This window comes from Lactuca serriola, chromosome 9 (genome assembly GCF_051521515.1).
Source record: "Lactuca serriola cultivar US96UC23 chromosome 9, Lser_US96UC23_V15, whole genome shotgun sequence".
Classification (NCBI taxonomy): domain Eukaryota; kingdom Viridiplantae; phylum Streptophyta; class Magnoliopsida; order Asterales; family Asteraceae; genus Lactuca; species Lactuca serriola.
The window spans coordinates 2,513,591-2,585,679 of record NC_136416.1 but is presented as its reverse complement, the minus strand read 5'-3'; the positions used below and the strand labels follow the sequence as shown (position 1 = coordinate 2,585,679).

The 72,089-nt window shown below is 36.3% G+C and overlaps 4 protein-coding genes across 4 annotated transcripts in view; 3 read left to right on the top strand and 1 right to left on the bottom strand.

The window, feature by feature from the left end:
* The window catches only part of LOC145072592 (uncharacterized), a 9,343-nt gene extending 5,597 nt beyond the window's left edge, over positions 1–3,746 (top strand). Inside the window, exons 15-23 of the mRNA XM_079019038.1 lie at positions 318–398; positions 489–559; positions 642–738; positions 813–927; positions 1,014–1,426; positions 1,510–2,379; positions 2,440–3,039; positions 3,118–3,176; positions 3,258–3,746. Of these exons, the coding sequence (XP_078875164.1) occupies positions 318–398; positions 489–559; positions 642–738; positions 813–927; positions 1,014–1,426; positions 1,510–2,379; positions 2,440–3,039; positions 3,118–3,176; positions 3,258–3,477 (2,526 nt within the window). The 3' untranslated portion in view covers positions 3,478–3,746. The remainder of the gene's footprint in view (positions 1–317; positions 399–488; positions 560–641; positions 739–812; positions 928–1,013; positions 1,427–1,509; positions 2,380–2,439; positions 3,040–3,117; positions 3,177–3,257) is intronic.
* Positions 3,747–4,224: 478 nt separating this feature from the next.
* LOC145072593 (histidine kinase CKI1-like) lies at positions 4,225–8,150 on the bottom strand. Its single transcript, XM_079019039.1, has 7 exons — positions 8,083–8,150; positions 7,137–7,988; positions 6,666–7,050; positions 6,033–6,574; positions 4,960–5,955; positions 4,627–4,849; positions 4,225–4,541 (listed from the first exon to the last, which is right to left on the bottom strand). Exons 1-6 carry the CDS (start codon positions 8,134–8,136, stop codon positions 4,637–4,639), a joined length of 3,042 nt encoding a protein of 1,013 aa, XP_078875165.1. The 5' UTR covers positions 8,137–8,150; the 3' UTR covers positions 4,225–4,541; positions 4,627–4,636.
* A 50,140-nt stretch (positions 8,151–58,290) lies between these two features.
* On the top strand, positions 58,291–61,719 carry LOC145073076 (uncharacterized). The gene is made up of 5 exons (XM_079019629.1): positions 58,291–58,563; positions 58,663–59,169; positions 59,230–60,527; positions 60,610–61,257; positions 61,590–61,719. Exons 1-5 carry the CDS (start codon positions 58,291–58,293, stop codon positions 61,717–61,719), a joined length of 2,856 nt encoding a protein of 951 aa, XP_078875755.1.
* A 2,500-nt stretch (positions 61,720–64,219) lies between these two features.
* LOC145073825 (multidrug resistance protein ABC transporter family protein) lies at positions 64,220–65,086 on the top strand. Its single transcript, XM_079020311.1, has one exon. It carries the CDS (start codon positions 64,325–64,327, stop codon positions 64,916–64,918), a length of 594 nt encoding a protein of 197 aa, XP_078876437.1. The 5' UTR covers positions 64,220–64,324; the 3' UTR covers positions 64,919–65,086.
* Positions 65,087–72,089: the final 7,003 nt, after the last annotated feature.

Genomic DNA, 72,089 nt, shown 5'->3' with positions numbered 1-72,089 from the left:
TTTCACAAAGCGCTTAAAATTAAAATTCAGAAATGCTACCATTGATACACAAACAAAAAAGGCCAACTCTAGCGTTCTTTTTTTGAGCAATGTGTTTGTCACCACACCAACACCAACACCATAGTTTTCATCTGCCTCTTGAATTGATGAGGTCTAAATCTATTCTTTCAGTGAGGAGTAGATTAGGTGAAGTGAATATTTTGATTGCCTTTGATGTTCTTGTCTTGTTTGCCAAAGAATTGCTGTTGGGTCTTTTGTTTTTATGCAAGCTTATGTTGTTTGTATATATAATTCTGAGCTTGTTGAGTTTAATGCAGACGTATGTTTTGGATGTTCATCCTTTTAATCCCCGTATTGCAATGAGTTCTGGGTATGATGGGAAGACAATCATATGGGATGTAAGTTTAAGTTGCTGTTTTTTTTTTCTGTCTCTTTTTTTGTGATTTTGACAGACATGTGCTGCTGCTTTTCCTGATATAATTGTGTAGATATGGGAAGGCATACCTATCCGCATATATGACATTGGGCGTTTTAAGCTGGTTGATGGAAAATTCTCCCCGTAAGTCATCATCTATTATTATCTATTGTTAATGTCATTTATTCCCCCTCTGCATTCTGTTGTAATACATACTACATTACAGGGATGGGACTTCAATTGTGCTTTCAGATGACGTCGGCCAAATTTGCTTGCTAAGTACTGGACAAGGAGAGTCACAGAAGGATTCCAAATATGATCAGGTAACCTGGCCCTGGTGACTGATTTATATGTATTTTGTTTCTTAATTTTCACCATGACTTGTTTCCATCGACAGTTCTTCCTTGGTGATTATCGGCCTCTTGCAAGGGACGCTCATGGAAATGCCATTGATCAGGAGACACAGCTTCCTCCCTACAGAAGAAACATTCAGGATGCTCTTTGCGACTCCAGTATGCCCTATATATAGATTTCTACTGATTTCTTTCCAAACAAAGTAAAAATAAAAATATATTTATGTTTATGTTTATGTTGGAAGGCATGCTTCCATATCCAGAACCTTATCAGAGCAATTACCAGAGACGGCGGTTAGGTGCACTGAATTTGGAGTGGCGGCCACCATCATTAAAGTTTGCTATTGGGACAGATATCGGTTTGGGTGGTCAAGAATATCAAATATTGCCTTTGGCTGACTTGGATGTGGTGGCTGAGCCGCTGCCTGAGTTTCTAGACGCCATGTTCTGGGAACCTGAAAATGATGTGATTGTTGATAGCACGGATTCAGAGTACAATGTTACGGATGAATGCTCCAGTGAAGATGGGCGTGATGGAAACACCTCAACCGATGATGAAGCAGATACCAGTCCAAGTGGAGGTGGAGGAGGAGGAGGAAGTCACATGGATCATCATGATGATTCCCGTCGAAGATCAAAAAGAAAGAAACCCAAAGATGTAACTTTAATAACTACTACTATTGTTTTCTTCCAATCCAACATACTGTAATATATAATACATACTAATTGTTACCTTTTCAGTTGGAATGGATGACTTGTTTGGGAAGGGAAAGGCGTGGTGTTAGAAAGAGGAACTCTAACGAGCAGCAGCATGAAGGGAGAAGCAAACGAACAAAGAAAACAAAAAACAAGTCAAAGAAAAAAGAGCAAGTCACCACCCCATCAAGACCTCAACGAGCTGCTGCCAGGAATGGTAAGAAGTTGTCATCACAGAGCAGTGAGGATGATGAAGATGAAGATGATGATGATGTGTCGGAAGATGATTCCTCAGAAAGCGAGACATTTATGGAGGAACCGTTGCCATTGCCATTGATTAGCCAATCAGTTCCACCACCAGCACCAGAATCGAGAAAGAAACTGGTGCTCAAGTTTTCACTTTCAAAGAAGCCACAAGCTTCTGAAAATACCAATACTTTGAGACTTGAAGAAGAAGAAGAAGAAGAAGAAGAAGAAGAAAGCTCAAGACCAATCATAATTAGTGAGCCTGAGGCTGAGGTGGATCCATCAACATCAACAAATGGGTTGGATGGACGCAGGCCTACTAAAATAAGAATTAAACCAATGATAAAGGTTGGTGGAATGAAAACAGAAGCAGATGATAATGAAGTAGGTCAAAAGAGAAACACAATCAAGTTTAAGTTGAATCAACATAATAGTGGTAGTCGGCAGATTATTAGTTCAAATGCCAATGATTCATCTGAGCCTGAGGGCAGAACAAGATCACTCAAGTTTAAAGCAATTTGCCGTGAAACAGATGAGAAGAAGCCGAATCTGATCCCTTTCAGCAGCAGCAAGTCCGATGGAAAAACCAATTGGCTGTTATTGTCGGCTCAAGAAGAGGGGTGTCGCTACATCCCTCAGCTGGGTGATGAAGTTGTATACGTCAGACAGGTAATGTAAATGTAATGGGATTTTTTTTTTCAGATGATTGATTGATTGATTGTTTTTCAGGGTCATCAAGAGTACTGTATACGACATTCATCATCGGAACGTGGTCCATGGATGTTATACAAGGGAAACAGTATAAGAGACGTGGAGATTTGTTGGGTTGATGATGTTGTTTACGCGACTCTTGCAGGGTCTGGAGAGAGCTGTTGTAAAATAAAGCTTAGATTTACGGATCCTTCATCTGGGGTGTTTGGTAAAACCTTTACGTTGACTCTCCCAGAGTTGGTTGACTTCCCTGATTTCTTGGTGGAGAGAAGCCGTTATGATGCTTCCGTAGAAAGGAAGTGGAGTGTCGGGGATAAATGCTTTGTATGGTGGAGAAATACAGAGGGAGGTGGAAGTTGGTGGGATGGTGAAGTTGTTTCGGAGGGTGATAAGAGTGCTGAGTTTCCGGGGAGTCCATGGGAAAGATTTGTTGTCAAGTATGCAGACGAAGCTGATGATGCTGAGATTAATCGCCATAGCTCATGGGAGCTTCATCCTCATAAAGATACCCAATGGGAACAACCACCCCAACCCGCCCTTCACCCTCACATCAGGAGCACCATGCTCTCTTTGCTTTCTAAGCTACACCACTCAGCTTCAGCTAGGAGGGGTAATCAGGTACCTACCTGCTTAATCTTGTTTCTTTTCAATCCCCACCAAGCCAATCAATATCTGATACATGCCGTTTCATTGCAGGATCAGTTTGGGATCATCAAGTTAAAACACAACTCACAGAGAATAGACTTTATAAATAGGTTTCCCTTCCTGCATAACATGATTTATTTATTTGCTCCTCAAATCTAAAATATTGATAAACCTCAACTTTTTGATTTTAGGTTTCCGGTTCCATTGACTCTGGAGATCATTGAGCTCAGGGTAAACAACTATTACTATAGAAGCTTTGAAGCCATGAAGCATGACATCACAGTGATGCTATCGAATGTGCGTGCCTATTTTTCAAACAATGCAGAAATGTCCGCAAAAATGGCACGCCTGTCAGACTGGTTTGAAAGAAAATTGTCAAAGTTGTACAACGCAACACAGGATCTTTTATAACTTAAGGGGAGAAAATACATTTATATATATATAATATGTAACTAGGTCATAGATATAGCTACACATCCATTTTAGGGGATGACAGAGAGTCTTTCAAGCATCTTTTCTTTTCTTGAGATCAAACCGAGGAGAGGAGTACTTGGTTTGTACCAACATTAATCCAACTTCATTTTCTTCAATCAGTAAGCATCTTGTGCTGATTTAGCTTAGTAAAGGAGTGGTTTGGAATTTGGATGCATGAAAATCAATTCTTCCAGTTTGTTTGCTTCTTTGCCTTGTGCATACATACACTGTTGTGTTGTTAATCCAATGATGGGGATGTAAACGTCCGTTATATCAGCCTTGTTGCTTCACCTTGCAGCCAAAACAGATAATCGTTCTTTTTCATATATATATATATATATATATATATATATATATATATATATATATATATATATATATATATATATATATATATATCATATGAATCAATTCATAAATTAAGCTAACAAATTTTTATATCCTTTTTTTTTCCCATATCATGTAGAAGGCAAAAAATAAGAATAGAAGAAACTGCAGAACATGACTGATTGCCAATTAATTATTATATATATTTTCAATTTAATAATTAATAAAATATCGACTTTTATTGTTATGTTTAAAGTTGAATTTTTTTGTTGCAAATAATGCTAATTTGGCACATTCAGAAACGGAGTTAAACGTAGGTGGAATAAAACTCCACATATTTTTAGTAGACAGATGAGATGAAAACAAAATCCTTTCATTCCCAATATTTTTCTACAAGATATGGTTAGACATATGTAATAACCAGTGTTTGTCTCATAACTACTACCAATACCTACCTACAAGGCTACACGAATCAAGAATTAAGTGAAAATGGTTGTGTGCATACTTTAATTTGCAGACTAGCCGATTTCCCCATTTTGATTCTTCTAATACACCTTGCAGTTGCAGGACGAGTTTTGTTTGGTTCACCAAGTAATTCCAACAAAACAATCTTGAGAGTTTATTTCCAAACTGGTTTCAAAGAGAATTGCCAAAACTAAGCTGCATTTATTTCGCTGCACAATAGAGGATCATTTTCTTCTGTCAAGTCAAGTATTCTTTCTTTTCCGTGTTAAAACTTAAACCCAAACAATTAAGTACCGAATTTAAATCATTTTCTTCTGTGGAGTTCTTGAATCGCTTTTAATATCTTCTGCTCGGTTATTGGTTTGGATATATTAATGTTAATTCCCGCTTCAATAAACTTGTTTAGTTCTTGGCCCTCTGCATGTGCTGTTAATCCAATGATTGGGATGTGCACACCATATTCTTTCTCCTTAACTCGTATCAGTCTTGTTGCTTCACAACCATCCATCTCCGGCATCTACAAGTTATATATATATATATATATATATATATATATATATATATATATATATATATATATATATATCCAAATTTTTTTAGAGAAAAAAATTGTGGAAAATTCCATACCTGACAATCCATAAAGATATATTCATACGGCAGAATATGTGAAGCTCCGAGATTTGTTTGATGACTTAGCCCTTTGGAGACCATGGTGAAAGCTTCTTTCCCGTTTCTGCACATCTCAAAACTCACGCCAAGCTTCAAAAGGATCTTCTTGGCTATCATCTGCTGCAGAGAATCATCTTCTGCCACCAACACTTTTTTCCCTCTCAAAGGGCTGCTGCTATTTTCAGTTTCTTCTTCTTGTTTTGTGATTTGGTGATGATTTGCATGTGGTGGTGCCCCAAATTCTGGAAGAAGATGTATCAACGAGTGTAGACGTGAGCCATGGAGCGGCATGGGTATGATGATGTCAGAGGGGGGAAGCTTCTTCTGGTCGAGGCCTTGGAGTTGAATGCACTTAGAACCTAACCAGACGATTCTAGAACAGGCATTCTTGGAGTCTTTTCTGAATTCAGCAACTGCTTTGCATAGCTCATTGAAGTCAACCCGTGTTGTATCGATCACAAGCAATATGAAATTTGGTACACGACGACCAGCTGTTTGATTATTATTATTATTCCTTTGTGGGGTCGGCGACACATCAGTCCCATCCAATGCGCTTAAAGGAACTCCAACTCCATTTGATGTTGGTATGGGTGTGGGCCAGTTGAGATACCCAAAACTTAAACTTAAATCAGATGATGATCTGTTCTGCTCCTCTTCTTGTCGTCTAATCTTCCGGAGACTTTCTGATAGTTGTCCTATGTTTTTCACTGCTAAAACTTTAATTCCTTGCGCTGCTATAAATTTTTGTGCCATCTTTCGCCTTTCATCACTGCTAATGAAGAGAACAACTATAGAAGAAGAAGAAGGAGGAGGAGGAGGAGAGCTTTTCACAGTCTTGTCGTCTTCACTGAGATCAGATACACAAACCTTGAACACAACATTGAACCTGAAGCATGTGCCCTTTTCGCCCACTACCTTGTCAACTATGCTTATCTCTCCCCCCATCAATCGTACCTGCAATTAATTGTTCAATATGATCAGATATTTTTGTTTACTTGAGAATGAGAATGTTAAATGTTCATTAATGTTACCAGAGACTGGACGATTCCAAGGCCTAAGCCAGTTCCTTCAATTGCAGGACTCGTTTCTTTGACCTGCACATAGTTTTCAAAGATAGACGCTTGTTTCTCTTTGGGAATACCTTTTCCAGTATCGTCGACTTCAAATACGAATTCCATGGAATTAGGATCGTGTTCATGGAATTCATCTATACGCACTTCGGTTCTGAAAAATAAGCAGCAGCATCCTCCTGTAGATTCTTCATCATGTGTATACTGTAATCCACGCTTCCTGGCCCAAACACGGACAGACACATTACCCTCTGAGGTAAATTTGATAGCATTGCTGAGTAAGTTGGACAATATCTGTTTAAGCCTGCCTTCATCCCCTTTGACATGATGAGAATATTTGGTCAACGAAGCATCCAAAATCACATCCACTCCTTTTTTCAGACCAACAGGATAGAACAACTCAACCACACCCTCAACTACTTTTGTCAAGTCGAACTCTTTTTCTTCTAGCTCCATCTTCCCAGCTTCTATTTTACTTGTATCAAGAATAGAGTTGAGTATACCTGATGAGATTGTATGATTGATTAGATTAATCCACATAACATAAACATACATTCTTATGAGTTACTATATACGAAATGGTTGAGAGCTTACCATAAAGATCTCCTGAACATATCTGCACAAGTTTCAAGTTTTTAGCTAATTCTGATCGTTGATCGACCTCGTTGATGGACATCTCTAACAATCCAGCAATGCCTGCTAATGAAGCACGGATATCATGGCTGGCAGTAACAAATGCAACATTCTGATTCATGCTCTTTCTTTCTGCTTCTTGTGTTGCTCCCTTCTGTTTTATAAGAGCAGCTCTTAGGCACATCTCTTTTTTTGCTGCTCTCACTGTTAACACCACGAAACTGAAGATGGAGATGGCCACAGTCACAAACAGCAGTGAAAGAAGCAACAAACCAAATACTGTATTCTTATGCATCCTGCTTTCTGCTCCACCAATACCATCATATGGTAATGCCAATACATATACCTGAAAAATTCCATAATTCATGTCAAGAAGAGATCACATGCATATAAAAAAAAAAAAAAAAAAAGGTTGAGGAGCATTTTTTATACCAACTCCATTCCATCAAGGGAGGAAGAGTAGTACAAGATATATTTTGTTCCTGAAATCGTTAAAACATGTGATTCCGGACCATGATTCCCATTCCATAGCTGAAAAGACATTGTCTTATTCCCATCCAGTTCATGTAGAACGACATAATTACCATCTTTTGTAGCCATGTACAAACCTCCACCAGAAGGTTTTATGCCATTCATTAACGATTTGAGGTGAAAGCCAAGTGAGACGACTCCATTTTTATCCACACCAACACCAGCTGTATTCAAGACAAGCAAATCATTGACATCATTCAGTGACTTCCCTAATGAAGCTGAAGCACATCCATTTGTAGAATTCAAAGCTTGTTGTAACCACGTTTCATTAACCAAAACTTGAGATGGAAACACAACTGCATCTCCATACAACTTCCCTGTATCCGAATCAATAGGCTGAGTGTACCACGAATAACCGTTTCTAGAAAACGAAGTGTTGGAATAAATAGCAAATATATGATGTTGGTTGTTGGAGTATAATGCAAAAAGCAAGCCATCTTGTCTGATATATGAAACTTGTGACAGGTGTGGGATCGTTAACAGTGCTTGAAACAGCAATGGAGACACTTGAGATTCTATGTGAGAGAATGAGATGAGGTCTGTTTTACTTTTACCCAGAGAAACGGTTGCAAGTTTAGCTATGTTGGTTGCTGATGATTTCATTGGAAGCAATGTGGTTGCTGCATGTTGTATGACAGACCATGTTTCTTCATGAGATTTCTTCGTCATCAAATCGACTTCTTTTTCAATTGCTTTGATTTTTAAAATCCAAAATGGGATTATTAAGGTAGGAAGTAGTAGGCTTATTATTGCCTACAGATTCGTTAGGACAATGGTAAGTTAACAATAACCAAGTTCAAATCTTGAATACGGTTTATATATTGAGTTGTGAGAGAAAATTAATTACCAACAGGATGAAGAAAGATATTGGGTTTGATGTGATCATTTTGTTGAGCTTCATGCAAGTTTTTGGTGACTGAAGTGACACTTTGATGACGTATTTAATTCCAAGATCTGTAAGAATATATCCGAGAGATGAATTCTATAATGTTTTAACTCGGGGCCAAAACCAAAACTTTGGAATAAAAGCATATAAACAAGTTTAATTTTGTTCAAAGTTATGGCATATAAAGAAAGTTAATATGAAATATTCTATCATTGTTCGTTTTAATGTGTTAAGATCAGTTTCATTCATTTAAGTTTTAGCTTTTTTGGATTGGCTGAACACTAGGTTTCATGTTTTCGCCGGCAATAATCAATTTTTGTTTTTTGTTTTGTTTTGTTTTTTTTTTTCATTTTGATATACACTTACATAACATAATTTACTAATAGTTAACAAAATAACAAAATAGAATAATAATTTACAATCAGGGGCGGAACACAAGCATTGAAAGTAGGTGCCGAAATCAAAGACTTTAAAACATAGCCATATAAACAAGTTTAATTCGGTTTAAAATTATAACATATCAAGACACGCATTTTTAATATCGGTTATCAAAAACATCATAAAATTATTTTCATCCAAAAAACATCCTTGAGTGGGTTTTGATGTTTTCGTACATAGTTTGATGTTTTCTTTGTAGAAACACATCACTAATAAATTGTTTTTTCATGTTCTTACATATTACATAGCAAAGTTAACTAATAATTAACAAACAACAAAATAAAATAACAAACAACATAGTCTAACAAACAACTTTTTACTTTCTATACCAAGATGATAATGATAACATAAAAATCTTGAAAAGCAACATATAATTTTTTTTTTTTTAATCTTAAAAACAATATTAAATTGTCTAAAACGGATATCATTCTACAATCACTGCAAAATAAACAAAAAATGTATATGTATTGATTGTAGTTATTTCACTCTGCATACATAGATTATAAATAAACATTTTAGTGGTATTTTTTATTGTTATCAGATTTTTTATTTGCTCTCAATAATAATAACTAAGAATTAAAGTAATATATTGTTTCGTATTTTGCAGCTTTTCAGTTTAGACTTTTTCATATCTGATATCTCCCTATATGCATGCATTGATGTATTGAATATACCCTTTGGTATTTACAATAATTTTCATTTGTACTTGAGAGACGGAAAGATAGAGAGAGAAAAAGACAGATTGTCTACATACGTTTAGTCAGGCGGAGGAGACGGAAGAGAAAGCGGTAACGGGCGGAGCACACAGCGGAGTTTAGTGATGAGTACTCCGACGACTTCTTGGAGGGTAGAGAGCGTATACGGAAGAGGATATCAATCCGACGACTTCTAGGAGAGAGAGAGAGAGAGAGAGAGAGAGAGAGAGAGAGAGAGAGAGAGAGAGAGAGAGAGAGAGAGAGAGAGAGAGAGAGAATATATGGAAGAGGAGATCAATCCGACGACCGGTAGAGAGGAGAGAAAGAGTTCCGGTGTTCTTCTGGTTAGGTTTGAGACCTTCTTTTTCCGGCGGCGGCAATAATTTTATAGGGTTTATTTGTTTCTTAAATTCAAAGCTTCAAAATTTGAATTAAAAGATTGTAAATTCGATTAGATATTTCTTTTATATAGTTTCCTTACTTTAATTTCAAAGAAGGTTAATTTTAATTTTGTTAGTGATTTTTTTAAACTTTTGGATGATGAGTGATTTAGTTTCTTGCATATTGTTTGATAACTAACATTCGCCTACACTACAGAACTTAAAAACGGAGGGGCAATTACTAATTAGTCACTTAATTGATTATTTTATTACTAAATTACCATTACCATATGTATAGGTATTAGAAATCCATAAACTAAGAGCATCCGCCACTGTTTACGATTATATATTGAAACAATTTGTAAAATTTGCAATTATACGCTTAGTGACAATTTACAAATACTATGATCAAGTAATATAAAAAACTAGCAATTAACGTACAATCAATAATTATATAAAAATTACAATGAACATTTAAAAAGGATTTTAGCTTTGGTAGGTGTTGTGTGTCTATGCCAGTGGAGGTAGGAATGAATGTGCTTTTGGCTCGACGTCGTTTGTTCTATTCTACTAGAACCCTTTTTTTTTATTGGGTTGTAATGTAAATAGTTCATGATGGAGCTCGAGTAGAAAGTATGGATTAATTTCTCAGGGGCAACGATCTAGGGTTAATGCCAATCAATAAATTGGAACAACTTCGTAAGTATATCTTCGATATCGATATAGAAATTGAAAGGATCCGATTCGAGCAAATTTTCAATTCAAAAAAATTGTTGGAACCGCAAAACGTTTTCGATCCACAGTGTATCGCGCACGAATCAAATAAATTGTTGGAACTGCAAAACGTTTTCGATCCACAGTGTATCGCGCACGAATCAAATGTCATTTTTCATTTTCTCTCTCATCCATTTTTTCATATTAATACTATTGCCTCATGCTTTGGACACAGCCGGAATCTCTAACCCAATCTTAAATGTCATTTTTTTTTCTTCATTTTCTCTCTCATCCATTTTTTCATATTAATACTATTACCCCATATATGGAATAAACACTATTTATTTCTCCAAACATGGGGATGAAATTTCAGTTGTCGGGCTTAATCTTTTGTTTTATATATTTATATATTTCTAATTTATTTTATCTATTAATTTTAATTTAACTATAGTATTTTGTTATATAATAAATTCTATTAATTAATCATAAATTTATTTTTATTTATCGAATTTATATAAAAATTTAAATACATATTAAAATCATGAAACAAGATATAGTATTTACAAAAACATGTATAATATTTATTTTTATAAATGCATGTATAATATTATTTATAAGTGTGTTAAAAATATAATCTTGTTTATTTAACATTATTGTAATGAAAAAATATATAAATTATATATTTGTTAAAACTAAATTAGTAGAATGAGTGTTTTTGACAATTTATGTAAGTTGGAAGAATGAAATATACTAGGAATATTCTTTTGGGAGTAAAAAATAAGATAAAAAATAGAGTAGGGTTGAAGATGAAACACTATTTACCCTATTTTTACTCCATTTTTGGAGGAAAAAATAGAGGTGAGTTGGAGATGGACTTGGGGGTGAGCAAAAACCGCACCACAACTAAAATTAATCGCAAAAACTGCATAAATCGTAATCGATAAACTGCAATCGCAATAAAAAACCGATAGTGAGGTTTTATGTTTTTCAAAAACCGCAAATTTGCAGTGTGGTGCGGTGCTGTTATTAGTTTTCAAAAACCGCAAAAAAAACCACACCGCACTGCATATATTATATATAATTTTTTTTACTAATTATTAGAGCATCCACAATGCATATATTATATATAATTTTACTAATTATTACAGCATCCACAATGCATAGTTTAATGGAAGAGTTGAATAAGGTGACATACATAGTTGACATTCAATGAATTAAACTCTCCCACTGTGGGATGCTATGTTGACATTCAATGGATATGAAGTTCAATGACCATTGAACTCTTCAATGGGAAAAGGGAACCTTTTAACTATTAAATATATATTTCATTGAACTCTATTAAGTTTAATGTAGAGTTGTATAGTAAGTAAAATGATGATGTGTCAATCTATTAAACTCTACTAAGTTTAATGTATTGTGGATGCCCTAAGGGCATTTACATATTAAGAATAAGATAAGTTTCATGGATGAAAGAATTATAAAATTCTAGAAGACAACGGTGTTGGGTTTTTCTTATGTTTAACTTTGGAAAATGGTGAAATTTGACGATTTTAAGATATTTATTGTTAACCAGTAATTTGACATTTTTAAGATATTAGTTGTTTTTAATTTAAGATAATTGTCTTATACATTATGGTTTTTTATTATTACAAGTAATATGTTTAAACTCTTAAAATTATTTGAACTCTAAACTGCAGTTAAAAACCAGACAAAATAACCGCATGAAATCCATGCAGTTAATAACCGAAAAAAAAAAACAAAACCACACCGCAAAAATAACCGCATCAAGCGGTTTTGAAAATAGATTAACCGTATTTGCGGTTAGTGGTGAGGTTTTGGCCAATAACCGCACCAAACCACACCGTGCTCACCCCTAGATTGTCTAAGTATCTACCCTAATAAATGAAAATGTTTTTACCATTTGTCATTTCCTCAAGATTTTTTCCACATGTCATTATGTGAGATTTTTGAATTACTTAAATTCCACATGTCATTATGTGGTATTTTCATTTTTTTTTGTTAATAAAAAATTAATCAATTCCACTAATTAACACATCGATTATTATATACTAGGTATGAAACCCATGTATTATATGAGTTTATTTTAAAAAAATTAAATATGAAATTTTAACAATTTGAGAAGTTTGAATTTATAGTAAAACCGAGAAAAAATTTAAAATTTAAAAATTAATTAGGCTTTATTACATTGAATACATTAGATATATAAATTTTTTTTAATAAATACTTTACATATATATTATCTTACATATTAAATGTGGAATTTTAATTTAATAAAATGAAAAATACAATAAAATAACAAGTGGAAAATAGAAAATTCAAAAATTCTAGAAAATGACATGTGTCCAAATGAAGAAGAGGATGACATGTGGCAAAAAGATTTTGATTTATTAGGAAGGATATAAAGTATTTATTATATTAAATGTGTAGATCAACACTATAATTAATGAAACATTTATTATTTAAGATAAATATATTTTTCTCCATAAAATTGATATAATAATAAATAATTTATTTTTTCTACCACTAAAAGCATTTATTATGATTTTTTGTTACATAATTAGAATAATGAAATATTATAAAACAATATTTTCAAAAATTGAGATATAATAAAATATATTTTGTTAAACTGTAAAATGAACTAGGCATTAAAAATATTTAATATTTAGATCTTGATATAAAACTTTTATTTTTAATAAATCCGTATAGTACACGTCTCAGACCTAATTTAGTCATTTAATCTATTTTTGTAATTTACTCTTAAAAGTTAAAAGTATGGTAGCCTTTTTAATCTTTCAAAATTATTTTTTTCAACCTACTTAAATGAGAGAAGTGAGTGAACGATAGACAGGAAAAGAGATCAGTTGGAGCTTACAAGTCTAGATTTGGTGAACGATGTTGTAGAGAGATGGAGAGCACCGACAAAAGAAGAGAGTTGTAGAAAACGCACCGGTGACGGACTGTCCGGGGTTTCTCCTAGGATTTGCAGGTTGTTCAACGTCTTCTTCTGGTATTTACAAGTTCAGATCCGACGTAGTAGACAAATGGAGAGCACCGGCATCAAAAGGGAGTTGTAGAAAACGCACCGAAGATGGATAGCCAAAGGTTTCTCCTCGGATTTGCAGGTTGTGTTTTCTGGTGACAAGGCCGATGGAGAGTAACACTCCGACAGTGACAATGTTTTTCGATGAGCAACTATTTTTTCTGGCAGAGTGACGATTCAGTCTTGGGTTTTGTATCTTCTTAAGAATTGAGTTAAAAGATTTGATAGTAGAATAATTTTCTAGTAATTTTATAGAATTTTTGTTTCGTAGTTTATTAGAAGGAGGCAATTCTTAACAATTTGTTTCCATTAACAAAAGATTGTGCATTAAAGTATTAGAATCTTAATTTTGTTATAATTGATTTTATTGTTCCAATATTTCCAATTGAATCTGTTAGTTATCAATTTGTTTTCCTTATTTGTTAGGCTACATATGAAATACTATCAAATAAGAATGAGTTTTTTGTTTTTTAGATAATTTTTTGAAATAAATATTATTAATGGGAGGCCAAAAAGTTTGTCAACAAATAAAATCAATATTTTATATATACTAGTAGTACTTAGGAGGTCAAAAATCCGTCTTATTGGTGAGAAACTGGTGATAAGTAACATAAGACTAAATCTTGTTTTCTTTTCTTAAAAGAAGTTACGACAATAACTCTTTTATTTTGGAAAAAAATCATCAAAATAAAAGGACATGATTTCAATTAGAGAAAGAAATTATAAAACATAGACAAATAGGAATGGATATTTCTAACTAGGTAATGAATACGTTAATACTGAAACAATTGTGTATATAGATAAAAGTATTTCTTCATTTAAAAGAAATGCTCTTTAAAACAAGAATTCTTTTTTAGTAAGTAAGAATATTTCTTTTAAAGTTGAATAAACGAAGGACATAACATGTAAAATTAGAATGCTTATTACAGTTTCGTTGTTTTTGGTAAATTATCTTTGATAATTAGAAACAAAATCACAACTTTTTCTTACTTTTTAGAATAGATTCAATCTGTTGAATGAATCTTGTTTATTTATTTTCAAATTTTAATTCTTTAAAATAAATTTGTTTGATTTGAAGGAATTGAATGAACGTAACTTGGTTACTCTGCTGGACATGTGTTCGTGATTGAGAACAAATAAGCACACACAAACATGCATAATACTATATGAGTGCTTCTTGTATTTCTTGATTTCTCTAAAAAAAAACTTTTGACGTGTATAGATTTTATTATAGGCACCACTTTAAGCCAATAACTTATATATATATATATATATATATATATATATATATATATATATATATATATATATATATATATATATATATATATATATATATATATCCTAACTAGGTTATAATCTGCGTTTACTGTTGACAGAGTAAACAACATTGAATCTTCGGGTAGAGAGAGTCACATAGGCTTCATATGGGGAAAGTTGTAAGGCTCAGTTTGTATGAATATGCATAATCATGAATCTTCCGGTAGAGAAATGGAGTTGGGTCAGAGTTGTGATTGTTATCGCTAGCAGGATCATATATGGGAAGACATTTCGCGGCTGATTCAACATGTTCATCAGATTTTCCATATTCTATGAGAAAAACGACTCAAAATTCTAGTTCTAAATTCAGTTCAAAATCGATGGATTACTTTTATCCTTTTGTCGGCTAGCATTTATATGTTTCTTATTTATTACAATGTCGGATCTGCAGGCATGTGTGAACATTCACGTGACCACCTAGGGCTTGAACAGATCCAAGATGAATAGACCTAAGAAGGGTTTTTATATCCATAGAGAGAGTCAGATAGACTTCATATTTAACGACAGAGAGGGAGAGGCTTGAAATCAACGACAAAGAAGGAGAGGCTTTAGATGACGATGAGGATAGAGTGTTGGATTAGTGTCTAAGTCCATAACTATTTTGGTATGTACTTGACCCGATGGTGCATGGTCCTTTTGGGTTGCCTTCACCAAAACAACTTGATAGGATGAATTATGGAGAGAAAGGATTAAATATGATTTATTAATATATTATGGGAATAATATATTAAAGGAGAAATCATATTGTTTAATTAATATTAGTCAATAATTAATTGGTAATTAGTTTTGTGACTAAAAGATATTAATTAAACTTAAGGGACTGGAATTGTAATTATAAGATAATTGCAATTTGGGCCATGGATTGCCTTATATCATAAGGTGGACGAATTCTATGGGGTAAGCCCATATGAAATCGTCCAAGGCCTTATGGAAAGGGCTCCATGGGTTGCTTAGGGCTTAAGCAACTAAATTAGGGTTTCCATGTTAGATAACCCTAATTGCCTCACTATATATAGATCCCTTAAGGACCAAAAACGTGGCTAAGCTTCTTGCTAGGGTTTCACACGAGTTTTGGCAGCCTCTAACCTCTCTCCTCTTCATCCTCTTGCTCTTGGTGTTTGTAAGCCATTAAAGGAGTGACACTTGTGACTCTAAGCCTTCCAAAGTCAATACAAGGAGACTTGGGATTGTTATTGCTACATAACAATCAAGGTAACATTATAAACCTATTCTCATGTTAATATGATTATTTGAATGCTAGAATTAGGGTTTATAGTCTTGGATAACTTGCATGTACAATAGAGAAACCTAGATCCAAGCATTAGGGTTTGTATGAACATATAGGATGTCTTATGACCAAAACCCATCAGTGGTATCAGATCCTAGACTGGTTTCTATTGTATTGATGCGATATATAATTGAAAAATTCGATTTTTTGGTTTCTGGAGGCTGGACTCGCCGAGTCCATGCTGACTCGACGAGTCAACTCGTCAGATGGGGATATCTTCGCGATTTCTTGCTGTTTTTGCTTATGGAGAGTTACCTTTGATGGGTTTTATGCATATGAAACAGTCCTATGTGCTCATACAAACCCTAATGCTTGGATCTAGGTTTCTCTATTGTACATGCTTTGAATCCAAGACTAATAAACTTAGATCTAACATATTATAAACTGAATTAGGGTTTATAGAATTACCTTTGATTGTTATATAGCAATAACAATCAATTCCTTGCTTGGATTGGCCTTAGAAAGCTTAGTGCTTCAAGTGCTGCACCTCTAATGGAGTCACAAACACCATATACAACTTGGATGAAGAGGAGAAGAAGAGAGGCTGCCCAAAAACGGCTGGAAACCCTAATGGAAGACTTGTCCACGTTTTTGGGGCATAGGGGCCCTTTATATACATGTAGGCTATTAGGGTTTACAACTAGGAAACCCTAATTTGACTGCTTAGGCCCTAAGCAGCCCATGGACTCCTTAAACATATCCCTTGGACGATTTCTAATGGGCTTCCCATAGAATTCGTCCAACCTATATATTATTAGGTGATCCATAGCCCAATTATAATTATCTTATAATTACAACTTCAGTCCCCTAAGTTTAATTAATCTCTTTTAGCCACAAAATTAATTAACAATTAATTCTTGACTAATATTAATTAAACAATATGATTTCTCCTTTAATATATTATTCTCATAATATATTAATAAATCATATTTAAACCTTTCTCTCCTTAAATCATCCTATATATTGCTATGGTGAAGGCAGCCCAAAAGGACCATGCTCATAATCGGGTCAAGTACATACCAAAATAGTTATGGACTTAGACACTAATCCAACAGTCTCCCACTTGGATAAGTCTAATAACTATTTTCCGTATGACTTCAGAACCTGATCAGTAATCGTAGCTTTCAAAAGCCGCTGCCAACTCCGATCTTATCAGATAGCGTGTCCTCTAGATAAGGGATTATATATTCCTCCATTCTCAAGATATCGTATAGACAAAAGACATGAATTTCAATCATTCTCTCTATACTGTTTCCCGACTTCCGACTTTAGACGATTGGTAACAGACTACAATTGAACACATCAACTTAGTCCCGGCTTGGCCAAGCGCTTAGGTGTCATCACTAAATCATCGAGAGGCCCATAGATATCGCTTTTATCCTACTTTGGGTAAAAGGAATGGATAAACTTCGACTCATATGCTCGCTTGCATTTATTAATCGAATCACACACAACAATAAGTTTTATAACACCAAGTTACTGGTGCGTTTACTTATTATCAATGTGTAACCGACCAACAAATAACAACTCACACGTCTCGGTTTCAAGAATATACAATATTATCATCTCACTAATCACTCGTGATAAAACCATGAAGTGATCCAAGTGAGCGTGGGTTTAATCCAATACTCTAATCTTATCAAAGCACTCATGAACTCTTCAGCAAACTTGTGCCATGTCTAAACACTTCAGACAATCTACAGACAGATTCATGACAGTCTTCCTTCATACTTACTTCCAACGTATGACCGACTGTGGATGTTTGAATAACCTAGTTATTATGGAAGTCAAAACATGCAAATTGAAACATAACAATAATATTTAATCCTATATGGCCTCAAACTTGTGAGAGTAAATAAAACACTTCTATTTAACCACCATATTGATTACTCATTATTATCGTTTACTGTTTCAGAAAATCAACTTATTACTTAAATTACAACAACAGCTGTCCCATGCATAAAGCATGCACACTATGTTTCCTATGGTCCTTACTTTGTGAAATAGATCAATTGAAAAACCTTTTTAATGATGCTAATTTCACAATTCCCAATCCTTATCATTAGTGTAAGAACACAAGGTTCTTGGCACTACTAGAATATGCTAGATTCTAACATTTTACGCAACGATCCTTTCGTAAAGTCATAGCACAAAAGTCACCAACACTTGGCTAATGAAATTACAAAGTGCTTTCTTAGAAATAGTTACATGACAATTCCATAGACGTGAAGTCTCACATTCAAAGTACATTCCTTTGAACATCCTTCTTGCATAAAAGTTTCTAATCTAGACATAGATTCTTAATATCCAACTCTCAATATGGAAACATTTCCATATTTTCCATATGACAACTCATTCTTAATAGAATCTTATCTATTCATAATAATGTCGATATGGTCCATCCAATACCATACTTCCAACTACTCACAAGCGACCAATCCTCAGCGAACTTTGGATCATCCTTTGATAGTTGTTTAATTATTTTAGTCAAAACCAATTCTAGTCCTTTTTCCCTCTTAATGCGCTAGACATTTAGAAAATTTTAGAATGGTAAAATATTATAGCATTTGCAATCGATCCTATACCCGAAGCGTATGGGACACAATGCATAATGTCTTACATAAAGATATAATACTTTACCAATCTTTTGCCATAATATTTTATGTGTCATGTTCTCACAATTCGAACTATGAAGAGGGATGCCGTAATCATAATCGAATTTTAAGAACACACAATGTATCCTTTGACTGAAAATATTAAAATTTCTCAATCTAAGCTTTAGATTTTGAAACGAAGTATAATATTCTCTCCCTTAATTATATTCAAACAACTTTTCAACCCATGCAACTTTGCAAATTGAATCTTTGTTTTTCTATAATTAATATTGCTAACTTGCAATACTCGCCATAATAATCATACAAGCATAACACTTATGCTCCCACTATCATGATTATTATCATATAAGCATAACACTTATGCTCCCACTAGCTTTGACATGTATTCAGAAAACAAATGAACTTTCCGAAAACAATGCCTATTGAATTTCTGAAATTCATATTTCTAATACCAGATGCTTCGATTAGCCTTTATCTAGGCTTCTTAACCTTATACACCTTTGTCTTAGATAGCTCATATGTGTGTTTAAACAATTCAGAACTTATGTTACTAAGTTCCAAATGTTGAAACTAATTGCCAAATCTCATAATTCGAACTATGGAAAGGGATGCCGTAACCATAATCGAATTTTGAGGATACAATTTTCACAATCGCTATCTTCTTAAAATCTCTTTTAGTGAAAGCATTTCCTCACAGTCATTTTCATGAAGGAGGGAATCTTATGACACTTAGATTTTATGGTGTATGAGTTCCTATCCATGTGAATTTGCCAAAACCAAGGTTTGCGACAAATCCAAACTCATATGGACTGAACTTTCTTAATCTTGATTTCTTGCCTTATGGTAACACGAGTGCCCACCATGTCTTCCAAGTAGTTTAGTAACTTGTCCTTACATATCAATGTACTTTCCATCGAATAAGGCTCTAGTATGCATTCAAATGAGAACTCATAGAACTCACATATGCAATTAACTCAATTGGAATGGCACAAAAACAAAATAATGTCAGGACGATAGGTTGTAAACCTCAAGTCGTGTGCTAGTGATGATCGATAAGGTTTATTCTTGATTTGTTCTTGAAACCTTTCAAGACCATTAATACTCCCACTGACTCCTTGACATATAAGATTCTCTTGTCAAGAAACATTTCTTGACAAAGCAAATATTCAAGAGTTAGTGTAGTTCTTATCAAGACAAAACACTTCACAAATTGGTCCTAGTTGGTCTTTGTCTTATCCAAGACATCACAACTTACCAATTTCTAATGTGCAAGAATAAGAAAACTTTTCCAAATTTCACATTTGATGAGTGTTATAAACCTACTTAAGACTTGTCACTCAATGTCACAATCTTGGAGTATGACTCTAAGACTTGATATTGGAACGAAGTATGATTGATTCTTTGATTTAACCATTTCTACAATTCTCGATTCCTCTTCTTAGACATGCAATTGCACTAAGACTCACTTAGAGGATCAATTGAGACATGGTTCTTAATCATAAAGACTTATCATAAAACACAATAAAAGGTACTCTCCCTTCTTCTTAGAATAGAGAAACTTTTATCTTTCTGCCTACTTGATTCTTCTTTATTCGTTCTACTATTCATTGAAACTCTTTCAATCAACTTAGAATTATACTTAATCTTATAAGTATAACCATATTTACTAAACTTTAGTAAATCATGACGGATATCTTTGTCACTCTTGTGGTAGACTTGATCAACGTACGACCTAGTGTACTCGATCTCCTAGTCCTTCAATTGACACTTTGCCAAAGAATTAGTCTAAGTTTCCCAAATGTGAAAGTTTTTCATTCATCATACAATGCACATTGCATGATTCCAAGTTTCTGTCCAATTGAAACTTGGGTGATGAGAAACTCTCCCTATTTGGTAAAATTTTGACATTTCCACAAATAACACAATTAAGAATCAAATCCATTATTGCTAATAATAGAAACATTCAAACATTAATTCTTTCATACATGCCATTGCAAGGATAAATAAATAAGATAAAGTCAAAATTCATTTTATTGCGGAAAAATTTTGTCCTTACAATTCAACTCAATTGAAAAACTATGTTATTACATATTTCTTAACAATCTATTCTAACTCCAAGTAGTAGCTCAAGAATCCAGTCTTCAAGTAATGCGATCGAAATCCATTTCTTCACGATCAGATTCAGCTCACTTCTTCCCTTAAGCTTCCTCTCTTTTCTTCGATCCTACAAAACATCAAAATGCAATCTTATCACATCATGTATTAAGAATCTAGAATAGGAACTTAAAAGAGTTAGATAATGGATTTTACCTGAAGTGGAGCCAAACGACTTGACTCTCCCATCTCTTAGATCTCTCAGGTAATTTGGGCAGCTTCGTCTCCAATGCCCCTTCTCTTGGCAATAAAAGCAAATGGACTCCTTTGGCACAGCACATCGGACAATCACAGACTTAGTTCTTTCTGCACTTCCAATGTTGCCAGTGTCCATTGAAGTTTGAGAGTTTGATTCACCAAACAAGTTTGCTTGATTAGCACGCCAAATCATTGCTGATTCAGCAGCTATAAGCAAATAGGTGAGATCAATAAGGGTCACGTCGTGATCCATCATATAGTACTCTCTAACAAACTCACTATATGATTCAGGAAGTGACTGAAGAACCCAGTCAACAGCCAACTCACTTGAAATCTCGACACCCAACATGTTTAACCTATCAATGTGTGTTTTCTTCTCTAAGACGTGCACACACACAGGTTTCCCATCTTCGTGTTTACTCACCAAAAGGGCTTGAGTGAGCTTGAACTTTTCAAGCCTTTGAACTTGTGGGTCAGGGAGAACGATTGGAGGAGGTGGAGGAAGTGAAGCATGACTCTCGTTTCCTTGATCGTATCTCGGAATGTCATCTTCATTTGGAAAGCTTGTTCCATGGGATTTGGGAAGACCATTGTAAGATTCAGACATCTACAAAACGGGAGAAAATTCAAGTTATGTTGATTAGAATTCTTGATGTAACACCCAAATGAAACATCAAGCTAGGATCCAACACAATACTCTACAACCTAGAAGAGGGATGCCGTAATCTAGTTGCAGAATATTTGAAGGTAGGTAAATGACGATTTACCAATTTCCACCATGAAAAACGAAAAGGAAGATTAAGTTTTAAATGAATTGAAACTCCTAGATCTTTTGAGATTCATTGAACTTTTTCAATAGCATGTTTAGTCTCGATTATGCCCTACTATTTGTGACTGGGATGCCGAGGATCACAAACAAGGTGTGAATAACCATATGAATCACGTGGTGCACCCAATGCTACAATCACCTAATCAATATGCCGGTTAGCCACACACGCTCCATTGATCTATGACAAACATCGAGTCACCCTTCGCTACCAATGTCATCCCCAAATTAGTGTGCCGGTTAACCACACACGCTCCACTAACGTTTGACAAGGGTACGAAGTGTAATTCCATGGGTTAGCATACAATTTCACATTTTTCCTAAAGTAACTATGATTTGGGAATTTGAAAAAGCATTTAGTTACTTTGTACTTCATTATACTTATAATGGAAGGTTTCTGTCCTATCCTACCCGTTCGGCTAACGACCCTCCACTAGTCAAGAGTGCGGTGGGTAAGAGTGGATACCCATTCAATCGCCATTTTATAGACAATTTCCTTAAACACCCCTTATAGACCAGCTTCGTGAATGAGGCCTACTAACGGCAAGACTGACTGTTTACTCATACATATATATAATATTAGACTTTTAATGTTATATATAGTATAGGGTGTATTTTACACTTTTAAAATACTAGGTGGTTTAACTTAGTAAAAATATACTTTTAATTTAATTAAATGTGAACCAAAACTTCATGGGTTTATTAAATCACTTTTAATTATACACTTTAATTAATTAATAAAACCATAAGGGTGTGATTTGAACTTTTTCAAATTACTAGGGTTTTAGAATTTAATATTTCAAAATTAAACTTTTAGTCAAATTTTAAATTCCAAAACTTGAGGGTAGGTTTTGAAACATTTCAAAACATAAGGGATCAAATGACAAATAATTCAAATTAAACAATTAATTTGGAGATTATCTATATTTGACTTAATCTCATTTTATTTTTTAAATGTATGGAAAGGATAATACAAGATCTTCAATTATCCAGTTTAAACAATTAAATTGATAATCACAAAGATAGCAATATCCAAATCCCTAAAATCTTGGGATCTTATCTTGGGGAGCAAGGGATTTTCGAAATCCCTAGGGTTTCCTAACCCTAATTTCGAAATTTGGAGGCTAGGCAAAAAAAAAATTTAAGAACCCTATCAAAAATCGCCAACTAGGGTTTTGCAACCCTAATTTGCGAAAAACACCATGCCTTAGGGTTTACATGCCATAAACCCTAATTTGTCAAATTCATAAAACATATAAGCATCAAATACAACTGAAACCAATCAAGGCTCTGATACTGATGGGTTTTATGCATATGAAACAGTCCTATGTGCTCATACAAACCCTAATGCTTGGATCTAGGTTTCTCTATTGTACATGCTTTGAATCCAAGACTAATAAACTTAGATCTAACATATTATAAACTGAATTAGGGTTTATAGAATTACCTTTGATTGTTATATAGCAATAACAATCAATTCCTTGCTTGGATTGGCCTTAGAAAGCTTAGTGCTTCAAGTGCTGCACCTCTAATGGAGTCACAAACACCATATACAACTTGGATGAAGAGGAGAAGAAGAGAGGCTGCCCAAAAACGGCTGGAAACCCTAATGGAAGACTTGTCCACGTTTTTGGGGCATAGGGGCCCTTTATATACATGTAGGCTATTAGGGTTTACAACTAGGAAACCCTAATTTGACTGCTTAGGCCCTAAGCAGCCCATGGACTCCTTAAACATATCCCTTGGACGATTACTAATGGGCTTCCCATAGAATTTGTCCAACCTATATATTATTAGGTGATCCATAGCCCAATTATAATTATCTTATAATTACAACTTCAGTCCCCTAAGTTTAATTAATCTCTTTTAGCCACAAAATTAATTAACAATTAATTCTTGACTAATATTAATTAAACAATATGATTTCTCCTTTAATATATTATTCTCATAATATATTAATAAATCATATTTAAACCTTTCTCTCCTTAAATCATCCTACATATTGCTATGGTGAAGGCAACCCAAAAGGACCATGCTCATAATCGGGTCAAGTACATACCAAAATAGTTATGGACTTAGACACTAATCCACCGCACTCTTGACTAGTGGAGGGTCGTTAGCCGAACGGGTAGGATAGGACGAAACCTTCCATTATAAGTATAATGAATTATTAAAGTAACTAAATGTTTTTATAAAATTCCCAATCTTAGTTACTTAGGCAAAAGTGAATTGATGCAATTCTATGAAATTACACTTTGTGCCCTTGCAAAGACGTTAGTGGAGCGTGTGTGGTTTACCGGCACACTAAATGGTTCTAAGTAAAGGTAGCAAAGGGTGACTCAATGTTTGTCATAGTTCGGTGGAGCGTGTGTGGTTTACCGGCACATCGAATAGGTGACTGTAACATGTGAGGGCACCATGTAAGTTTGCATGGTTATTCACACCCGCTTTGTGATCCTCGGCATCCCAGTCACAAACAAGAGGGGCATATCGAGATTTAAACATGTCATTGAAAGTACAATGAATCTCAAAGGATCTAGGAGTTTTCATAGATTTAAAACTTAAATTCTTTTTCGTTTTTCGTGGTGGAAATTAGTGAATCGTCATTCACTTACCTTCAAATATTCTGCAATTAGGGTTACGACATCCCTCTCCCGAGTTGTAGAATATTGTGTTGGGTCCTAGCCTTAGTATCTCATTTGGGTGATTTGCTAAGGACTCAATCAATCAACTAACTTGAATTCGTTTTCTCCCGTATTGTAGATGTCAAAGTTCGACAACTATGGTTTTCCCAAATCCCGTGGAACAAGCATTCCACATGAATATGATATTCCACGATTCGATCGAGGAACAAGAAATCATGCTTCACTTCCTCCTCCTCCTCCAATTATTCTCCCTAACCCACAAGTTCAAAGGCTTGAAAAGTTCAAGATCACTCAAGCCCTTTTGGCAAGTAGACATAAAGAAGGAAAGTCGGTGTGTGCACACGTCCTAGGGATGAAGTCACACATTGATAGTTAAGAATGTTGGGATCCGTTGTCTGTGAGGAAATGGATGTTGATTGGGTTCTTCATTCACTTCCTAACTCATATAGTGAGTTCGTAAGAGAGTACTATATGATGAACCGCGACGTGACCCTTATAGATCTCACCTATATGCTTATTGCTGCTGAATCAACAATGGTTTGGCGCAATAGAAAAGCAAAGTTGATTGGTGGATCTGTCTTCAAGACCTCTATGGATATAGACAATGGCAACGAAAGACATGCTATGATCGAAAAGTTTGATCATAAGAGAAAGGCAATGTCTGAAGTAGTTCCATGTCCTGTTCCAAGAGAGTCAATCTGCTTTTATTGCCAAGAGAGAGGGCATTGGAGACGAAGCTGCCCTATTTACCTAAGAGATCTAAGAGATGGGAGAGTCGAAACGTATGGCTCTAATATAGGTAAAATCCATTAACTAACTCTTTTAAGCTTCTATTCTAGATTCTTAATACATAATGTGATAAGATTACAATTGATGTTTTGTATGATCGAAGAAAAGAAAGGAAGCTTAAGGGAAGAAGTGAGCAAAATCTAACCGTGAAGGAATGGATTTCGATCGTATTTCTCGAAGATTAGATTCTTGAGCTACTACTTAGAGTTAGAATTAGATTGCTAAGAAAGATGTATTAGAATAGTTTTTCAATGAATTGTATTGTAAGGACAAATTTTTTCCACAGTAAAATAAATTTTGATTTTATATTATTTATCCTTGCAATGGCGTATATGAAAAATTGATGTTTGAATGTTTCTATTATTAGCAATAATGGATTTGGTTCTTATTATGTTATGGAAAGTCGAGAATTTACTAAATAGGGAGAGTTTCACTTCGCCCAAGTTTCAATTGGACATAAATTTGGAATCATGCAACTTGGTTGCACGATAAATGAGAAATTTCATATTTGGAAATTAGACAAATTCATTGACAAAGTGTCAAAGTGAAGGACTAGGAGATCGAGTACACAAAGTTATGTGTTGATCAAGTCTACCATAAGAGTAACAAAGATATTCGTCATGATTTACTAAAGGTTTAGTAAATGTGATTATACTCACAAGATTAAGTGTAATTCTAGATTGATTGAAAAAGGTTTAAATCAATAGTAGAACAAATAAGAAGAATCAAGTAGGCAGAAAGGTTCTCCATTCTAAGAAGAAGGGAGAGTAGCTTTTATGCTTTATGATAGGTCTTAATGATTAAGAACCATATCTCAATTGATCCTCTAAGTAAATGTTAGCACAATTGTATGTTTAAGAAGAGGAATCAAGAATTGAAGAAATGGTAAAATCAAGAAGTCAATCATACTTCGTTCCAATAACAAGTCTTAAAGTTAAGATTGTGACAATGAGTGAAAAGTATTAAAGGTTTATAACATTCATCAAATGTGGAAAGTTGTGATGTCTTGGATAAGACAAAGACCAACTAGGACCAATTTATGAAGTGTATTGATAAAAGCTACACTAACTCTTGAATATTTGTTTGTCAAGAAATGGTTATTGAAAAGAGAATCTTATATGTCAAGGAGTCAGTGGGAGTCTTAATGGTCTTGAAAGGTTTCAAGAACAAATCAAATAAACCTTATCAATCATCACTAGCACACGAGTTGAGGTTTACAACCTATCGTGTTGACATTATTTTGTTTTTGTGCCAATCCAATCGAGTTAATTATGCATGTGAGTCCTATGAGTTCTCATTTGAATGCATAAAAGGCAAGGACGTTGATCAATGGAAAGTACATTGATAAGAAAAGGTGAGCTGCTTAACTACTTGGAAGACATGGTGGGCAGCTGTGCTACCATAAGGCAAGAAATCGAGATTAAGAAAGTTTGATCCATATGAGTTTGAATTTGTCGTAAACTTTGGTTTTGACAAATTCACATGGATAGGAACAAATACACCGTTAAATCTAAGTGTCATAAGATTTCCTCCTTCATGAAAATGATTGTGAGGAAATGTTTTCACTAAGAAAGATTTTAAGAAGATAGTGATTGTAAAATTGCATTCTCGAATTCGATTATGGTTACGGTATCCCTTTCCATAATTTGAATTGTGAGGTTTGGAAATTGTTTACACACACATATGAACTATCTAAGGCAAAGGTGTATAAGTTCAAGAAGCCTTGATAAAAGATTATCAAAACACTAAGTATTAGAAACATGAACTTAAGAAATTCAATAAGCATTGTTTTTCTGAAAGTTAAGCTGTTTCTGAATACATGTCAAAGCTAGTGGGAGCATAAGTGTTATGTTTTATAGTAATCATCATGATAGTGGGAGCATAAAAGTTATGATTGTATGATTATTATGGAACGTATTGCAAGTTGGCAATAATAATTATAGAAAACAAGAGTTATACCTTGCAAAGTCGTAAGGGTTGTAAAGTTGTTTTGCTATAATTAAGGGAGAGAATATTATGCTTCATTTCAAATCTAAAGGATTAGGTTGAGAAATGTTAATAAATTTAGTCAAGGGTACATAGTGTGTTCTTAAAATTTCGATTATGATTACGGCATTCCTCTTCACAATTCGAATTTTGAGAACATAGCAAATAAAACATTATGCGTTGTGTCCTATACGCTTTGGGTATAGGATCGATTGCAAATGCTTTAATGTCTGACCATTCTAAAATTTTCCAAATGTCTAGCGCATTTAGAGGGAAAAAGGACTATAATCGGTGTTGACTAAAATAATTAAACAACTATCAAAGGACAATCCAAAGTTCGACGAGGATTGTGTGACAACCCGAAATTTCCATTCTGTACAAACTATATCACTTCAATAGAAGTTATAGCAGTCACAGTTAACTTTCAGACTTTCTGCGTAAGTTTGAGTAATTCAGGGTTTACACTTCAGGAAATATCAGGAGAGTGGGTGCACTAGGGTTTTGTGCAACACTGTTATTCCAACACTCTATTATATTAGAGATCATTTCAGGAATAAAAATATTTTCTGCCAAAAATATTTCAGGACTATAAATAGATTTCTGAACCAAATTCATTCATTATTCACATTTCCAACTAGAGAAAAGCCATTTTCTCTCTCACGGATCTTCGGGTTTTTATACCAAAACGTGAGTAACTCTTTCTAGTAGTGTTAGAATGCTTATTATGTGCTTATAACATGATTTAGACGGCTAAATCATTAGATCTAGGAGTTTACTCCCCAAGGTGTTCTTGGGCGGTAAACTCCCGAAACAAAGCCAAAACCGACCTTTGTGTTATACAACGGCTTTAGACTATTATGTATGTGTGTTAGGGACAAGAAAACATCCATAAATCACCCAAGTTTGGGAGTTCACGGCCCAAGAGTTGCATAGGCCGTAAACTCCCTTTTCAATCTCAAAATGGTGTTTTAAGGCCACTAAAGCTTTAAGGCTTTTATCAAGACTAGTACCCATTAAATCTAAGGCCTTAAACACATCAAAGAACACAAACAAATGAGAGTTTACGACCCAAGTGTATCTTAGGCCGTAAACTCCATAGAAATGGACCAAAGGGCACTTTTAAGGCTCCTAAAGCCTTAGACAATTACCTAGACTTGTTCCCATTTAATCAAGGGCTTGAATCACATCAAAATCACTTAACAAAGTGAGTTTACGGCCAAGACATGGTTCTTGGGCCGTAAACTCCTAAAAAGGACACCAAAGTGTGCCTAATCATATGCTTGGAATAAAAGTCTAGAACCTATACCACAAATGCAAAGGACTTGAAAGCATCAAAAACACACCATACTTAGAGTTTACGGCCGTAAACTCTAAGGGGAATGGCCTCAGGGCCGTAAACTCCTAATTGGAGTATTTCTAGACCTTAAACTCTTCCAAGGATTTAACCACCAAGTTAGAATAATTCTAGGAATCATTTGGGACTTCAAAACACACCAAACCCCCAAGGTTGGGAGTTTACGGCCGTAAAATCAAGAGTTTACAACCGTAAACTCCATGTGTGATGGTTTATGGGGAGTAAACTCACATGTAGGGTCCTTTGGAACCCTAAACACAAATACATTGTCCCACAATAGCTTAGATGCAATCCTTAAGGCTTAAAACACTTATGTAAAGTGTTTATTATGTCTAGGATGTCTTAACATTATCAATTAGTGATTTGAGTCTAATTGAGTGCATATATGTGTGATTATATGTTCATTAGGATCGTAGTGCGTGTACAAGTCCTCGCTTGACACCTAGCCGTCCTATACCGTTCAGTTCATCCCAATCACCAACTACAGGTGAGTTCATACCCCTAATCAATGTTTTAAATGATTTTAAATGCTTTAATGCGGGGGGGGGGGGGGGAATACAAGTAGAAACAAACATGTTATTTAATCATTGATATGTATTTTACAACTGTGTTTGTCATTTAACAGATTTCACATGCTACAAAATGTGATGCATGAAATGGTTTTACATCTTAAAAACACATTGCTACCAAATGTTTTACCTTTGAAAATGTTTATTAAAATGACATCAAATCATTGTTAATTATTGTTCAAAACCCATAAGATGTCTTACAAAACCATTTTACATTCTTGAACTAAACTATGCATATACACTTATATTCTTATATATGTATTGATGTTATAGTTTACATCTTTCGTTTAGTTTCCCACACCCTTGAGTAGTAAGAGTGTATAAACCTACATGATCAACCAGTTATATTATAGTAAATTATCATAGGGATAATTTGAAGATATCAAACATTACTTCTATTACAAGGAATCACACAAGAGTCAGTTCATTCATGAGTCTATACTAGTACATTACCTGATACATGAGTACTTACAGATGTTTACCTGATACATGAATATGTTTACATATACTTACCTGTTACATGGACACACATACATGAATACCATACAGGAACACTTTTACATAGGTGCATTATCCTGTATTCACTTACCTGGATACTTGTACTTAGGACTACGAGGATGATTTATTAGTACTTACTGTGTAAATTGTCTTTCCTATCTCGGTTCAATGGGATAGCTAGGCGGGACTTACCATTCCGAACCCCACTGATTAGCACCAGTGGTCGATGACCATCTACGGAGGTCTAAGGTTACTAATTATATTAGGTAGATCGAGTGGGACTAACCCTTCCACCCACCTGCTGCTGCTACAGAGGACAATTAGACAATCTTCAGATGTTCATTAGCTTATACCTTTCGCTTATTGCGATGATTGTTTTACTCCTAGTACCCAGCGATGACACTTACATTAATACTTGTTTTGGACAATCTTCGGATGTTCATTAGGTTACATATTTCGCTTAATGCGATGTTGTGTTAGTCCTAGTACCCAGTGACAACACTTACAGTAGTACATTTTCCTGTTTACTTTATTTTGTGATACATTCACATAAACGATGAGTTAGACTAAGCACTTTTAGTACTAGTCAATACAAAGGAAAAACTATCATTTTACAAACAAAACATTCGGGTCTTGGTAGAAGACTACATCTCAAACTGATAGAAAATAAGGGATTTTCTAGGGTTTTTCATACGTACATCAACATTTTCATTTAAACGTTTTACATGGCCTTCATAACAGATTTTCACAAACAAGGCAATGACACTTATATACTTATGAATTAACCAACTTTAAAGCTGATACTCGCTTTCAAAATAACTTGTATTCTCAGGTCATCAGTAGACAGGTACGGAGGCCAGGTTTTGAGAAGACGGAGCAGACAAGTCTCGTCTTTTATTTTGATTGTATATTTTTGGTGTATTATTACAATGAAAGAACACACATGTATTAAACTTTACTTATAATTCAATGGATGGTGTTGTTGCTTGTTTATTATATAACACTGTTGTGATACTGTACATGACGTCCTCCACCCCTGAACGTTTCCGCCGTTCATGGTTTTGGGGTGTGACAGATTGGTATCAGAGCATTGTTTATAGTGAATATAGTATATCAACCCATAAAAGATATACTAACTATAAATACATGAGATTAAAACACTCTGTCTCAGAGTTATACTTTTAAATAATAAAATATTTAAGTAAGTATACGTGCCTGCATTCATACTAAAATCAGTGTCACAATGACAAGAACAAAAGTATTACGATTGTTGAATATCACAAGTAAGCCTGGGGATATATGGTCAGTCTTGAGAATGGCATAGCCTGATCAACTATGCTTGTCCGAGGAGTGATTAGCATATGCCCAAGAATGGTTGTGATATGGCAACAAGTCTAAAAACTTACCAACACAACCATAAAGAAATATCATAGGGGTATTTGGTCTTACTGTAATTATCTTAGTTAGTTCGTCTATTTTAGCTATTTCTTATATCCCTTTTCTCGCGTAGATTAAGATGGCTGGATTTCACCATGGCGATCCGTACTTCCCAAACCAAGGCAATGCTGGTTGGCTGGAGGCTGAACCAGAAGATGATCACCCAATTCCTTTGGATGATCACCATGCTGAGGGTTTTTCTGACAGTTCTGAATCGGAGCCGGAAGTCAACAACCTACCCCCAAATGCTCAAAACCCAAACCTGAACCCCCGCCCTGTGTTTCAAGGACCCACACCTCTGTGGGCCACTAACTTGATTACATGGAGTCATGAACAGGGTCAGCCCATTCCCTACAATGGAGACCGAAGTTTCTACAACCTCACTGAAGGAGGTTCTGCTGATAGAGTCCTACCAATCATGGTGCGTAGGATTTCTCGGAACTCGATAATAGCTCAGGCGACTATCAATCAAGTCTTGGAAGTTGACGCCAACTCTGGTGTTAACACTGTCCACATTCGCCAACTAGAGTCTGCTCATGAAAGGACTCTGGTCCGCAATGCAAATCTGCAGAGGGAACTTGCTGAAACCCAAGCTGAAGTTAGAGAACTTCGATCTCAGCAAGCAAGGTCGGACAGGCGTATAAGGGACATTGAACGTCTACTGTCGGGATCGAGGACTCATGCTAGCAGTTCTCGTCGCCGAGAGAATCTCGTCGAATCATCTTTTGGATATAACCTAGTTTATGTAAAACTTTGGTCTAATTTCCTATCTGTATAAATCTTAGACCTGTTAGGTCTTGATCTAGTCTTAATTCTGTCAAAATTTTCCATCCTGGTTGATGTAAGGCCTACTTCTAGGCCATTTTTCCCGAACTTGTTACATCTGTAATTCCAGTATTATTGACGGATATCTAATCTTATGGAAATTATTATCCAAATGCTATCTAACTTTGGTGGTGGCGTATTCCATCGGCTGGGAAAAGTTGAAAGACATGCTGATGAAAGAATATTGTCCTCGAGGTGAAATACAAAAACTCGAGCAAGAATTCTGGGGTCTACAAATGGTTGGTTCCGACATCACTACCTACACAAATAGGTTCTGTGATTTGGAAAACTTATGCCCTGATATGGTTGCTCTCCAGAGCAAAAAGATCGAGAGATATATTTGGGGACTGTCGCCCCAGATCCAGTCAAGTGTGATCGCTTCCAGGCCTATTACCTTTGATAGCGCCAAGGAACTGGCACAATCTCTCATCGATCACCGGAAACCTCAGAACACAACAGTCCCTACACCTGTACCACAAAAGTCCAACCCCGAGTACCACAAGAAGGGGTGGAATACGAGGAAAAGAGGGGCTCCGCAAGGATCCTCCAATAAACAACAACTAGTGGCGATCAATGCTGCTACAGTGACTCTTGTTGTCCCTACGAACCCCTTACCAGCAAAAACTTATGCTGGGTCTCTCCCGAAGTGCACCAAGTGCAACTTCCACCACCGCGGGCCTTGGAGGGAGATGCAATGCACCAACTGCAACCGGAAGGGGCACACAACCCGTTTCTGCCAGACTCCAACAGCTCAAGCCGCCCAGGCTCCTAACGCTAGTATGGGCCAAACTTGCTACGGTTGTGGCGAAGTGGGCCACTACAAGAGGAACTGCCCTAAAGCAGGAATGGCTGGAGGGGTAGGAAGAGTTATGGCCCTAGGCCACGAGGAAGCAGTAGCTGATCCTACGATAGTTACTGGTATGTTCCTCCTCGATAACTCATATGCTTGCATACTTTTCGATAGTGAAGCCGAGAAAAGTTTTGTAAGTCACAAATTTGCACACCTACTTAAACAAAAACCATGTGCATTAGATAGTTCATTCACGGTAGAAATGGCTAACGGGAAAACAGAGAGTACAAACTGCATATACGTAGGTTGTACCTTAACTTTAGATGGCCATACTTTCAAGATAGATCTCATGCCAGTCCCAATTAAATGTTTCGACGTTATCATCGGTATGGATTGGTTGAGTCTTCTTCGTGCCGACATTATGTGCTTCGAAAAATCATTTCGTCTTAACCTTCCTAACAACGAAACCTTAGTTATCTACGGCGATAAACCTAGTACGAGCCTTCGTATCATTTCGTGCATTCAAGCCCAGAAGTGCTTGCGGAAGGAGTACCATGCATTTCTCGCACACGTCGTCGATACCAGCCAAGAACAGAAAGACATCCAGAAAATCCCAGAAGTACGCGAATTTCCCGACATATTCCTAGAAGAACTTCCCGGTTTACCACCACAACGCCAAGTCGAGTTCAGAATCGACTTAGTGACAGGGGCTACCCCCGTAGCCAAATCTCCTTATCGTCTGGCACCGACTGAAATGCAGGAACTTTCCAGTCAACTTAACGAACTTCTCAAGAAGGGATTCATTCGACCAAGCTTCTCACCATGGGGAGCACCGGTCTTGTTCGTCAAGAAGAAAGATGGATCGTTTCGCATGTGCATCGACTATAGAGAACTCAACCAACTTACCATTAAAAATCGTTATCCCTTGCCCCGCATTGACGATTTATTTGATCAACTTCAAGGAGCCAACTACTTCTCGAAGATAGATCTGCGATCCGGATATCACCAACTACGAGTATTAGAGGAGGATGTTCCCAAGACAGCCTTCCGAACTCGTTATGGGCACTACGAGTTTGTAGTAATGCCATTCGGATTAACTAATGCGCCCGCAGTATTCATGGATCTGATGAATAGGGTGTGTCGTCCTTACTTGGATATGTTCATCATCGTCTTTATTGATGACATACTCATTTACTCTCGAAGTAAGGAGGAGCATAGTCAACATCTCCGTAAAATCTTGGAAACATAGCGATCGGAGAAGCTCTACGCGAAGTTCTCAAAGTGAGAATTTTGGATTCGGCGAGTCGAATTCTTGGGCCATGTAGTTAGCGAAGTAGGTATACACGTGGACCCTTCCAAAATTAAAGCCATCGAGAACTGGTCAGCACCAAAGATACCTACTGAAATTCGTCAATTTCTAGGTCTAGCTGGCTACTATCGCAGGTTCATTCAGAACTTCTCCAGCATAGCGAAACCTCTTACAACCCTGACCCAGAAAAGCGTGGCCTTTGACTGGGAAGAGAAACAGGAAAGAGCGTTCCAAGTGCTCAAACGAGCCTTGTGCACCGCCCCGATACTGTCCCTTCCCGAAGGGATAGAAGACTTCATTGTCTATTGCGATGCATCCAATCAAGGACTCGGATGTGTTCTGATGCAGCGAGGTAAAGTCATAGCCTATGCCTCGAGACAGCTGAAGACACATGAGGTTAACTACACAACCCACGATCTCGAACTAGGAGCAGTTGTGTTTGCTCTGAAGATTTGGCGATATTACCTATACGGTACAAAAAGCACGATCTTTACAGACCATAAGAGTCTACAACACATTTTTGACCAGAAAGAGCTCAACATGAGACAACGACGGTGGGTCGAGCTACTTAGTGATTACGAATGCGAAATTCATTATCATCCGGGTAAAGCCAATGTAGTAGCCGACACCCTAAGTCGGAAAGAATATACTGGTCGTAGAGTCAAATCTTTGACTCTAACTATCCATTCACACTTGTCCACGCAAATAAAGGAGGCTCAGCTCGACGCTTTGAAACCTGAAAACGTGGCGGGTGAATCCCTTAGAGGGATGGATAAGAACTTGGAAGTCAAGGGTGGCGGAGCGTTATACCTCATGGGTCGGATCTGGACACCGAAACACGGTGGCTTCAGAGACTTGGTCATGACCGAAGCTCACAACACTCATTATTCCGTCCACCCGGGTTCAGATAAGATGTATCTGGATCTTAAAAAGTTATACTGGTGGCCTAACATGAAAGCAGATATTGCTACCTTCGTGAGTAAATGCCTTACTTGCGCAAAGGTTAAGGTCGAATACCAAAAACCCTCCGGTCTTCTACAACAACCGGAGATACCAGAATGGAAGTGGGAGCGGATCACTATGGACTTCATAACCAAGTTGCCCAAGACGACGGGTGTACATGATTCCATATGGGTCATCATTGATGGACTGACCAAGTCTGCACACTTCCTACCGATCAAAGAAACAGACAAGATGGAGAAACTTACTAGAACTTACATTAGGGAGATTGTAAGGCTACACGGTGTTCCTTTATCTATCATCTCGGACCGAGATAGTAGATTCACTTCGAGGTTCTGGCAGTCATTACAAAGTTCCCTAGGAACTCGGCTGGATATGAGTACAGCCTACCATCCACAGACCGACGGGCAAAGTGAGAGAACTATCCAAACCTTAGAAGATATGTTGCGTGCCTGTGTGATTGACTTTGGAAAAGCTTGGGATACTCATTTACCCCTTGTTGAATTTTCCTACAACAAGAGTTATCATACGAGCATAAAGGCAGCTCCATTCGAGGCCCTCTATGGCCGAAAGTGCAGATCCCCTCTGTGCTGGGATGAAGTGGGTGATACCCAGTTAGCTAAGGGACGAGTTCCCGAAAGCACTCTCACGGGTCCGGAGATCATTCGAGAAACGAAAAAGAAGATCGTTCAAATTCGTGAACGATTAAAAGCCTCTAGAGACCGACAGAAAAGCTACGCTGACAAGCGTAGGAAACCATTGGAGTTCCAGGTGGGCGACCGAGTCCTACTGAAGGTCTCACCCTGGAAGGGCTTAATATGCTTTGGAAAGCGTGGGAAGCTCAATCCAAGATACATAGGGCCTTTCGAGATTCTCGCAAGAATCGGCCTTGTGGCTTACAAACTCAATCTACCGCACGAACTCAGTAACGTACATCCTACCTTCCACGTGTCAAACTTGAAAAAGTGTCTATCTGACGAGACTCTTGTTATTCCACTCGACGAGATCGAGATCAACGAGAGCCTCAACTTCGTGGAGGAACCAGTAGAGATCATGGACCGAGAGGTCAAGCAAATAAAGCAGAGCCATATTCCGATAGTGAAGGTGTGCTGGAACGCAAAGCGTGGACCAGAATTCACTTGGGAACGTGAGGATCAGATGAAACTGAAATACCCTCACCTTTTTGCTTAGTTATTTGTAATTTCTTACTTGCTTAAATTCTAATTTCGGGACGAAATTCCTTCTAACGGGGGGATGATGTGACAACCCGAAATTTCCATTCTGTACAAACTATATCACTTCAATAGAAGTTATAGCAGTCACAGTTAACTTTCAGACTTTCTGCGTAAGTTTGAGTAATTCAGGGTTTACACTTCAGGAAGTATCAGGAGAGTGGGTGCACTAGGGTTTTGTGCAACACTGTTATTCCAACACTCTATTATATTAGAGATCATTTCAGGAATAAAAATATTTTCTGCCAAAAATATTTCAGGACTATAAATAGATTTCTGAACCAAATTCATTCATTATTCACATTTCCAACTAGAGAAAAGCCATTTTCTCTCTCACGGATCTTCGGGTTTTTATACCAAAACGTGAGTAACTCTTTCTAGTAGTGTTAGAATGCTTATTATGTGCTTATAACATGATTTAGACGGCTAAATCATTAGATCTAGGAGTTTACTCCCCAAGGTGTTCTTGGGCGGTAAACTCCCGAAACAAAGCCAAAACCGACCTTTGTGTTATACAACGGCTTTAGACCTTTGTGAAATGAGAATGATTGGAAATGTGTTCAATGTGATCTATTTCACAAAGTAAGAACCATAGGTAAACATTGTGTGCATGCTAGGAGCATGGACAAGTGTTGTAATTCAAGTAAAAAAGTTGATTACCCGAAACGACAAATAACGAGTAATCAATATTGTGATAAATAAAAGGCGTTTTATTTATACTCAAAGGTTTGAGGCCATATGGGATTAGTATTATTCTTGTGTTTCACCTTTTCATGTTTTGACTTCCAGAATAATTTAATTGGTTAAGAACAGTCAAATTATTCAAACGGGCCACAGTCGTTCATATGTTGGAAGTAGGTATGAATAAAGACTGTCATGAATTGGTGTGTGGATTGTCTAAAAGAGTATTAGACATAAGCAAATGTTTGCTGCAACGTTCATGAGTGCTTATGAATATGATTTGAGCATTGGATTAAACCCACGCTCACTTGGATCACTCCATGAATTGTATCACGAGTGATTGGTGAGACGATAACATCTTATATTCTTGAAACCAAGATGTGTGAGTTGTATCCTGCAAATCGGTTGCACATTGATAATATGTAAACGCACTAGTAACTTGGTGTTATAAAACATATTGTTGTGTGTGATTCGGTGAGTAAGTGCAAGCAAGCATTGTATCAAAGTTTATCCGTTCCTTTTATCCAAAGTAGGATAAAAGCGATATCTTTAGGCCCCTTGATAATTTAGTGATGACAAACGTAAATGCTCGGCCGGGCTAGGGCTAATTTGATTTGTTCAATTAGTCAGTCGTCATAAATCGGAAATCGAGATATAGTACAAATAGAATGATTTGAAATCATATCTTATATGATATCTAGAATGGAGGAATATATGATCCCTTATCTAAGGACACGCGTATCTGATAGGATCAGAGTTGACAATGGCTTTGGAAAGCTACGATTGCAGATCAGGATCTGAAGTCATACACAGAATATTTATTAGACTTATCCAAGTGGGAGACTGTTGGATTAGTGTCTAAGTCCATAACTATTTTGGTATGTACTTGACCCGATGGTGCATGGTCCTTTTGGGTTGCCTTCACCAAAGCAACTTGATAGGATGAATTATGGAGAGAAAGGATTAAATATGATTTATTAATATATTATGAGAATAATATATTAAAGGAGAAATCATATTGTTTAATTAATATTAGTCAATAATTAATTGGTAATTAGTTTTGTGACTAAAAGATATTAATTAAACTTAAGGGACTGGAATTGTAATTATAAGATAACTGCAATTTGGGCCATGGATTGCCTTATATCATAAGGTGGACAAATTCTATGGGGGAAGCCCATATGAAATCGTCCAAGGCCTTATGGAAAGGGCTCCATGGGTTGCTTAGGGATTAAGCAACTAAATTAGGGTTTCCATGTTAGATAACCCTAATTGCCTCACTATATATAGATCCCTTAAGGACCAAAAACGTGGCTAAGCTTCTTGCTAGGGTTTCACACAAGTTTTGGTAGCCTCTAACCTCTCTCCTCTTCATCCTCTTGCTCTTGGTGTTTGTAAGCCATTAGAGGAGTGAAACTTGTGACTCTAATCCTTCCAAAGTCAATACAAGGAGATTTGGGATTGTTATTGCTACATAACAATCAAGGTAACATTATAAACCTATTCTCATGTTAATATGATTATTTGAATGCTAGAATTAGGGTTTATAGTCTTGGATAACTTGCATGTACAATAGAGAAACCTAGATCCAAGCATTAGGGTTTGTGTGAGCATATAGGATGTCTTATGACCAAAACCCATCATAGAGATCCTGGAATGATTTTTAGGGGAGAACTCAAGAACAAACCCAAGTTTTGTGTATGGTTGTTGAGATAAAATCTCTAAAGATCAAAAGATTCAAACAGGTAATAGAAAACAAGAACACAAGAATGGATCAAAATATGCTTAATGACTCAAAGTCACGCCTAAGAAAAACTCGATGGAAAATTGCTATTGTTGAGGCGTGTAGGGTTACAAGGCTATTTCGAAGATCACAAAACACAGTGTATGCATGCACCTTAAATAGTTAAACCCTAATAATCAATGAGCGGGTGGACAGGCCCAAACCTGGTTACATAATGGACTAATTTAATATACACAATGACGCAACACTAAAACCCAACAATCTTCCCTTTTGCGTCTATTGAGGCGGGAGGCTCTTCACTGTTGTGTCTTCTTTGTAGTCTTGAAGAGCTTGGGGATGACTGCGAGAAGATGCATGTGAAATGCTATGTAACATCTTAACATATCAAAGTAATTGTTCTTCGCAGCTTTGTCATTTAGTTGGCATTGACCTGTGATCTCCAAAATAAACTCCAAGCAAGTTGTAGAGAACAAATGCTTATCAGGCAATGCGAAGAGGAATTTTTGCACGTTACCTACTGGACCACGATGAAATATTATGGTCCAGTTATCCTTTTCAATCTTACCTATCTGCATCTTATTAGTGTCTTTCGTCTTGCCAGTAAGGGGAACGGTGGGTTTCCTCTTTAAAACTGTGGCAATTTCAATGTCAAACTTCGCCACTTCATAAATGTACGAAGTTAACTTTCGCTTTATATGCCCCAGAACGGGTTCGTACTTCTTTTCATCTCTCAGAAGGAAATGCAATAAAACAATCCCATTATAGCGATTTAGACACGACAGATCAGCCAAGGAAAACTCGAGAACAACACTTTCGGATCCTCTTGTTGTTTTGAATTTGATATTCATGAAGCTCCCTGTTTCAACTGGCCTTATGACCTTCAAAACAATAATATTTTGTGCACTCCAGGTGAGGTACCGAGGTTTGGCATGGGACAAGTAAAACTCCATCAAAATATTTATCAATGTTTTCATCTGATGAAGGAGCATTCACAATCACTTCAAAACTGCGAAAGAGAAACGATCTCGAAATGATAGGCATGTCGAACTGAGAATCCTGCGAATTCTCCAGATCAAAAGAGGTTACAGGTTCCAAACAATGCATGCTAGGATTTTCAACAGCCTCTTTGATCATCCGCTCCAAGGTCCATGGTGGAAACAAAGTATTTTGACTTTCTAAATTGACCTGAGCTTCGCCCTCTGCTCGCTCTTTTTCTTTGACTTCTCTCGCAATGCGAGAATTTTCATCTAGAACCCGATCACGATCCTTTCTCTTTAGCTTATCAACTTCAATTTCTTCTTCATCATTGTTGTTTACCAATTTTCTTTGCTTATGGAACTCGAGGCTACATTATCCTTCGGTTCATTGAAGACTTTCATATTTTGCTCATCATGACCAGATGAACCAGTATTGGTCTTCGGAGGTTGGTGAGGTGGTTCTTTCGATGATTCTCCCCCTTGTTTTGGAAGGATGGGAGACTCCGAAACACCTTCAATTCGATTAAGCATGGAAAGAGTGGGACGAAAATTTTCAGCCAAATGCCTTCGAATGGAGATTGGAAGTATGGGATAATGACTACCAAGAAGATTGGAGAACAAATCATTAACATCGCCAATGCAACTCTTAATTACAACTCATTCAGACTGAAGCTCCTTAATTTCTTTGTTTGCTTGGGCGAGTTTGGCAGCTTGAACTTGGACTTTTGTTGTTTTGGCAGCAAGTTCATCCATAATTTTGCTTTCAACTGCCATATCTTCATGAAGCTTATCAATTTTTGTAGAGATTGAGGTCCGAAACTCAGTTTTATCCGTTTGCAGATCAGTGCGAACATGCACAAGAGCTTCTTTTTCTTTTCGTAGTGAGGTGTGAAGACCCACGATCGCCTCATTTGCCTTAGAGGTATTTGACTTAGGAGATGTCTATAAGGCCGGCATAAAGGTCTAAGCTTCATAGATGAGTTTTTTGATCTTTTCAGTCACTTCTTTGCACAAAGCAGTCGAATTAGAAACCGCTTGATTCGCCTTGTCTAGATTTGCCTGATGTTCTTTTGTCATTGACTGGAAAAAGGCTTCAACCGCTGCCTTAGAATAAACATCATTTGATGAGTCTTGAGAAGAACGGATCAACGAATCTAGCTTCTCGTTGATAATCTTGAACTGTCGTTGAGTTATAGGGGCATCATCATCACTATCCTCCTGAACTCTGAAGGGACTGTACTGAAAGGATTCAAAACCAAACCCATCGCCTTCAAAAAATGTATCTGAATCGCCTTGTCTCAGAGGAGAAATAGGAGGTATTGAATGACCAACAGTGAAACCTGAAGCCCCTACCCCTGCATCAGATGCGTTGATAGTGACAGGAGGTTCATTGGTCATGTTCGTAGTAGTGGTTAGAGTCCGTGAACAAAGGAGTGGAATGAGCAAGAGTGGTTTGAACTTGCGAACTTACAGTGGGTGGACACGGTGCAATAGTGATAGGTACTGTATATGTATTGGGAGATGGAGGAGGTGTTTGGAAGAAAGCTGTTGAAAATTTTACCTTAGGGTTCGTAGTGACAGGTGGTTGCAAACTCTAAGCAGTGTCATCTTCTTCGTTGAGAGCATCCTCATTTGTGCGAATTTCAGTCACAGTTTTAGACTACGAGCCTCCTTCATTTGCACTAGAAGTAGGAGATCTGGGTTTGCGAGCTGGATTCTTAACTCGTTTCTTTTTCGGTGGTTGGGCTGCTTCAGAGGGACCAATCTTTGTAGCATGTTTGTTACCTCCCTTATTTGGTTTGTCCACTGCATCAACGATGCTTCGCATCTCAGGTGTAAAGGGACGAGTGCCTGAGGATGGAAGTTTTCGGTATTCTTCAAGGATTTTGCTTGTAGCTGGCACACTGCGAAACATTGCATCAGGTATGGAGGCCACGAATGAGAATTTGGAGTTGTTAACAACGATGATTTTCGTCGTGCAAAAGATTGCAATAGAGTCCATTAAGGAGTCTTCCATCATAGTAATCTTTGTTCTTCTCGATAGGCCTCTGAACAATGATTGTCCAGAATCGAGCATAGGAGATTTCACTGTGTCGAGTTGTGGAATGGGTGCTCTGGACCAATTGTGCTCAAAGAACTGCACCAAAATCAATGTCAACTCCAGTGTAGATACCGTATAATAGGGTCATTAATGATTTGCTAGCGCAATCTGAACCAATTACCCTTTCAAAAAAGGCCTTAAATAAGAAGTTAAAGAGACCATTCCATTAAAGATGAAGATTAGGTTTTATGAACTTTGAAATAGTGGTTAGGGTTTCTTTGTACCCCATTTGGTAGAACATCTCTATAATGGTAGAGTTAGAGACTGATTCAGGATCCACCATATCATCACTTTGAGCAAGCCCTAACAAAGAACAAAACCTGGTTTTGGAGATGGAGGTCTTCTTGTCGTGAATCTTTAAGGTGATTCTTTATTCTTCCTAATGTAGCATGCAAATGAATAAGCCTTTGATAAAAGCGACATAGGAACATTCTCCATTTTAGTCAAAGCTTGCACCAGAGTGGAGTATTTTAAACACTCGATGATGGGAAGAAGAAAGCTATCATACTTGAAAGGATTGAGATCGAGAATCAAGTTCTGATTTGGCTTGATGTTGAGAAACGACGATTGTGCTGATTGTTCTAGAACGGAAGATGAGGCTGCCATTGATGCTTTTTGGAGAAGGAGATGAACAATAGAGAGAATAATCGCCTGAGGGTTTTAGAAATTGTTTGACAATGGTAAGAATGAATCGTCGAAAAACCCTTTATACCCTTAGCCAGGAGAGATAAAAATGGAACGATGGTTGCATTCTAATCTCTGAAACATCGCCTAAAAAAAGCGTGATTTGACAACTATTAGTTCTGAAAAAGGTGTCAGACAGCGTAAAATTAGGTGTCATTTCAAATTTCACGCACCTAATGGAATTCTTATCCATAAGAGATTGTCGCGTCACCATCACCCTTTCTCTTTCCTTGAGCATTCACAGCGAAACATTATCAATTGATTTGCGAAACTCAAATTAATCATGAGTACCACGAACTTAGACTTTGGAAAATCATAGCGATCTTCGTGCAAGAGTGTGCCAAAGATAAAGAAATAAATCTAAGGGATTCATGTCAGTTAAGACATGAAACAGTTGGATCCTAGTCGTAGATCTCTTCCTTCAAAGTCAAGAGAGACTAAGAAGTGTCTGTGTGATTTCCAGTTGAATTACGATCAACTGTTTGAAAAGAAATAGTGAAATGCATCTTTTCTTAAGGCTCAATGGGGTGGCTTATGCTCCAATCAAACTCCAAAACTTGATATAAGCCTGAACGTTCGAATAGAGTACTTGTTTGACAAGTGTAGTCAATTGAACAAGTAAGCTTTGGAATTATTTTGAGTGACATGGATTCGCTTTGAAATCTCAAAAAAAAAAAAACTAGATCCATTTGGAAGAATTGTCTTAGGTCTAGAGCATTTCATTAATATCTTGCAAAAGAAAAAGAGATTTCTTGGTACATACCATGAAAATGGAGTTTCATTAATTCCTTGGTGAATAGTCTAGAACATGTATATTGTTCACCGTCAATTCGTATAAGTGTTTTAGATTTCGATTTTCACTCAATTTGTGGTGATAACGAATTGAAGATCATAAAAACAGAAGTTGTGTAACCATAAACCTCAGTGGTAATATCTGAGAGTCTCGAGGGTTATATTGGTGAATGCGAAAGTAGTGGAGAAAAGTATGAGGTGGTTCCAAAGAAAATAGTGGACCTCTGGTATGCGAAAGTGACCAAGCATCTAACCTTTTACTCAATGTGATAAAAGCGAGGTAGCTCATGACTTATGTGAATTCACAGCTTAATTGGGAATAAACGATTGGTATTATCGATTCATTAAGGCTTCAACATTGAGTCTAGGAGGCTTCAGACAAGATGCAACAGTATGCTTCTAGGGACACTTAGCTAGTTCATAGATAAATAAATTTATACATGCCCCATCATTTGTGATTGAAAAGTAAAGATTTTTCCTTCAAATCCGCACATTTAACTAATGAAAGAAATAAGATAAAAAAGAAAATATTTTTGAATTTTGAGTTTTTCTGAAAAGGAAATAAAAACTGAAAGAAGTTAAATCTTTTTTATTTTTATTTTTGATTTTCTGAAAAAGGAAAAACATAAATAAGTAAAATGTTTTTGTATTTTGATATTCTGAAAAGAAAATAAAAACAAAAATATACAACAAATATAAGGATACATGAAGCTCTGAACCATAAATCAATAGTGAACTGCGAACTATTGCAAGCGTTCGCACCCATTCGTAGGACAAAAGATGACTACGAACTACTGCGAGCGTTTGTACCAATTCCCAAGTTACTAAAATTTCTATTTATGCGAAGGTGGTCTCGGAACTGACTCGACTTCTATCATTCCTAAGCCTTGAAGAATACGATTGAAGGTAGGTTCAAGTAAGGCTTTTGTGAAGACATCGACCAACTGATCAGTGGATCTTACAAAATGTATCTCAACATTACCATCTTCTACGTGATCTTTGATGAAATGATACCTCAATGCAATGTGTTTCGTCTTTGAGTGTTGCACTGGGTTATGGCAAATGCGAATGGCGCTTTCAGAGTCGCAATATAAGGGGATTCACTTCATGTTAATGCCATAGTCATAAAGATGGCTTTGAATCCAAATGACCTGTGAAGTGCAGGAGGCAACAACTATGTACTATAATTCAGCAGTTTAGAGGGATACACAAGTTTGCTTTTTCAATTGCCAACTCACGAGCTTGCCAACCATGGAAAAAGTTAATCGGACCCATGGAGCTCATCTCAATATAGTTTCCATCAACTTTCAGAATTCAACTGTTAAGTTGGGGTTAGTAGATCCGAAGATGATGTCGTCAACATAAATTTGGACAATAATCAAGTGGTCACCATCTTTCTTGTGAAAGAAGGTTGGGTCAACCGATCCCTGTTTAAATTTAGCCTATTTTAGAAAGCGAGTTAGAGTTTCATACCAGGCTCTTGGAGCTTGCTTTAGACCATAGACCGCTTTATCCAAAATATAGAAGTGGTTGGGATACTTCTCGTTTATAAAGCCTGGTGGTTGCTCTACATAAATTGTCTCCTCTATCTCCCCATTCAAAAAGGCACACTTGACGTCCATTTGATAAACTTCAAAATTCTTCTGTGCTGCATAAGACAGAAAGATTCGAACGGATTCTAGCCTAGCAACATGTTCGAAGGTCTCTTCGTAGTCAATGCCTTCTTCTTGACAATACCCCTTTACAACTAGTCACACTTTGATTCGTATAACATTTCCCTCTTTATCAAGCTTGTTGCGAAACACCCACTTTAACCCTACAACAAATGCATCCTTTGGAGTAGGAATCAGTCTCTATACTTTGTTTTGTTCGAATTCATTGAGCTCCTCCTGCATCGCTTTTACCCAGTCTGAATGATCCAGATCAATCTGAACATATTTCGGTTCGACTTTGGAGATGAACGAATTAAACATGCAATATTCCACTTTAGAGAATAAAGCAGTTTGCTCAACCTTTTGTTGTGCTCTCGTAAGAACTCCTGAAGACGATTCACCTATAACTTGTGTTTTTGGATGATCTTTAGTCCATTTAGTCAGAGGAGGATAATTAGGATCATAAGATGGATCCATTTCAACATTTATGTCCTCAAATTTTGACTTTATATCCGAATCATCATTTGTTTTATCTTTCTCCCCCTCGAATGATGTGAATGTATCTTCTTCAAGTGTTGGATTCTCCCCTTGGAGTGGACTTTCGTGGGTCTCTTGTGGAGTAGAGTGTCCCCCCTGAAAACTAGCATTGGAAGTTGATTCAGAACTCTCCCCCTGGAATGTAGTGTTCATGTCATTAGGGTCATTCGCACTTGGTGGATCTTTGTGCATATTTTTCGCAGCGTTGTCAATTATTTTCTTCAATTCATTGACCTTGTTGTTAGCTACTTTTGAATCAGATGATATAGCCTTATTTGGCTCATCAAATAGTAGCATGAATTCCTCGTAAAGAGTGGAGAGTGGAATCGTAGCTGGACTTGGTTTAGGAAAGATCTCCTTCAATGGGTTATCATTTATCTGAGTCCTCTTCAAGTAATTGTCTCCAAACGTGACATAGTATGTTTCTTCCATCTTTTTAGATCGTTTGTTGAGAACCCGATATGCCTTGGAGGTTAGCGAATGTCCCAAGAATATACCTTCGTCATCATTCGCATTGAAGTTGTTCCGTTGTTCATTTGAGTTGAAGATAAAACACATTGAACCAAATACATGGAAAAACTTAAAATTAGGCTTGCGATTATTTATTATTTCATAAGGAGTGATAGAAAATCACTTATTGAGAATAGTTCTGTTTTGGGTGAAGCACGTAGTTGCAATCACATCCGCCCATAAATAGAGGGGCAGATTTGCGAAAGGCAACATAGTTATCGCAGCTTCGCAGAAGGAGTGGTTTCGCCTTTCAATGACCCCGTTCTGTTGTGGAGTGTAAGGAGGAGAAAAGTTGTGTGATACGCCTTTCTCAGTAAGGAATTCTTCAAATGTTTGATTTTTAAATTCCAAACCGTTGTCGCTGCGAACATTACGAACCAATTTTCGCAGTTGTAGCTCAATCTGCTTTATGAAATCCTTGAGCTTTGGCGTTGCATCAGATTTCTGCTTAAGAAAATACACCCAAGTGAAACGTGAAAAATCATCAACTATAACAAGAATATACTTATTACCACCGACGCTTTCAATTGTTGAAGGACCACAAAGGTCGATGTTGAAAACTTCTAGTGGTTCAATGACTTTCGTATTCACTATGGTTGGATGACTTTTGCTGCTTTTCTTCCCCATTTCGCAGGTTGCACATAGATGATCCTTATCGTATTTCAGGTGAGGAAGCCCTCCCACATGATTAACAAGAACAAGCTTGTTGATGTCTTTGAAGTTGATGTGCGAAAGTATTCTATGCCATAGCCAGCTAATGTATGAGGGAGCTTTTGTTAGTAGGCAAATGGCAGGTTTCCCTCGTATTGGATTTAGATTCAACGAATACATCTCGCCTTTGCGCTTCGGCTATAGAAGGATTGCTTTGGTCTTCTTTTCTACGATTTCAGACCCTTCATCATCAAAGGATACATTTAATCCCATTCCAACAACCAACTGCGAAACACTTGTGAGATTGTGTTGCATGCCCTCTGTGTACGCCACTTTACGAATTGAAAACTCTCCATTCGTTATCATCCCATAACCTTTAATCTTTCCAAGAGAGTTATTTTCGTACTTCACATTTCCACCATCTTTAAGTTCTCTAAATTCTCGCAGTTCTTCCTTCCTACCTATCATGTGACACGAGCATCCACTGTCGATATACCATTTAGTGTCAAACTGCTCGTCACGAATTACCTGCAGAAATTAAGCAGATTTAGGAACCCAAATTTTCTTGGGTCCTTGTGAGCCTTTTATAGAAAGAGGAAAAGCAAATACAAGATCAACCATATAAGTGCATTTAATTAATGTGGTGCTATCTTTCTTAGTTATTGTAAAAACTTTTATCCTATTATCTTTCAAGTTCGTATCTTTTGAAGATGATTGTTTTTGTTTGTTCTTGATTTGATTCTTCACGAACTCTTTTTCAACTTTCTTTGAATTAGTTTCAGACTTCTTGATTGGAACTTTATGATCTGAAACTAGCTTTCCTTTTCCTTTAACATCTTTCGATGTTTTGAAAAACTTTCCTTTCAGAATCCTGTGGATTGCGAGAGTGATTTGCGAAGAGCTCCTAGGATTCGCATGCGAGGCGACTTTTGCATTTCGATATGACAGTTTTTCATTTCGAACAAAGTTGGGATTCTTGGATTGCCAAAATTGTTTCCTTTCTTTGAGATTTTCTTTTGTATCTCGCATTCCTTTGCCGTTTCTGAGCTGTAAATTGATCGGATGACTTGTGAACATTAGCCTTAAGTTTCGGCTTTCTGACTAAGTGTGGTTTTGCACTGATGAATTTTCACTTGGAACATCCTTGGTCCCTCTTGGACTCCCCTTTTCGTAGCTTCAGCGATTATTGAGTGGTTCTGCTACATAACTCTCCAAGAAGTCTTTTTTGACATACCCTTAGTTTGTGACATCCCCAATTTCATGGCCAGAAAAGACCGATTTGTTTATGCTTTGTTTTTAAAATCAGAGTAATCTTTTACAGAAAACAGTTGTGGAATTTCTTCCCAAAACAAAGTATGATAAGAATTTATCAAAGCATTTCTTTAAAGAAATGTATTTTCATTATATAACAAAATCTCGGGTTGTCATGTTCAATACAGACCAAAAGCATAAACAGAACAAAATAGACCTTACAACAATTATTCATAACTACTGGCCTATAATCCAAAATATCTCGTTATGTCAGCCAACTTATGCTCTTGTGCCACAACCTGTAATACAAAGAAAACTGAGTGGGTCAGGCTTGGGAGCCTGGTAAGCATATATGGTTTTCATCCCACAATGTTATATCATACATATATATATATATATATATATATATATATATATATATATATATATATATATTAGAACTCACAAACTTATATAATTTCACCATATAAAAGCAACTCTTATCCCACCCCATCGATCCTCACAACGACATGATCTAAACTCTCGTATCTAAAACCTTCCTCTTTACCTGATCCCTACTCGTGGATCTAAAACTTATCTCTTCACCTGATCCATACTCCTGGATCTAAAACTAATCTCCTTATCTGATCCATACTCTCAGATCAATAACTGTGCCCAATCCATACTCCCGGACTAGGGACAATTAACTTAGTCTTAATCCATACTCTCGGACTAATAACAAGTTTATATCTTTACCTGATCCATACTCTTGGATCTAAAAATAACCTCTCGACCCGATCCATACCCCCGGATCTAGAAACAAATAACTATGTCATGTCCATACTCCCGGACTAAGGACCACTGACTATGTCTTAATCCGTATTCCCGGATTAATGACAGATTAGATGTCATGTCCATACTCTGGACTAAGGACAATTAACTAAGTCCAATCCATACTCTCGGACTAGGGACGAATAACTATGTCTAATCCATGCTTCCGGATCAACGACATATTTTAAAGTTCTATTCTCCCTATATGTCTCACTCGTACTCATAAAGAGATACTACCCCATAACCATTAAAACAAATCTTAGGTTTACTCTTTAACCTAAGTTATCATAAACAATAAGGTATGTTCTTTAACACTTAATTCATACATCATCAAATAACTCACACAAAACATATATTTAATACATTCAAACAATACTTGTATTAAAATCATGTTCATGAAAGGGACTATGCACTCACATGATAAGACGATGATTGGACAACACCTCGTCTCTTAAAATAATATTATTCGCTGAAACCGGGATGTTTTCTCCAAAACCGGGCTTCACACGGGTAGAGTTTCGGCTTGAAAAACTATTTTTTCTCGGGATCTTCGGGGCTTCGGGACTTGCTTCGGGTGTCGAGATGATACCGGGGATTCAGGGGTATAACTTGCACGTAAAACGAGGTAATATGGAATGAGAGGAAAGAAATTGAGCAACCAAATCGGTTGGACTCGACTTCTATTTATAGGAGGGGTCTGACCCTCGAACACAGGGCGTTCCCTTTGAATGTGGGGCGTAGGAGCGGGGTTCCAGTCTTATCTCTTATCCGGTTGAGTCAGCATCGACGTGGCCAATCCGGGGCCAAGCTATGAACGCAGGGCGTTCCCCCTTTGGGATGTGTGTCTCGAACTTCAGAAAATCATAACTATCACATACGATCTCCGTTTTCGACGTTCTTTATATCCACACGTAGGTGTGATTATGCTCTACAACTCTCTTTTAGACTCTGTCGGCTAATTTTGAATTTATTTTTATTATATTATTTTTAGTAGGTCGGGACAGGAAAACTCCGTTAGAAATTCACAACTCCTTCATCTGACGTCCGTTTTCGTCAGTCTTTTTACTGTTGGACTACTATCGACGAGATCTTCGATTCTCGTTTAGATTGTTTCGTTTAGAGACCACTTGATCTCATATTCAAACTTTGGGCTGCATACCGTTAAGTCAAAACTTCGAAAAATCATAACGTCCTCATACGAAGTCAGATTTAGACGTTCTTTTTATGCACGCTCTCGGTTTAACGTATTCTACGAATTTCATTTAAATCACTTAGGCCAAATATCGCTCGATCGTAAATTCACTATTTACGTCGCGATGTGTCGTGCCGGTTCTGTCGCGAAACTTTGACATGTCATAACTTCTTCGTTATAACTCGGATCTCGGCGTTCTTTATATGTACGAAATCCTTGTAACATATACTAAAACTTAGTTAAGATTACTCCTTATAAATAATCTTCCATCAAAAAGTCACTTTTGACACTCATTGTCTCTAAATTAACTAGCCCAGATCTGCGCGCGTTACATGGTTTCCTCTGCATTGTCTATTGGGGCAGACCAGAAGTGCTCGTCACATCCATGTTTGTTATCATCATCAACCATGGACTTTAATTCAACAGTTTGATTTTTTTTAGACCCGTGGTTGCGAAAACTTGGTTAGGCTCAATTTGAACCTTTGGGAATACAATTGCTTTTTCTTTTAAAATCTTTAATTTATTTTCAGAAAAGCATGTGAATTCAATAGAACTTTCAGAGATAAGATCTTTCGCAGATTCAGATTCGCTTTTAACAAACTCCGAACAGTCTACCTCATCCTCTACATAGAGTTCGCTCATATCACTGTCCTCATCAAATTTAGATGTATTTTCAACATTAATTTCGTTATCTGAACTTAACTTGGTACTCAATGAGTTGAACTTCTGCATAGTATCAGATTTAATCTGCCTTTTGTCATTTTCATCCAAAACTTGCTTTAACATGTTTACCACTTGGGTTGTGGTGCCTTGGTAAGGCATGTGGAAGATATGGTGGATAACCTATTGACCCATGTTCAAATCTTGGCAGCACTCAGCCCTTGTGGCCATGGAGGTTCGCCTGCAGTGACTTTAGGGCATGAGGCAAAGCCTCATGTTTGCAGCGGGGGATTAGTTGGTGCGCGAAAGCTGGCCCGGAAACCCTCATTAGGGAAGTTCCCTTTCCAAAAAAACATGTTCTTATGGTCTTTGGACTTAATGTATGATTCAATTTTGTCCAAACCTATCCTGTAAGCCTCTGAAGTTTCATCAGACGAGACGATGGTTTCACACTTGTAACAATCGGCGTCAATTTCGTCTTCCTTTAAATCAAGGAATGGTAAGATCATTTTGTGAATTTTCTTACCTATCTCACAATCAAGGTGCAATTGAGTAATATTAAAATAAAGCCTTTTCGCAATCAAACAGAAAATATTACATTGTTTCAAAAGCATTAAATTATCTCGTTGCAAGTAAATTAAATGAGTCCTAGACTTAGATAAATTAGACTCTACCTTCTCTATCTACATGCGTCACTCCTCACTCTTTGACGAAACCCTGCTGATTTCATCGGTTAGGTTAGAGTTTTTCAAACGAGTTCTTTTTAAACTGTCACTAAAGCTTGAAAAAGTTTATCTTAAGTCATTTAGTTCAGTTTCATATCTGGACAAAGGTATATTAAGAGATTCAAGAATAGAGTTTACCTTGTTGATCATTTGTTCGCATTCGCTGATTTGTTCAAGAACTGGCGTCGTAGTGAAGCATCTATCATCCCCACGTCCATTATCCGCTCCACATCCACTATCAGTGGTATAACCTCGCATGTGATACATCGCTTGTCACCATCAAGCATCTACCTCCAAGCAGCGAACTCTCTTCTTTCGCAACAAAACTCTTACCATGAGTAGGCCTGTGAACCTCTTCATCTTCGGAATCGGTTGACCAGACCTCTACGCCTCCAAATTCATTCTTAACATATTTTCCTGCACAATCAAAGCAGGCATGGTGTTATCAACATTCTTTTTCTTCTTGATCTCCTCCAGCTTTCGGAGATGGTATGCTTCGTTATCTTCTCCTTCCTTCTTCTCATTTAGCGTTCGTAGCATGCAATCCTCGGCCAAGTGGTTTTTGATGGGTTTTAAGCACTACATCATTCCTATGGTGTACATGCAAACCCTAATAACTTTGGATGTAGTTTGTCTAATGAACATGCAATTGATTATCCAAAGCCATAAACCCTAGATCTAACATATTATAAACTGAATTAGGGTTTAGAGAATTACCTTTGATTGTTATATAGCATTAACAATCAATTCCTTGCTTTGATTGGCTTCAGAAAGCTTAGTGCCTCAAGTGTTGCACCTCTAATGGAGTCACAAACACCACTAAGCAACAAGATGAAGAAGAGAAGAAGAAGGAGGCTCCAAAATGTCTAGGAAACCCTAAGGATTCAGTCACCACGTTTTTGGGGCTTAGGGGCTCCTTAAATAGGTAGGCAATTAGGGTTATTTAACAAGGAAACCCTAATTTGACTGCTTAAGCCCTAAGCAACCCATGGACCCCTTCTGGAACATGCCTTGGACGATTTCTAATGGGCTTCCCTATAGAATTCGTCCAACCTATTATTCCAAGGTGATACATAGCCCAATTTCAATTATCTTATAATTACAATTCCAGTCCCTTAAGTTTAATTAATCTCTTTTAGCCACAAAATTAATTCTTAATTAATTCTTGACTAATATTAATTAAACATTATGATTTCTCCTTTAATATATTATTCTTATAATATATTAATAAATCATAATTAAACCTTTCTCTCCTTAATTCATCCTATATATTGCTATGGTGAAGGCAACCCAAAAGGACCATGCTCATAATCGGGTTAGGTACATACCAAAATAGTTATGGACTTAGACACTAATCCAACAGTTTTTGCCATGACAATAATTGTAGTCATAGCCGGAGTCACCCACAACCTTCTTCTCCTTCTTGTCCTCTTCCTTTTGAGAACTGTTTGCATTCTCCTCTTTTACCTTCTTAGAGTTATAACTTCCCTGCCAGTTTTGGTTCTTGTTCTAGTTGAAGTCCTTTTTGTGAACCTTTTTGGGTTGGACACCATCATTGCGGACTCTTCTTTAGACAGTTCACAATCAGAAAGCTTAAACTCCGAATCATCATCTTCTTTAACCTTCTTACCTTTTGCAATGAGAGCTAGTGAACCCATTCTAGAAACAATCTTTCCTTCTTTCGTCACTTCAACTTTATGTGATTTGAGAATTCCGACTAATATAGCCAATGAGTAATTCTTGAACTGCTCATGTGCTTTTACGGTTGAAACTATAGCCTTCCACTCAGGTCTAAGTCCGTTCATGAACGTGACCTTTTGCTCGATGAGTTCTCTTCCAATCTTATGCTTTATCATCCTACTGAGAAGATGATTATAGCGATTAACAGATTGTTCCAGACTTTCTTCAGTATTTTGCACAAACGCACCAAACTCCGAAAGCAGTTGAGTCTAAATAGAATGTTCTAGATCAGTGTCAGTGAAGTACAATTCCTTAAGCCTATCCCAGATACCTTTTTCTGTATCATATGAGCTAACCAAACGAAAGGTGTCTGGTGGTGGGGCAAACCTAATAATTCTCATAGCCTTGACGTTGCTAATTAAATTTTATTTCTCATCTTGTGGAACATCCTTTACTTCAACAAGAAGCTTGTTATAGTCTTTCTGAGTTTTAATAGCTCTCCTAGTTTTAATATGAACAAACACCCTAACATTGATGGCTTCCCAGATCAGATAGCCAATGTCTTCTAGACCAAGGACGTAGTCTTCAAAATGCAACGCCCACACTTCATATTCACTTTGGAACAAGATAGGAATACTGGTTGTGGATCCAGTACCACTTGATAGATTTATCGAATTAACGTGATAGTCTTCGGAATGCATGTTTATATATCGAACAAAACCTGTATGAACAAGATGTGTAAACAAGATTAGGGTAATATCACGATCAAGATCAGTGACAACAGTTGAACTAACAATGACAGTTGAAACAAGATCCAATAATAGTGGAAACCCTAAAAGCTTCTTTTAACAGAAGGGTTGCGTATAGATTACACAGTCTCCTGCTCTGATACCAATTGTTGAGATAAAATCTCTAAAGATCGAAAGATTCAAACATGTAATAGAAAACAAGAACACAAGAATGGATCAAAATATGCTTAATGATTCAAAGTTACGCCTTAGAAGAACTCGATGAAGAATTGCTACTGTAGAGGCGTGTGGGGTTATAAGGCTATTTCGAAGATTACAAAGCACGCTACATGCATAAACCTTAAATGGCTAAACTCTAATAATCAATGAACGGGTGGACATGCCCAAATCCGGTTACATAATAGACTAAATTAATATACACGATGACGCAATACTAAAACCCAATAATGGCTTTTGTTTCTGGGATGATTTTGAGGTGGATATGAAGTGGTAGATTTTTTTTGGTGAAGATGGAGGTGGCAAATGGTGGTGGTAACAGACTGTGGTGGCGGTGAAAGATGTTCTTATGTGTTCTTGAGTTTATGAAAATGTTCTTGGTTGTTTATCAAAGACAAACCCAAATGAGAGAGAGAGAGAGAGAGAGAGAGAGAGAGAGAGAGAGAGAGAGAGAGAGAGAGAGAGAGAGAAATTTATTATTAATAAAACTTTAAATTAAATAGAAAAAACATAAAAAAAATATATCAGAAAAGAATTGTAGTCTTTTCAGTTTTCCAATGGACCAAAATCACATACAAACATGGTCAAAAGGACCATCAATTCAAATAAATTATGATTTGGACAAAATTCCGAATAAAATTACATACAATTGAAACTATGTTTGTAGCTTTGTCAAAAAGAATTATTAAAACTAGAAAATGATAATATGACAAAAATAAAAATAAAATAATAAATGGTGTATTTGTCATTAACGTATGGTTATTGGAGCTTGGGTAAGATCAAATGGGCAACCATATGCAAGAAATTAAAATATTAAAAACTAATCGATGCCAAAAAAAATTTAGAGCTCGAAATCAAAATGCGAATTTGTGAACACCACATGGATGATATATTGTATATGCATGTCTTTGTTTTGTAATTATATTTTTACATATAATATTATATTTCTTTACTTATTTTTTTAATATCCGTATTATGTTTATTTTTTATTTCTTTTGTTTTTATTATAAAAAAATACAAACATTTTACGTATTAAATAAATAAATAAATATAATAAAATCAAATTAATAAACTTTATTAAAGCCGGTCCTGAAAAATTAAATATTGTCAAAGACCCAAGACGAACAGGAAAAAAATGACCCTTATTTTTACTATAAATTTTTTATTTTTAAATAAAAGTATATAATAAAAAAAATTAAGCCCTATATAATTATCTATTTTGTCCTCATCAATGCCCCTCGTAAACTTTACACATGTACATACGTCCCGTGCAGACCCGGTTTTAAGAGGGGGCAAGAGGTGCAGCCGCACAGGGCCCCGAGAAAAATAAAGTCCAAATTATATATATATATATATTTAATAGTTAAATATATAAAGTCCAAGTCTGCATCCTCTTCTTTTCAAACAAGGGTACAACATTTTTAATTTAATTTACAGTTTTGACCCTTATTTTATATTATATAATTCATAATCAACCCTTTCTTTAACAAATAAGTTTTCAAAAGTTACACAATTAACCCTTGAACTTTTTATAAAATTTCATATGTTCCTTTTTAATTAATTTGTTTACTTTTAAGTTTTCCGTAACCACAGTTCACCATCTTAAGTTTGTTTATCTTATATATTAAAAAATTATATTTAGAGCCTCATTTTTCTTCTTAGCACAGGCCCTTCAAATCTCTGAACCAGTCCTGATACCGTGCATATAGTATATTCCTTGATAACTTATTTAAAGATATACTAATAGTTAGTTAAGTGAAATATATAATACTAATAATAATAATATTAATAACAATAATAATAATATATTATATTTTTTTTATTACTATTTAAATTTTACCGTCAAATGCAAAATTTAAAATATATTGTAAAAATCTAGTTAATTCACCACAAATCCGTTTCGTCACAAAAAACTATTAAGTGTAAGTTTAGTGTAAATGTGTGGGTGAAACATTTTTAGCGACGGATCTAATGGAAAGTGCCGTCGAAAATTAGATTTTTTAAAAAGTACAATATTTAAAAAAAAAAAAAAACTATAGAACCCCTAACGTTTCTTTCTATGTCCACCACTACTATGTCTATTGATTTTCTACTAAAACTAAGTTCATAATAATATAATATAGATTTTACAAATATGATTATATTTCATATGGAATGATGGATTGGAGGTGGTAATTTATGATGTAGACACAACAACCTACTTGTTAGTATATGCACAACAAGAATTCAGAGTATTAGGGATGACGCTTTTTGTGACGACAAAAGCAATAGCGGCGACACCAGACTTGACGCGTTTTATGTCGCCGCTAAAACCCCATTGTCGTCGTTATTACCGACGTCGCTAAAGATAACCACCGGTGATCCGTCAGAGATACGCTACTTTCAATCGTGACCCTTGGTTTGGCAAATAATCCAACGGATAGGGTTTGTTCCTGTGATAAGGCATTAGAGACGACACCTTTAGCGGCGACATGTCGCCGCTAAAGGGGGCGATCCGTTGACTCACCCTTAGACGAAATCTGGCCCTACAATTCCAACCCAATCCAACGGTTGGTAATCGCCAAAAAGGGCGCGTATGATTCCCTCCATTTTGTCGCCGCAAATAGCCCCATGTCGCCGCTATTAGCGTAGCCCTTTATGTTCCAGTTCGTCTTCCCCAGACGAACGTTCCTCTCCTTTCTTTCACACCGGCGATCTACAATTTTTGTGGCGACTCCCACCGCTCTCCACCGCTGATTGGGCTACAAACCCTTCTCCCACCGCCGATTGTCCTCCAAAACTGAGTCCCACCGGCGGTATAACCTCCAAAGCGACTGCCACCTCCAATTCCGACGGGACCTTCGATTTCGTGCTCATGTATCTCCGGCGAGGTTAGTTTTCAGGACCCAATTGTGTTTGCATTTTTCTTTTAACTCACATTAACACCACCGATTCTTATTTGAAGTGATTTGTTTTTGTTTTGTTTTTTTGTTTTTTTTCGTTCCAGCAGCTTCACCACGACTAAATCTTCACCACTGTCTAGCTTTCATTTTTCCTGGCAAAAACAGGTTAGTTTGATCAGTTTCACTTGATGGAAACTGTAAAATTGTTTATTTTGAAGCTGTGAAATTGTTTATGAAGCTGTGAATGTGAATGATTTTTTTGAAGCTGTGAATGATTATTTTGAAGTTGTGAAATTTGTGAAATTTATTATGAAGCTGTGAAATTGATTTTGAGTGTGAACTGTGAAATTGTGAATTTGATTATTTTGATTTCTTTGGATTGATATAAACTGGAAACTGTGAAATTGTTTTTTTTTTGTTTATTTCAATTGTTTGAATGTATGTTTCAGTTGATTAATTTGATATGTTTTGTATGAATTGAGTAGTTTATATACATTCACTTGTTGATCATGTATGAGTTTATGAATTTATATGTGAAATTGATATATATATATATATATATATATATATATATATATATATATATATATATATATATATATATATGAAACTATTGTATGTTTATCATGAATTTGTATGTAAAATTTAAGAATATTCATATGATTATTAGAAATATATTTTATTCTATATTAAAAAAATAAAATAAATACATCATAATAGATAATTTTTTTCTATAAGCTAATGAAGAAACATTCGTAAAAAAGGTTTTTAAAAGAAAAAGAAATAAACCATAATAAACCAATTAAATAAATAACAAATATATAATATCGTTTAAAGTAAAATTTTGTAATAAAAAAAATTAAAAATTAAAACGCTAAATCTACTAAGTTATAATTATTCAAAATAGAAAAATAAAAAAAAATAAATTGATAAATCAAAATTGGTCGAAAAGGTTTTAAAAAGAAAAAGAAGAATAATAATAAACCATAATAAACTAATTAAATAAATAACAAATATATAATATCATTTAAAGTAAAATTTAATAATAAAAAATTAAAAATTAAAACGCTACGCTAAATCTACTAAGTTATAATTAATCAAAATAGAAAAATAAAAACAAAAATAAGTTGATAAATCAAAATATGAAAAAAAAAAACGATGATATAAATAACAAATATATATACTATCGTTTAAAGTATCATGCTATAATAAAAAAAATAATTTAAGAAATATTCGGTTGTTATAAATATTCAATCCAAGTTCTACTTCTTGTAGAGTAAACACTAAAACCTAACTTATGTTTCAGTTGCAACATGTCTATTGATAAAACGTGGACTACTATTGAAAACCGTAACTCTACCTTGTTCCAACAAGGACTTGAATCTTTTCTCGAGAGGTCCAAACCACATGTCGATAACAAAGGTCAAATTAGATGCCCGTGTAACAAATGCAATGTCAATAAATTTATACTACTAGCCATAATGAAATTCCATATACTTCAACATGGTTTTAGTCCACATTATATTATATGGAAGTATCACGGCGAAAATACAACTCACCCGGTTGTCGAAGACATACCGCGTAGTAACGAGATGGCCGATGTTATTGATGATGTTATGGAAGGTGTGATTGAAAATGATACCAACTGCAACGAAGGGAACCTAGATACAGACGGTAGAGGTGTTGATGTTGGATTTCAAAAGCTGTTAGAGGAAGTCCAATTCAAATTATATCCTGGATGTTCGTTTTCGTCCCTTGACTTTTTAGCAAAGTTGATGCATATCAAGGTGATCAACAAATGGACTGATAGTTCATTCGATCAGCTTCTTGAGTTGTTACAAACTACATTTCCTGAAGGAAACAGGGTCCCCCCGTCACATTACGAAGCAAAAAAGACACTTAAAAAGATCGGCTTAGGTTATGAGTCAATACACGTATGTATAAATGATTGCTTTCTTTTCTAGAAAGAGCATGAGTTGTTGCAAAAATGTCCAGTTTGTAATGAGAGTCGGTGGGTTGATGAAAATACAAAGGGTAAGAAGGTGGCTCATAGGGTTTTACGATACTTTCCTGTGACCCCCAGACTACAACGTTTGTACTGTTCAAGACACACAGCTAAAGATATGATTTGGCATAGTACCGGACAATCCAAAGATGGTACGATGATTCATCCCGTTGATGGTACTTCATGGAAAAAATTTGATATGAAGTATCCTGACTTCTCGAGGGAACCCCAAAACGTACGCTTAGGGCTTGCTGCTGATGGTTTTAATCCGTTTGGTAACATGTGTAATCCTCACAGCACGTGGCCTGTCATACTCACCACTTACAATCTTCCACCATGGCTATGCATGAAAGAGTCATCTTTCATGTTGACCTTGTTGATTCCCGGTCCCAAAGCACCCGGGAAGGACTTGGATGTGTTCCTTAGGTCGTTGGTGGATGAGTTGAAGCAGTTATGGAGTTTTGGAGTACGTACTAAAGATGCAGCGACAAATACATTCTTCAATTTGAAAGCGATGTTGTTATAGATAATAAACGACTTTCCCGCTCGTAGTAGTTTATCCGGTTGGAGCGGACAAGGGTACAAAGCTTGTCCGACTTGCAACAAAGACACCCCGTCATACCGAGTATCAAATAAAGTCGTATATATTGGTCATCGCCGATTCTTAGATGCTGACCATCCATGGAGAAAAAGTTTGGACTATAATGACAAACATGAGACAAGAGGTCCTCCAAGAAAGTTTTGTGAGGAAGAAATACAAGCGCAACACGCTCGTCTATTGTTTCGTCCACCGGGTAAAGTAGCTGCTCAACGAGCTGGTATTAAGAGAGATCGTGAGGATTTCGAGTTGAATTGGTCCAAAAAGAGCATATTCTTTGAACTTGAGTATTGGTCTTCTCTGGAGCTGAAGCACAACTTCGATCTTATGCATGTTGAAAAAAATGTGGGTGAGAGTCTTGTGGGTACTTCTCTGATGAATGATAAGTCTAAAGACACATCAAATGCTCGGGCGGACTTGACAAAACTGAACATTCGGAAAAATCTATGGTTGAAAAAGAATGGAAACAAGTTCCATAAACCCCATCCACCTTACTCGTTCACGAAACCTGACCGCATTCGTTTTTGTAAGTTTATAAGAAATGTGAAACTGCCAGATGGGTTTGGATCTAACATCGGTAAGAAAGTGAATGAAACCAATACTAACATTATTGGGTTGAAATCTTATGATTATCACATTCTTATGCAACGTTTGTTACCCATTGGAGTTAAAGGTCTTTTGGGGAAAGGTGTTTATACACCAATAATAGAGCTTTGTATGTTTTTCAAGCAACTTTGCTCAAGAACATTGTTGGTGAAGGATATGAAACAAGCGAAACCAGCCATTATTAAAATATTGTGCAAATTAGAAGTGATCTATCCTCCTGCGTTTTTTGACATTATGGTTCATTTAGTTTTGCATTTACCTGATGAAGCAATTTCTGGAGGCCCAGTATGTATGAGATGGATGTATCCCTTTGAAAGGTATATGAAAAAACTAAAAAACTATGTCAGAAACAAGGCGAGGCCGGAAGGTTCTATAGCTGAGGGTTATGTCGCTGAAGAGGCATTATCATTTTGTTCGATGTACCTTGAAGATGTTGAGACTCGATTCAATCGCCTTGAAAGAAACGAGGATGTTATCATAGAAGAAACAAAGTTATGGGTGTTTCAGTGTAAGTGTAGACCAACTAGCGGAAGGAAAATGAAAAATCTCAGTCTAGAGGAGAGAAAACGTCTACATTGGTTTGTGCTTGATAATTGTGAGGAAGTCAGAAAGTATATTGCGTAAGTGTTCTTATCTTTTAATTCATTGTCTTTTTTTAATTTCGCATTTTTACTAAATATATATATTTTTTCATCAATGTAGTGAATTCAAATCATTACATCCTGAAAGTGATGAAAAAATCGAATTTCCTAAATGGTTCCTACATAAGGTCTATGATATGCAAAAACAAAAATCTCCAGAGTTTAATAAGGAGTTATCGACTCTTTCAATCGGTGTGCAAGCGCATGCCTTTACTTACACCGCTTGCATAATGAATGGTGTTAGGTATATGCTACTTATGCGTGGCGCTCAACGATCAACACAAAACTCGGGGGTTCTAACTGAGGGAGAGCATAAGCAGAAATATTATGGTCAGCTAGAAGAGATTATCGAGTTGCATTATCCTCATAAATATTCCACCGTACTTTTTCGTTGCAAGTGGTTCGATACTGCAGGAGTTAAATCTGATAATAATTTCACCAGTATCGACCCACAACGCGAATTGAGCAGCGAAGATCAACTCATATTTGCTACGCAGACCAAGCAAGTATTTTACATCCAAGAACCTTCTCCAAGTGACGAAAATGACACCCAACGGTGGGTTGTTGAAAATGTTAATCATAGAAGAATTTGGGATCTACCGATGAATGATGTTGATCATGATCCCATTGAAAATGTCGACAATGATTCAACCAATGTCGTTCTTAGTAATGCTTCTTCTAATTTCACTCTCTCAATTGACTTTAGCCAGTACTTTCAAAATTCTTAATCGATTGAAGATGATATTGAAGTTGACCCACCGACGAGTATCATCAATAATGTGTCTGATTGCGAGACTGATTATGATGAGGAAGATTCTGATTATGATAGTGATGTATCGGCAGACACTGAAGTGTCTGGGGGCGAGAATGATTAAAAAAAATCTTTTTACATTTAATTAGTAAAATAAGGTTTGTATTTGTTGTGTATGTGTGTGTGTATATATATATATATATATATATATATATATATATATATATATATATATATATATATATATATATATTATATATATATATTCATATTGTGTTATAATTTTTCAGGATGTCATTTTTTTGGATTGCATTGCTCCATCTCATGGCTGCTGTGATGGGTCATGGAGGCAACGGTGGTGACGAGCCACCACATCCGTTCGGTGGGGGTTTTGGTGATCACCAAAACGATGATAATTAAAATTTATTCTAATTCATTGTATTTCACATTGTATGTATATAAAAAATTATTCTGACTAATATTTTTTATGCAGTGGCGGTAAATAAAAAAAATGCACAAACTCCATAAAGCTAACAGTGAACGGCCTCTTAAGATAGTATTTGACGTAAATACTAACATGCCGATTGGGGAGGTGTACGAATGTTTTATTCGGGAGGTTGGGAGCTATATGTGGCGGGACATTGGTTTTGATAAAGACACATGGACAAAGGTTTTTGAAGCCGAAAGGGTTGGAATGTTGCAGTATCTTTCGGTAAATTATTTATAAAGTTATATATTTAATATTTTTAATTTTGATTTATTTTTAATTTCTCTATTTTTTTTTGTAGAGATGGTTTGATTTTGACGCGATTACAAATCATCCCATGGCTTCAACTTATTGGGGATCACCGAACAATCGGATATGTGCGCGGTATAGAGGCCGCAAAAATATTGCAAAAAATCGTTTTGATGATTTTGCAGGGAATGTGGAAGCAGCAAGGGCTCAAGCCCCTAGGGGTATGGATCAGCAGCGTTGGAATGCTGCTATTGACCATTTCTTAACAGAAAAACATCAAAAACGATCCGCTGGAAACAAAGAATGCCGGAAGAAGCAAGTAGTGAAGAATCGTGGAGGGACGTGCAGCTACGGTAGTGCTTGTTTCAAGAAAGTAAGTTACAATAATGTTTATTCAGTTATAACATATTTTTTAATGTTTATTCAACTATAACATATTTTGTAATGTTAAACAGAATTTGAATAGACTTGAAGTATTTCATCGTGCGTATGTAAATAAAAGAGGGGAATTTGTTGATCCATTGGTTGAAGAGCAATATATAAGTTATTATTACTTAAAAATGAAGTAGATTGTTGAATTTTTTTTGTTAGTTTTAACGTATATTAATAATCTTTGTGAAATACAGAATGCCTTAGTTGCTGAGGTTGCTCTACAGACTCATCACATAGCTGACTCTGGTGGTGATCCAGACACCATTGATTGGATCGCAATATTTGAGAAGGTGTTGGGTACTCGAAGGGGGCATGTGAGAGGCATTGGGCCTAAAGCTTCTTCAGCTGCGGGTACAAGTGCTTCATCCCAATGGCAGTCACAGTCACAAGCATCGCAACCAACACAGGTACTTGTTAAATTCTTAAAAAAATTGGTTGCTTTGTTATATTGTTAAGAACTTAATGTATTTGTAGTAATTTTTGGTAGCTCGGTAGTTTCTTAAATTGTTATAGACTTAATTGATTTGGTGCTTTAATGGTTTGATAGTTTGTTGAATTGTTCATAACTTATTTGTTTGTGACTTAATTGTAGGATGTTGATGTGAATGCTTTTCTTCAAAACCCGGCATTTGTGACGGCCATTGGAGACATTATTCGCTCGTTTAAAAACCAAGTCAACGAGGAAAACAACGATGGGGAAGACGAAGACAACTAGTATTTCTTGTTTTATGATATGGAGGATGTTATTTTTTATTTGGAAAATAGTTTATGTATGATATATATTAAACGTTTGTTTGAAATTTATTAGATATGGTATGTTTGATGTTTGTTTGGAAAATAGTTTATGGAATATGATATTTTTGATGTTTTTATATAATGTGATATGTATTTATATATGTATTTTTTTTTATCAAAACAGCATTTTATAATATATATATAAATTAATATTATAAAAAAAAGTTTTTCTCAAAAAAAAAAAACCATTAGCAACAACCCCTTTAGAGACGACTACCGTCAATTGTGACGACGTGGCCTCCGGCGAGTATTGCCGGAAAAATCCTACCGGTGGCCGGAATATTAATAGGGACGACACTATTTGAGACGGCAGTGGTGTATTAGGGACGACAATTATTAGCGACGACAGTATTAGAGACGACATGGGCTATTAGCTACGAGCCAACTGCGGCGACGCATTAGCGACGATATGTCGTCGCTAATAGTATTAGCGACGACATAGATGATCAATTGCGACGACTTTTGTTGCCGCTGAAGGTTAGTATTTTTGTAGTGATGTATATATCTCTTACCAAAAAATTTGAAGAGTTTTAACTCGAAAATGATTGATTTGATCGGCACAAGCTAACGTTCGGAAAATATGGGTGGAATGCTGCTAACAATTGTTATGTACTGTAGATGCATTAATTCATTAAGTACTCAGGAACAACACATCTACAACCTCCGAATCAAGTGAAGTGACGGGAAGAAAAAAGATATATAGCATCATAAATAAACTTATATAACTGAATATGGATAATCAATTAATAATGATCGACCTGGGATTATGGTTGGGTTAGGTTAGACCCAAGAACGTATCTAGGTAACACCGTTGCAACACACACACACACGTACGTCATCAGTCAATCCGCTAAATGTAGTTTAGTCATTCACCAAGTCCACTTCTACCGGTACTAGCTAGATGGAGCGGTTTAACTAACACTTGCTTTCCATTTATAATAAATCCCAACCCCCCAAAACGCCACCATGCATTTACTTGGCAGTTTCTTAATTACTACTTACTTGTTCAATTAAAAAGTTAATTGTAACATATATTAATTACTTCCGATCAACTTGTTTGCAATGGGAAACTACATCTCTCATGGCTCAGGCTCAGGCTCAGCTGGGAGGGTCATACTTCCAGATGGGACAGTCGAAGAATACACCAAACCAGTGACCGTGGCTGAGCTCATGTTAGACCACCCACAGCAACTGGTTGTGGAGTTTCAAACGCTCACCAACGGAAGAACCCTGAAACCGTTGCCTGCAGACACGAAGCTGGAGAACAACAGAGTCTACATGATGCTGCCAATGAGGCGAGGGAAGCCGGTTGGGCCCGGGGCAATGTCATCTGAAGAACTTCTCCTGAGGGCTAATACGGTTCTGAATTCCGATTCCTTTGTGACTGCTTACACGGGCTTTCTGCCGTTGTTTGCTAGGATGTGTCCTGCTGCTGTGATCAAGAGTAGCAAGAAAAAGGAGAAAGAAGAGAAATTATCAGCGCTGCCGGTGATGGTTAAACCAGCTGGGTTATTGGATTTGGGGGAGATGGATTCGGAAGGGAGGGCTGATTATTATTTCAGCAGGCAGTTGTCTGGGAAAGGTTCATGGAAGCCTAGTTTAGATACCATAAAGGAGAAGGGTGTCAAGGCCAAGATCCGCCATTGGTTGCATTGAATTATAAAGTTTCAAATATTATATAGTACGTATCAAAGAATATGTTTATGCTTTTCTAGTTATAACTGATTAAAAGGTTTGTTGGGCGGGTGAGGTACGTGTGAATTACTTATGCTATTGTGTTACTTTTGCATCAATTTGGAAATTGAAGAACATTTTGCAATCAAACATATATGGCACTGTAGAGGCTCTCGAACATGAGACGAACAATAAAAGTTTGAAGATGGATCAAATTAATATTTCGTTTTCTATAACCTTCTTATCAAATTTCCAAAACTTTTGGTTTCAATATATAGCTAGATTAGACACGATATGATGTTACTTGCTAGCAATGTACACCACCTACCACACCGGTGATGTCCCACTTAATGAACCGATCGAGGTGCCGAAGAGAAATTCATTTTCTGGACATAACATTACACACTAGAAAGGTGCAACTATTGGGGAGAGTGGATCTGACTTCTAAGCCACAAATATCCTACAAATTAAAAAAATGGATCTTAAATAAACCTCAATGTATGTGTGGGGCCACACGCATACACATATCCCAATCCCATTGTTTGAGTTTTTTTAGCGAACACCTATAAAAAAATAAGGTAGGATAAAAGTATTATAAAATGCTTATATGCCCTTTTAAGTCCCTAACCTTTAATCATCAAACTTTTTTTTTATTTTTTTTTTGTTTCATTATACCATTTAGTATATTTTTAGCGGGGATAATCGGTTTCCAACCTATATAGACTCCACGCCACCGATCATGTCCACATAAACAATGTATAATAAAACTAAAAAAAAATGTTTGTTTGTAAATCGAATATAGTTAGAACTTTAACGACTTAAAGTACAAATAAAATACTATTAGTTGCCTTTTATTTTAAACAAAGAATTTTTCATACAAAGCTTACATGTTTATAATTAAAAAACATTTTACTAGCTTGAAACTAACATAAAATTTTAAAAAATGCCTAAATAAGTTTAAAAAATCTCATATTATGGACTCTAAGTAAGTATCACATGTAATTTTAAAGTAGATGTGTTAAAATACACGTTTAACTTCTATTTTCAAAAATTAACTAGAACCGTCCATCGTTTGGTTAAAAGTTGCATGTTTCATCCCTTCGGTAATAAAAAAGACAATTTTGTTCTTATTTTTCTTTTATGATTTATTTCTATTTAACTGTCATTTATTACATATTTATTGATTTTTTATTATAAGAAATAAATATGTTTTCCTTTAATAAAAGAATTAGACTCTAAACCCTAAACATGTCAATCTCTCCCCCCCCCCCCCCCCCATTTCTTCTTTAGTGCATTGTATCCGATGCGTATCCTCGTCGGACCAGGTCACAAGTCCATTGGAGAAGAGGGAGATTCAGATCAGATAAGCAGGTCCAGATCGAACACAAATCATCTCCATCGATATCCCTCCTCTGATTGTTAAACCTTTCTCCCACCATATACAGTCTCCTCCTAAAACCACCAATCGAACTCCCACTGTGGAGGCGACACACAATGGAATAAGAGATTGCCAGTGGTGGTGGTGATGCCTTCTCATCTGTGAACGTAGAAGTTGTTAAATATGTTTGTGCAGCGGAGAGTTGTACATCCGCAGATGGACCTGTCCATCTGTGAACATGAGAGATCATTTGTGATTTTAGCTTTTTAAGGTATAAATACCTTAATTTTTTTTCGAGCAATCATTTTTCTTAATTTTTGTTGGGGAAAAGTCTCTCGAACGAACTTTTCCAATTGAAAAAAAAAATGTTGACATACAATACAAAGGTACAACCTGAAGATACATCAGAAATCAGTTTTTATAATACAAATCATATCTATATCACAATTGTCTAGTATAGTTACACAATACTTGCATCAAAAATCAGTTGGCTACAGACATAAAGTATGAAAACTGAATGTACAACCTCACAAATGCAAAGGTACAACTTCAAGATACATCAGAAATTAGTTTTTTTTAACACAATCATATTATGATCACATTTCTATAACATAGCTCCCTTTAAGAGACTTTTCCCTAACAAAAATCAAGAAAAATGAGTGCTCCAAAAAAATTAAGGTATATATACCCTGAAAAAGCAAAAATAGCAGATGGTCTCATGTCCATCTGTGAACGTACAATTTGCTTATGCACAACACCGCTTTAACAACTTGTACGTTTGCAGATGAGAAGACAAAATCGTAGCTGATCCTAATCCATCTGCGATTTTAGTGACTATTTTTGTAATCTTTGGTTTTTTTTGGCTATTTTTTGCAAAAAGATTAAGAAAAATGATTATTTTTCTAACTTTCTCTATTTTAAGTGGTGAATCTTAACTAATTTTAGTTTAATTATGTTCCATGTCGGCAAAAAGGCAATTTGTTATTGCCAAGTCTTTTTACTCGTCATTAGATGTGTTTGTTATTTATTTTGCAAGTTGGCAAAAGAGCCATTATATATGTGGCCGATCTATAATCAAACTACCCAATAAGATTATGACAAATCACAATTTAATTTAATTTAATTTAATACATTTCTAATATAACCTTAATGAGTTAGTTAAAAAAAATATGGAATGATGATACTTATCATAATCTTATTGGGTAAGAATATTTATAGGCATAAAAAATAGGAATCAATTTAATTTCTCATAATCAAATGAAGTATGTAAATCCTGCTTTTCGTAAATACAAACACATCAAGTTGTTTATTTTTCAACAAAATTTTATTAACAACTTATACATACACACGTTATATGAAATTCTAATATGATATAAAATTAAGATGAATGAGAAGAACATTTATCAATTGATTGGTTGAGAAGGAATGTTGTTGGGGGTGAAGTGAAGGTGGTTGGTGATATAATTAACAATACCACCAACATATCTTTCACGTTAAGATTTGAGCTTTGCGTAACCAATATTTATTGTTTACTCAAATGCACCCAAACCAATTCACCAATTTTCAAGTTACTAGTTACAATCGGCTTTTCTATGGTAAAATTTTTTTGAAGCATTTAAAATACTCAAACAGTCTTATTAAGTAATTACATTTTAAAGTTACTATACAATTAGCTTTTTTTTTTCTTTTAAATTTTATTTTAAAATTTAAAATTTCTTGAAACGGTAGGAAACTATATTATAAAACTAGAACATATGGAAAATATGAATGTCCGTTTGTTTGAATAAATCGGTTCAATCTAAAACAATTAAATAAATACAAGTTGATTTCAAACTGTAAAAACCTAGATCCTAATAATCAAAACTAAATTTATATATGATCAAAACAACAAAGGTACAATTTTATTGGATCAAATTTTCAAGAAGAAGACTAAAAGAGCATATATATATATATATATATATATATATATATATATATATATATATATATATATATATAGAGAGAGAGAGAGAGAGAGAGAGAGTTCAATTGAGAAAAAAATGTTGAGAACGAGACGAGCTCGGAACTCTGGGATCTCTCCACGAGGTAACACACGAACCAGAGAGAAAGAGAGGAGTGTTTTGAAGGTGTGCTGGAGTGAATGACACAACCCTCTATTTATAGTCGAGTTTTGGGGGTGCGTGTCATGTCTTTTCTATGTGCGGTGTGCATTTGAACACCGTGGCTCCATAGGAAGTTGTCATGTGTCCCCTCCCTACTCAACCACATCTCTCGCAATCTGATCGAATCCGGTTTCAGGTGCGCGACGCATGATGGTGCGCTCTTGACGCGCCAGTAAAGATTTTTAAAAAATCTTTACTTCCTCGTGTATGCTCCAATCCAGACTCTCTCTCTCTATATATATATCTATGTGATGATCTCAACAGGCACTACAACTTTTATTTTGGTTGTTTTGGTTGGTTTTTACTTTCATTTTCGAGCCCAACGGGGGTAAGAATTAATGATCTTATAAAAATCATAATTTACTATCGTTTTGGACAAACATTTTCCTAAAGTTTATATCTCGAGGAATACTACAAAACTCCTTTTTGCACTTTTAGTAAAAACTCAACCATTCTCTAAGTACCGTGTAACACCTGGTTCCTAGTACGTATTTTTAAATTAAGTAATTTGCATTTTGGCCTGGGACTCGGTGAGTTGGTGGCCCAACTCGTCGAGTAGAAGCGGGTTGGACACGAGAGTTAAGTGGCTGACTTGGCGAGTCAGAGACCGGACTCGACGAGTCCGTGCTGTCTGGACAAAAACCCTAATATGAGGGTTTGCACCCTATATAAACGCCTTAACTCAGCCTCCCTTGTCCTAACACTCTCTTGAAAGCTTTATATCAAACCCTAGCTGTTTGTGTGTGAGTTAAGGCCATTTTTGGTGTTCTTGTGTGGATTATAAAGCTTGGAATGAAGAAAGGAGCTTGGAAATCGAGTTAGGGCTTGTAAATCCGGAGATCTTACTTCATTTCCAGCAACTTCAAGGTAAAATGCCCCTTTCTTGACTCATCTATGTGGTTATTCATCTTTAACTTGGGATCTCTATGGATTTCTAAGTTATATTTCGGATTTGGAAGTGTTGAGTGAGTTTTGACTTCAGATTTGGGCCTTAAGAGGGGTCTCATGGCATAAAGGTGCCAACTTCAGGGCCATGAGAGCCCCATGCACACTGTAGGACACTTTATATGGATTTTTAAGCTAAAAACCCCATACATGTACATCAAGTTTGGAACTTTACGTATAAAATGACATTAGGAGGCCAAATCTATGGTTTTGGTGTGTTAGACCTCATTTAAATCGACTGTATGGAATTGGTCAAGGTTGGACTCGGCGAGTTGTTCTTGGCACTCGACGAGTCGGTGACCATTGTGCACCAAACCCTTTCTGTGAATGGGTAAGTGTTAGGAAGGGAGTCCCTTGTGGGTTTAGATGTGAAAAGGGACCTGGAAGCCATGGGACTCGGTGAGTGGTATGAGCAGACTCGGCGAGTCCATAGCAATCTCCCAATCTTTGAAGATGGACTCGACGAGTTGTTCATACAACTCGGCGAGTCATAGACTGGACAAGTTCTTAAGTTGGAGATGAACTCGACGAATTCAAGAAGGAACTCGACGAGTCGGATGAAGATGGTCCCGATGTTATGATTGAAGGAGAACCCATCGATTTTTTGCTAGACTCGACGAGTGGAGCTGGGGTTTTGTGTGGGATTAGAGAAGCATGGACTCGACGAGTTGGTAGGCCAACTCGGCGAGTCAGGTCAGCTGAATGTTGACTTTGACCAATGTTGACTTTGACTGAGCTTGGACTGACCCTGTTTAGGGTTGTATGTGATGTGTGTTGACTTTAAGGTTGTCGTGTAGGGATCGAGGAGTCGTAGGGAGTCGACTTGTGCGCCGAGGCTAGTTCAGACACTACACGACATTGATGTGAGTTACCTTCCAGTAGGGGTGGGTCTAAGGCCACAATGCCAGCCCACCAAAAAGGGGTATTTAAAAGATAATGGTCTTTGTGATAATTATCTTGGTCTGGTTATGTGTTGGTTATGAGGTTTATCTGGATAGTATGTTATGTGTATGATAGGGATTAGTTTCCCTGACAGTGGTCCCTAGTGTTGGAATAGTGTCTAAGGCTGTAACTATATTAGGCAAGTATTTGATCCGGTTGTGCATAGTCCTTTTGGGTTGCCTTCACCATAGCAACTTGATAGGATGATTTAATAAGAGAGAGTAAATATTATTAATATATTATGGGAATAATATAATGAATAATATATTGTTATTTGATTAATATAAGTCATAGAATTAATTAGAATTAATTTGGTGACTTAAAGAAGTTAATTAAATAAAGGGGTATAAACTGTCAATTGTTTGATAGTTAAACTTTAGACTGAAAATCCATTGGGATATGCTATGGACGAATTCTATAAGATATAGGATAGCTAAAATCGTCCAAAGGCTTATCTTAGGAATGGATTTGGATAGCCTTAAGAGAAGATTATCTGATAGGGACTTATCTGTAATCCTTAAGGAGTCTACAAGTATAAATAGACCCTATGGCTGATGGAATTCGACACTTAACCTAAAGTAAGGAACCTCTGGTCGAATTCCTCCCCTCTCCTCTCTCCTAAATCATCTTCCTTGCTATTGGTGTTTGTAAGCCATTAGAGGAGTGACATTTGTGACTCTAGAAGCTCCAAGACAACAAGGTCAACAAGGAATTCAAAGGTATGATTCTAGATCTGTTTCAATGTTGTTATTTAGCCTAAATAGTTATTAGAAGTCTTGGATTCAAAGCATGTTTAATTAGAAAGCCTAGATCCGAGCATTAGGGTTTTGCATGCGCACATAGGAAAGTTCTTATGGCTAAAACCCATCACCTAGGACCTAAGGGTAGGTCAGTACCCGGATATGCCTGACTGTATGCTTATATCTGTTGATTGTATGCTAGTGGTAGGGGTGAAATAGTCCCCAGTTACCGGTTGAAAGATACCGATGTTGATTACAGGTTGAAAGATATCGATGATGATTACCGGTTGAAAGATACCGAGGAAAGTTACCGGTTGAAAGATATCGATGCAGGTTACCGGTTGAAAGATACTGACGATATTGCATGGTATGTGGTATAATGGGGGAACTCACTAAGCTTTGTGCTTACAGTCTTGGTTTTGGTTTCAGGTACCTCTTCATCAAAGGGGAAAGAGCCGGTGGTGTAGCAGCGCATCACACACACATATGTTTCCGCAAGAATTTTTGGGACTGTACTCTGATTTCCAATACTTATGATGTTATGGTTTGAAATACAACATTATGATTTTGTAATGGAATGTTTTATCGGCAATGTTTTGGTAAAATGTTTATTAAATGCGTAATTCATAAATGGAATTTTTGGCTTGAAAATTAGGTCGTTACATACCGTTTCGACATAATTAATTTTAAGTACACGGTTGATTTCTATTCTTATAATATCCATAACTCTCTCCTTCGGAGTCGGATTTTTACGAATCTTATACCAAGGGATTTCTGCAAGCTTCACCAGAAACGAGAGGTAAACCTACTATCCCTGTTAGAGATAATGGACAAGGTACCCAATGTGACAATCTCTTTAAGGTACGTTCTGGTTAGCTTCTCAATCTTGTCCGTATCTTTTATCGGTATGAAGTGGGCATACTTAGTTAATCTATCGATAACTACCCATATAGTGCCATAACCTGCAGTAGTCCTTGGCAACTTGG

What these genes read in the sequence shown, in the direction of transcription:
- LOC145072593 (XM_079019039.1), bottom strand. Translation starts at nt 8,136, where the DNA reads ATGAAGCTCAACAAAATGATCACATCAAACCCAATATCTTTCTTCATC. An exon ending in TTGGAATCGTCCAGTCTCTG is followed by an intron (nt 5,956 to 6,032) that starts GTAACATTAATG and finishes AATTAATTGCAG; the next exon opens with GTACGATTGATGGGGGGAGA. An exon ending in ATATCTTTATGGATTGTCAG is followed by an intron (nt 4,850 to 4,959) that starts GTATGGAATTTT and finishes TATAACTTGTAG; the next exon opens with ATGCCGGAGATGGATGGTTG.
- LOC145073076 (XM_079019629.1), top strand. Translation starts at nt 58,291, where the DNA reads ATGGCCGATGTTATTGATGATGTTATGGAAGGTGTGATTGAAAATGAT. An exon ending in AGCAGTTATGGAGTTTTGGA is followed by an intron (nt 59,170 to 59,229) that starts GTACGTACTAAA and finishes ATGTTGTTATAG; the next exon opens with ATAATAAACGACTTTCCCGC. An exon ending in GAAGTCAGAAAGTATATTGC is followed by an intron (nt 60,528 to 60,609) that starts GTAAGTGTTCTT and finishes TCATCAATGTAG; the next exon opens with TGAATTCAAATCATTACATC.
- LOC145073825 (XM_079020311.1), top strand. Translation starts at nt 64,325, where the DNA reads ATGGGAAACTACATCTCTCATGGCTCAGGCTCAGGCTCAGCTGGGAGG.